Source organism: Eschscholzia californica, unplaced genomic scaffold (genome assembly GCF_041429995.1).
Source record: "Eschscholzia californica isolate CP2 unplaced genomic scaffold, dmEscCali1.0.p SCAF_1, whole genome shotgun sequence".
Taxonomy (NCBI): domain Eukaryota; kingdom Viridiplantae; phylum Streptophyta; class Magnoliopsida; order Ranunculales; family Papaveraceae; genus Eschscholzia; species Eschscholzia californica.
Window position 1 is genome coordinate 41,200,359 of NW_028238198.1, and position 70,777 is coordinate 41,271,135.

The 70,777-nt window shown below is 36.7% G+C and overlaps 6 protein-coding genes and 1 long non-coding RNA gene across 10 annotated transcripts in view; 3 read left to right on the forward strand and 4 right to left on the reverse strand.

The window, feature by feature from the left end:
• Window positions 1-3,682: 3,682 nt before the first annotated feature.
• LOC147566877 (pentatricopeptide repeat-containing protein At1g80270, mitochondrial-like) lies at window positions 3,683-7,894 on the reverse strand. 3 transcript variants are annotated; one of them, XM_086653434.1, is made up of 4 exons: window positions 7,090-7,894; window positions 6,081-6,693; window positions 4,356-5,642; window positions 3,683-4,049 (listed from the first exon to the last, which is right to left on the reverse strand). In XM_086653434.1, exons 1-3 carry the CDS (start codon window positions 7,122-7,124, stop codon window positions 4,392-4,394), a joined length of 1,899 nt encoding a protein of 632 aa, XP_086509560.1. In that variant the 5' UTR covers window positions 7,125-7,894; the 3' UTR covers window positions 3,683-4,049; window positions 4,356-4,391. The 3 variants fall into 3 exon arrangements, with proteins under 3 accessions (XP_086509560.1, XP_086509559.1, XP_086509561.1); XM_086653433.1 differs by lacking the exon at window positions 3,683-4,049 and having other exon boundaries at window positions 4,058-5,642; XM_086653435.1 differs by lacking the exon at window positions 3,683-4,049 and having other exon boundaries at window positions 4,058-5,642; window positions 6,838-7,231.
• A 1,938-nt stretch (window positions 7,895-9,832) lies between these two features.
• Window positions 9,833-14,129, reverse strand: LOC147566878 (ribonuclease H2 subunit C-like protein). Its single transcript, XM_086653436.1, has 6 exons — window positions 13,884-14,129; window positions 13,536-13,606; window positions 13,155-13,437; window positions 12,970-13,065; window positions 11,060-11,244; window positions 9,833-10,179 (listed from the first exon to the last, which is right to left on the reverse strand). Exons 3-6 carry the CDS (start codon window positions 13,342-13,344, stop codon window positions 10,108-10,110), a joined length of 543 nt encoding a protein of 180 aa, XP_086509562.1. The 5' UTR covers window positions 13,345-13,437; window positions 13,536-13,606; window positions 13,884-14,129; the 3' UTR covers window positions 9,833-10,107.
• A 727-nt stretch (window positions 14,130-14,856) lies between these two features.
• Window positions 14,857-15,406, forward strand: LOC147566879 (uncharacterized). Its single transcript, XR_015237502.1, has 2 exons — window positions 14,857-14,953; window positions 15,025-15,406. It is a non-coding gene; the product is annotated as an uncharacterized LOC147566879 (long non-coding RNA).
• Window positions 15,407-17,923: 2,517 nt separating this feature from the next.
• Window positions 17,924-19,568, reverse strand: LOC147566880 (heat stress transcription factor B-4-like). The gene is made up of 2 exons (XM_086668714.1): window positions 19,020-19,568; window positions 17,924-18,910 (listed from the first exon to the last, which is right to left on the reverse strand). The coding sequence occupies exons 1-2, from the start codon at window positions 19,293-19,295 to the stop codon at window positions 18,290-18,292; spliced, it is 897 nt and encodes a 298-aa protein (XP_086524840.1). The 5' UTR covers window positions 19,296-19,568; the 3' UTR covers window positions 17,924-18,289.
• Window positions 19,569-29,823: 10,255 nt separating this feature from the next.
• Window positions 29,824-36,949, forward strand: LOC147566881 (Translin family protein). The gene is made up of 7 exons (XM_086653439.1): window positions 29,824-29,876; window positions 29,960-30,066; window positions 32,670-32,749; window positions 34,969-35,110; window positions 35,208-35,357; window positions 35,679-35,880; window positions 36,771-36,949. Exons 1-7 carry the CDS (start codon window positions 29,846-29,848, stop codon window positions 36,872-36,874), a joined length of 816 nt encoding a protein of 271 aa, XP_086509565.1. The 5' UTR covers window positions 29,824-29,845; the 3' UTR covers window positions 36,875-36,949.
• A 1,576-nt stretch (window positions 36,950-38,525) lies between these two features.
• Window positions 38,526-58,016, reverse strand: NRPA2 (nuclear RNA polymerase A2). Its single transcript, XM_086653440.1, has 27 exons — window positions 57,446-58,016; window positions 57,256-57,338; window positions 57,038-57,157; window positions 56,146-56,222; window positions 55,988-56,051; window positions 55,753-55,823; window positions 55,533-55,610; window positions 55,402-55,447; window positions 55,097-55,271; window positions 54,976-55,028; window positions 54,772-54,845; window positions 54,500-54,617; window positions 49,966-50,050; window positions 49,487-49,602; window positions 48,532-48,659; window positions 48,360-48,439; window positions 47,353-47,594; window positions 47,118-47,282; window positions 46,764-46,928; window positions 46,577-46,651; window positions 44,705-44,808; window positions 44,555-44,630; window positions 43,454-43,579; window positions 43,231-43,374; window positions 42,783-42,995; window positions 39,680-39,928; window positions 38,526-39,307 (listed from the first exon to the last, which is right to left on the reverse strand). The coding sequence occupies exons 1-27, from the start codon at window positions 57,609-57,611 to the stop codon at window positions 38,891-38,893; spliced, it is 3,510 nt and encodes a 1,169-aa protein (XP_086509566.1). The 5' UTR covers window positions 57,612-58,016; the 3' UTR covers window positions 38,526-38,890.
• An 8,956-nt stretch (window positions 58,017-66,972) lies between these two features.
• LOC147566883 (uncharacterized) overlaps window positions 66,973-70,777 on the forward strand; it is a 13,689-nt gene continuing 9,884 nt past the window's right edge. Inside the window, exons 1-3 of one of the 2 annotated variants that reach the window (XM_086653438.1) lie at window positions 66,993-67,115; window positions 67,622-67,741; window positions 67,869-67,948. The gene's annotated coding sequence lies outside the window, so the exon portion shown is untranslated. Of the gene's footprint in view, window positions 67,116-67,621; window positions 67,742-67,868; window positions 67,949-70,777 lie in introns of both variants that reach the window. The other variant, XM_086653437.1, reaches the window with a different exon arrangement.

The window sequence follows — 70,777 nt, forward strand, 5'->3', positions numbered from 1 at the left end:
TGTGTAGTTATTTGAGACTTGACTTACTTGCATGCATGACTCTCATCTTATAGGAATAATCACGGACCAAGACGCGGCGATGAAAGTTGTCATTGTAAAAGTGTTTCCTAAAACTAGGCATAGATTGTGTTATAGCATATACTATAGAAGTTGCCTGAAAAATTAGGCAGTAACAAAAGTTACGAATATATCAACCAAACAATGTATAATTTGGTATATGATTCACAGTACGTAGCTGAGTTTGAACATGGTTTGTTTGAAATGCTTAATAATACGATTTGCATCAACACAAGTGGCTCACTGAAATGTATGAGGCAAGACATATTTGGGTACAAGTTTACCTTAAGACTGGTTTTTGGGCAGGTATGTGAAATACTCAACGTAGTGAGAGTGTAAATGTATTTTTCGGTGATTAGTTCGTGCTAAAACATCTTTACACCAATATGTTGAACAATATGGTCACGCGACAAGAGATAAAACAAAAAAAAAACTAGGCTGATTTTAGATCATATTCACAAATGATACCATGTGTGACCAACATATTTCGGGTGGAGAAACAAGCTCAAGTTGTCTATACAAATAAATTCAAACAAGTTCAAAAATAAATAACCTCATTGTTATATCTTTATCCTGTCTGTACTCGTCATATGCACATGTATGTAGATGATGACATACGAGATCAGGTTTTGATTGGGAAAAGAAACCGTAAGACAATGATATTCACAGTTTCCTTTAGTCAACCACATCAGGCAGTATTGTGTACATGTTGCATGTTAGAGTTGAAATGTATATTGTGTAGACATGCTTTGTTTGTGATGATAAACAACGGTTGTGATTTCCTTGGAGAAAAATATATTTTACGTCGATGGAGAAAGGATGTTAAGTGAGCACACATAAAGATGCAAGTTGGTGGTAGAGTAGGGATTAAGTGAGGCATTTGCAAAAGTGCCAGACTTGTCATGTGACGATGATGAAAGATGTCAAACATACATTGACTGGTGTGAAAATGAGTAAATGTGTACACATTTACAGATCAAGTGCTATTACATCTCCAACATCAAGTGTTAATGCAAAAAATCCTTCAAATGTTAACGATAATGAAGTTATATTGCGTGATCCACATTCTGTTAGGCATAAGGGGAGACCTAAGTCTACAAGGTTGAAATCTACGCGTTTCATCCATTCGTCAAAAAAGAAAAGAGTTAATTCCTATTTGGCCCCCTTAATTTGTGACCAGCTTCCTTTACGACCCCCTATTTTTTGTAAATTCAAATTGGGCCCCCTATTTTCATGTATGGGCGTCTAAGGAGATTTCCTATCTAATAGTTATTTTGTAGGCTCTTTCAATCTATGCTATGATAGGTTTGGTATTGTTAATCAAATAGTTTCTATAAAGAATACCTAAATGGTTTACATATTAAGTTTATCTAGAATTCCATAACGCATTCATAGAGGTCAATGTTATTAAATTTTCTATTAATTTGTGATGCTTTTGACTATGTTTCTTATATAATTGGTAAGGTTTGTTCTTCAACTTTCCTAAGCTTCAAATGGTGCATTAATCGGAGTTTTGAAGGAGGAGTTTGGTAATTTTTGACTAAGGTATCAAGACAGTCTCCAATGTATTTCGATTTAGTTTAAATTAAATCTGGTATTAATTTATGACGATTTTGGTTATGTTTCTAATATTGTTGGAAAGCTTCGTTCTTTTACTCTCCAATGCTTCAAACGGTGCATTTATCGGAGTTTTGAATACAGAGCTACGATAGTTTTGTGTAAGGTGTTAACACAGTCTTCAATGTACGAATTTATCTAAATAGTTCACTTGGTTTCTGTTCTTTAGGCAATGTATCTCTTTGGCAGATCATTTCCAGTGGTGAGCCTATATCTTTTATTTAGAATTGTTATCACTTTCCAGTTTCTCTATTTCCAACCATCAAAGATGTTCTTATTCATGATTATCTTGGTATAATATATTAAATTTATATTGGCTTGTTTGAGGTTCCGATTCATGTGAGGATCTAGTATGAGCATCATCTTATTTAGACTTATCATGTCTTGTTGGTTTAATTGTTAACTGAACATATTTGTATCTTTTTATAACAATCAATGTTGGTTGCGTATAGGCCTGATGCATCGTTTGAGTGTTTGATGATTTGTAAAAGATTTTGACATAAATTTATATTTACATGTCAAGTTTAAATGCTATAAAGGTTTACCTTAGTTAAAGATAAGAGATTTTATATCTATAGGAAAGGGCAGACATCGAGGTAGTATGAGGGTTAGTATTAAAGCATCTCCAATGCAAGACTCAATCTTAAGTGCCACCTAAGACTTTAGAGTTCTTTTATAGAAAAAAACCTCTGCAATGCAAAACTCAATTGAGTTCTTAAGATGATGTGGAAGCATTCAATTTTGAGATGTCTCAATTACAAACTCTATTTTTGAGATCTCTTTTGAGAGTCTTAAGTGTCCTAGTCATCAAATTTAATTTTCGGACCAATAGAAAACGTTTCTTTCTTAACCACTTTTTCCTATTAAACGTATGTGTGACATGTGTAACTACTAGAGTTTTTTTGAGTGTTGCATTGGAGAGGGACTTACGAGCATCTCCAATGGGACGATCAAGCTCTAAAATTTAAAGTGCCACTTAGGATTTATAGCGATTTTGTTAAACAAACCTTCCCCAATGGGACACTCAACTAGACACTCTATGATGATGTGGAACATTTATTAATAGAGATTAGAGACTCTCAAGAGAAACACTCTAAAATTAGAGTGTCTAGTGGAGACTCTAAGTGTTAGTTTAAAATTCTAACCAATAGAAACCCCTTGCTTTTTAACTATTTTTTATATATTCAATTAAAGAGTGACGTGCATTAAGTAAAACAATTCTAGAGATCTCTATTGGAGACAAGAAATAAATAAAATAAAATGTCTTTGCAATGGCACTTAGGAAGGAGAATCTTCAATGACAACTCGACTTCTAGAGTGTTTGTTAGACTGTCCCATTAGGGATGCTCTAAATTAGAGACACTCAATTTAACCATATAGGAAAGAATCTCAATCGAGACTTGACACATAAGTCAATTAGAGTTTTTTATTGGAGATGCTCTTAGATTGGAATACGAGAACCTTGAAAACCTAATTAAAGAACATAAATTATTAGTTGTTAAGTTGAATAGTTCTCGCTTTATATTGTTTGTCGTTGTTACTGTTGAAATTTCAAATAATGTTGAATAATGACAATGATCGCTTGATTGGAGACTGAGTTTGCCAACTCGATCCTTAAGGTTTGTGAAAATCTATTGCAGATGTGTTTTGATCAAGCTACTTTCGTTTTTCAAGTACAAATTGACATTCCTGTTAGGCGTTGCTCGTGGATCCAATTTGAAGATCTCAAATCTTCAATGTCAGTGCTGTTAGTTTGAGACTCGGAATTTGAGACATTACAATAACTCCGTGCCATAATGGCTCTCTGAAGGGTAGGCACCTCCTCTCAAAACCACCAGACATTTTGGGAGTAATTTGAATCCATTGCCCTTGGATTTTACTCTAAAGTCGCACGAACGAAACGATTCAAAATAGTACCCCGAGAGACCAAACGCATCATCTTGTGTTTGTTATCCTTCCCATGACACAAAAAATCTCACACTAACCTCTACTGCAATTACAACATACAGCCACAGGAAAAGATGAGACATTATCACATTAATATACTCGCTTTACAATTACACAATAAGAACTTCCCCTCAATCTTCCCATCTCCCACACATGTATAATCAATTCTATCACATTAATATACTCAGTCTTTTCATCTCCCACACATGTATAATCAATTCTATCACATTGATATACCACGGGTTTTACGGGGTTTTAGATCTGTCTCGCAGTCGAGATGATTTGGGACATTTGAGTCCCGCGACGGATAACCCACAGTCATTTGTCACCACACGTCCTAAGCTCGAAAAAGTAGGAAGATAAGTTTATGATTTTTTCTTCTTGAAAGGTGACATTGTGTTTGTGTCTCCAACCCAAGAGTCCAAGACCTAGCCAGTGGAAACCAACTTGGTAAATGAATATCGGAAAGCTTCTGACATGAAATTTTAATCTTTGACACACATTAATAACAATTAAAAGAAAAATAGAGAAAAAAACTGAAAATCCGCAGCTTATAGTTTTATAAACCTACCTAAATACCCTACAAACTTGTATATAAACTTAAAAAAGGAGAAAACAAGTGTATCCAAATAGCACAGATAGGAAGCATATTCTCCTAAAGGAGGGTTTTGATTATCACCTGAATGATTCTTCCAAGTAATAAAGATAGTATTGGAAAACAGAAACAGGCAAACCTCTTAGAAGGCAGAACTCGAACTGATTCGTTCTTCTTAATCAAGGAGATCTGACATTGCCGTCTTCTTAAAAGCATCGACCTGTGCCAACTGTGCTGCAACCATCTTGCTTGGGAATACATTATCGGCCTTCATCCTCTCTCTGAACCCGTAGGCTGGAGCTTTAGCATTAATATATGTCTGAAGAAGAGTTTGGTACTGACGCATTCTAGACACATAACCTGCTTGTCTCATTCGGTGAAACATTTTCTCGGCATTATGGATATCACCTCTTCTTGAGTATTGATACAGTATAGTCATGAAAGAATTAAACAATGGTCTGATCTTGCTATCTTGTTGAACTGCCTTCTGCAAAATCGAATCAGCTTTCTCAACTTCTCCAGCATCAACGTATAGTTTCACAAGAGCGTCCCAAGTGAATGCGTCTACACGGTATCCATCACTTGCCATACGTTTTGCTAGATCTTTGCCTTTTGTTAGTAACTTATGTTTTGCATAAACATGCAATAATACAGTGAAACACCTAGAGGAGAGTTTCTTCCATGTCTTGATCATCTTTTCAAAAATTTCTTCTGCCTTTTCTACTTTTCCCACTTTACCCCAAGCTTCTATGGCAGCTAAGCACTCTTCAATGCTAGGGTTCGACTCACAAACCTTCCAGATCCTTCCAACGTCATCTGCGTTTCCAAGGGACGCATATAGAGGGAGTAAAGATTTACATGCGAAACGATTTGCCTCCAGACTTTCCCCTTCTATCTCCTTCAACACCTCCTCCGCCTTTTCATTCAATCCTCCAAAGATGTAGTGTTTAGCCAATACAGTTTTGATATGCGTGTCTGGTTCAAACCCATCACTCTTCATGGTCTCCAGTAACTGTTCCATTCCTGCTATGTCATTCGACTGGCCTTTTGTGTCTATCAAGAGCCTATATGTGAAAAGCGTCGGTTTTATGTTTTCTTTCTCCATTAACAATAAGATATCAGCTATCTTCTTCTTGTCAAGTCTCTTATATAATAAGATTAATTGGTTGCAAGAAAAGGCTGTGACTGGAAAATCAAGGTCCCTCATTTTGTTGAACACTGCTTCTGCTTTTTTTATGGTATCACTAATGACACAATTAGCCAAGAGTGTCCTATAGACAACTTCCCCTTTGAATGACTTGGGAATCGAATCCAAATACTTCTCAGCAATTTGTAGACCTTTTAATTTAGCAATTAAGTCAATTCGAGAAGCATAATCTCGTTCCGTGAAGGTGAGCCGCTTAGTTGCCTCCAGCCACTGGGATAACTGCAAAGCAAAACTAGAAACTCAAACCAATATAAAAGTAAAGCAGTTCTCTGCATATGATAATTTCTTGACCAATAATCATATCTTTCACTTATACATCTCGAACCCCTTGAAAAATTAAATTATAACCCTATCATGGCATAGGGAAAAAAATGCAAAATCGGCTCATTTGAAGAAATAAACAGCAAGACCAACAGGGACCACTGGAAATCGGCTTACCGCGTGTCCATTATGCACTTGAATAGACCGGAGTTAAGTTTCAACCAAAGCTTCCAGGGTAAAAAGTAGTTCTCTTAAAATTAACAATACTAAATTAAATTAAGAAGCTAATTTGTCTTGCGTTTCTAGATGATAAATAAACTACAACTTCAACATGAAAAATAAGAATAAGAAGATGCTGAATGAACCAACTTAAATGAACCTATCGTGAAAACGTACCTGAAGTGCCTTTCCATACATACGACGCTTACGAAGATTGATCATGGCCAGTGAGATGTCCGAACGGTCCAATGAGTTCCCTTCCTCAACATACTTAGTGAGAGCACCACTAATATTCTGTGAAGGTGCAGCATATAGAACTTTGAATAAATTAGAAGGAGACCTTCTCTTTTGGGAATCATCTTGTTCTTCCCCAACCTTACCCGTCTCAACACCAGATAAATCTATCTCATTTTGGGCATCTTCATCTAAATCATCTTCAACTTCATCATCCGAAAGCTCTGGCTCAGAAACTAACTCATCATCATTCTCTTCTGCTACATTGGCCTCTTGAACAGTTTCAGAAGCAGGTGTTTCAAGTTCAGAAAACCCATCTTCCAAATCCTCATCATCCCCACTACTCTTTTCACCCGCTTGCGATGAAAGACCACGACTTGTAAAGCATTTTCCATTAAAAGATTGGATCTTGTGAATCCTCATCAATGGTGGAACGTATTCACCAGACGCAGGTCGGGTATCAAAGCAATAACTTCCTACATGTTGTGAATCTTTGCTTCGGATATCGGATGTAGTATACAAAGTTCGAGCAACTCCTACACGATATCCTTGGTTCCTGTGGTTTGGAACAAAGATTTATCAAAACTTCTACTAATAACATGAAAGAACTACCATTCATGACATTTTTATAGGATTGAAAGAGGTAATATTGTGAATAATCAGTTAGGGGAAACCCTTAAGTTCATGAGAATAACAGTACCATTTAGAACCAGTGAAATAGAAAAAGCAAGAAATGGATTAGGTTATGATTTACATCTCCTGAAGCAGCTCACACAAACACATAAAAATGAGTAGGAGAGAGAGAGAGAGAGAGAGAGAGAGAGAGAGAGAGAGATTGATAAGTTTCCAAAGTAGATGAAATTAGGGTTTGAACATGATTAGGTTAATCCTGCTAAAAAACACTGAAAAAAAAAAAACAGAGCACGAGAAATGAGTGACAAGAAGAGATTACCTGAGAGGATTCGCAGCTCTACGAAGTGCAAACATGATGATCAGAGATTCAGAGAAGTTTCGTGAAGGATTAGAAAGAGTTGTTCAAGAAGAGATGAGAACAGATCGTGTGAAAGAAGAAACCCTAATTTTTGTTCGGGCGCAAGAGAGACATCAGTTCAGGAGAAACCCATAAACCCTGATAACAACCAAAACCCTCCCTAGGTTCATTTCTTACAAGGGTGCCTCTATATAGGCGCACCCGAAAATTGCCCTTGGTGCACCTCAAAAGAGATTGACTCTAGTCAAAAGTATTTGACTGAAAACATATATAGGTGAACTTTTCTCTGGCTGGAGAGTGTGAAAAAGCAAGCATACTCTCGAATTCGAACCAATCCAAGAGCCAGGCCTCAGAATGTCCAGTCCGAATGTATGAACAGTCCATTCTGAGAGTGTCGGACTGTCTAGCTTGAGGGTCTCGGACTAGTTCAAGTCCGAGATGACTCGAATTTCAGATTTGAGGGAGTCAATTCCTACCACTAATCACTCGAAATCAATTTAAAATCGATGATGAACATTTTTTAAGAATTGAACCACTTCAAAAACTTTTCAAACACATGATTTAACGGTAAAATCATTAAAAAAAAAACGAATTTTTAGAACCAATTTCTGATAAGAAAAATAATCTTTTGAAGTTTATCTTTATTCTCTTTCTTCAATTAACAAACAATAGATGATGGCCATCGAAAAAACAAGAAGAAATTTAACAGCTTTAAATGATTTTGAAGAAAAAATAACAAAATAAATGGAAGAAGAAAAAGAAGTGTAGAGAATCCTCAGGGTGCCAATGGAAAAAAAGGAAAAGAAAGTACCGAGTGCCTAGAGAATAATGGGCCAAGAGCAAAAAGGCCGTGTGGGTGTATAGATGAATCCCCTGCTTAGCTCAAACCACAATTTTTCAGCAAAGGTTTTTACCAAACTATCCTCGTTCATGTCTCAAATTACTTCTGTATTGTGGGTTGATTCTTGTTTCCCCCTGCTTTGTGACCAGCTTTTCATTTGCCCCGCCCCCTCTTACTCTTAGTCCCTAGAGGCATACATGTTCCAATTTTCTTGGAGTATTTGTGTTCACCCTATTAAAGGTCGTGACTTGGGAAGATATCCGACTGATCTTACTCGAATTGATTTTGAGAAACTATCAGAAGGTGTAGAAAGTCCAACCACCAACTTGTCCTAGACCCCTTTCCACCCCCTCTTTTTTGTTGAAATGAAATCTGCATTGGATCACAAGGGACTGAAACTTTTGGCCAGTTATAGGTGAGAGAGGATGGTCGGAATTAAAGTCCAAATCTGCTCCCGATGCTTGCTCCTTGTACACTTGGCGATTATCTGTTAGTTTATTACATTTGCGACAAATATAGTGAAAAAGAGAATGAATGTTTGGTATCCTTGATGGTTGCTTTGGACTGCCATTGTATCTCCTCCTTTTACCTTATCAGGTGATGTATTGTGGTTGTCATATTTGATGATTAAGATGGCTGGTATTTTGTTGAATAGTCCACTTGATACAGATTAACATTATCCTTGCTTCACCTTCTTGCTTTTGAGCTTTCACCATTCATATTCTCGCTTAGATGAATTGGGAATTACTGTCGTGGATGACTAGGCATATGCTATGTATTCTCTCACAAATTTGAATGAAGCATCAAGACTCGGTTTATATTTTGGTGTTAGAGGTGGTGTGCAATGAGGGACCGGATTTGAGCTCTCATGCCTTCTTTCATTGTTTGATTTTTGATACATGTGATATTTGGGAATGAGAAGATTCGGTTAACCATGTAATAGTGGCAAATAGTGATTACCAATCCAATTTGGGGAAGCATTAAACTAGACTGGCTGTTTCGAATGAGGCTCTCCTTCGCCAAAACAGAGACAGGGAAAAAAGAAGGGGAGAAAAGGTAGAGAGATAGAGAGAGTGGGAGGGCAAGAAAGAGAGAAATAGTGGTGGAAAATGGGCCGAACCACCATGGTTAGGAAAGACAGAAACTAGAAATAAAGTACAGGAAATTCTAAAACTAAGAGTAACCACGCATAGTCATGTGGTAGCGCTTTTAACTTTGACGTCCAATATTAATGACACAAAGTTACCTCTTATAAGGCTGGCTCCAGTACATGCAAGAATCCGGTAAAGCAATTGCATACCCCTTCAGTACACGTTTTTGTTGCAATACGTTTTGGACTATTTTTTAGCACGTTTGGACTATTTTTTAGCACATGTATCCTTTATAATGCATATTCAATCGATACACCTACTCTTAGTATTCTATCTTCATAAATGAAAACCTTGTAGGTAAACTACTCGGAGCTTCTAAACTTCTACAATAAAAATTAAGATAGAGGATTCCAGTACGCTAAATTTGAAGTATTGGATCGCAAACCCACTCTATAAGGTAAGGGGAACAGGCAACCTTGTACGCAAGGGGGAGTAGATTATTCGGTAACATTGTTATGACATAAGGAGCCTATTGTGATTGTACGTTCGAAAGGCTAGCCTCATAATCGTCTTCTACTACTTGTAAATATGCTGGTAGACCTACAAGAAAACTGGTAAAAGATGAAGCAGAACCTACTAAAAATCAAGCTCCAAGTACAGATCAACGGATTCTCATTTATATGGGAGTTCTTTTTTGAAACTTTGAATTAATAGAGTTGTATTACTTTTTTCCCTTATGAATCATCTGAAACCTGACTGACATGAATCTTAATTGTTTAAATTCCTTACCTCTTGATTCTGAAACTAGAAAAACTTATACTACCGTTTTAAATTAGGCTAAGATGGTTTACAGAAATCAAAAGAAAAACAAGTACAGCCTCAATCCTCAAGCAGAAACATGAAAAGAAGTTAAGAATCAGGCAGAGTTTACTCTATTTGAAAAGGAAGAACAGTGAAAGTTACCGAACGATACTAGAGAATATATCTACATACGTGCTGGCCTCTGAATACATAACCGAACCCTCGTTTCCCATGTGAATAGTCCAATCAACCATCTCTGCCAGGCGAAGATAACGACTTGGTAGCAGCTAAATCCTCAGCCGAGACAGGCCTGTGTAGCTGCATACATGAAAAACCCTTGAATATTATATCGGTATTAACTAACTAATTACAAGTTGAATGTATATTATGGTATATCAGAATGCTGCTTTCTAAGCTAAATGCTTATAACTGTTGCCACCAAAAAGATAGAACGGGAAAAATAGGAAGAAATTGCAATGATCTACTTAGCCAACGAAATCCGTTTTTGTAGGTTCAACACCCCTGTGATTACAAATTAGGTAACATTACGGTTGAATAATAATCAAGCCATGATTTTCGACTTTTAACAAGATCAACCAAAACAATTAAAGATTTTAGGTCGAACACTTCTGATGAATTTCTAGCCAATTCGAAAAACCTAAGCTGGAGTAGGATGGCTTAAGTCATCAGACAGCTACTTTGTTCTTATCAGGATGTCATGATTATAAAATTGATCTGCAAATGTTTTGTGAACTTAAATACATCTATCGTATAAATCCGAGGTAATAATAAGCCATATGATTCTATTGATACAACAATTACAGAACAAAGTGGTGCTGGTTATTTGCCAAGAGTTGTAAATTTTCAAAAACAATAAACAAAAATGAATCAGAAAAATCGTGTCCACGAAAAGAATCTTGGTGTATGATTGTTGTAAACAGTTGTATGAATAGTTTTTTTGTTTTTTGCATTCATGGTTATACACAAATTGAACAAACACCTCAGAAAAATATTAGAGAGGCCAAACTTTATGCAAGAACAAACAAATCATATATCAAGCGCCATTTGGTTTATCGTTGGTGGTCATGACTCTTGAAGTTCGTTAACCTTAACTCATTATTGCAACCTTCTATATCAAATATTCAATAATATTTCTGCATGCATTTACGTAGCTTAGTGAATTGAGAAAACAAATTACCGCATTTGAGACTGGAAACCAGTGAAAAGAACGCATGAAAGTATCATCACGTGAAGGAAGAATATCATGATTCCAGTACGTTATGCTTTGAAATCCTGCAACTGCCTCCCAACAATTTGAATTCTCTTCAGAAATCCCAGAACTTTTCCTCTTATTTGTTGTCTTTTTCTTTCCTAAGACAAAACCTGAAAATTGGCATGAGTAAAATTAAAGTAGGAAGGAAAATCAGTATGATTAGTGTGTAACATAAGCAAGGGCAGTGTGATGCTTCAGGAGGTTCACGTGTCGAAACACCACAGAGATTAAACTTTGAAGAAATGTAACCTCTCCGAAAATTCATTGCTGAAGAAGTTTAAATGTATAAGGATCGTGAACCATATCGGTTTCTCTTTTACTCATCAAACTTTTGAAAGTGATTACTATAGCTTCGAATGTGGCATGGATCCTTTGAAACTACAACAATGATATTGAGAGAACCACCATGTGCAAGTTCAGATAGAAGGTTCACAATCAACAACCTAAAAGGTCAGAAAGCCCAACCAAATTAATACCTAGAGACCTTTGTGTGGGAACGAAAAGATCAGTAGGTACCGCGGAATGCGAGATATTTCTCCGACGGAGATAAGTTGGTCTAATTGCCCTACTTTGGCAGCTCTACCCAATTTCTACCTCTCACTTTTTCCTATGTCTGCGTATGTTGTAAATGCTATTGAGGCTAATATGAGGGATTTCTTGTGCCACGGGAAGGACACTGAAGATAAGATTCATTGGGTCTCGGCAGACACTACTTCTAAACTGGTTAGTTCGTGTGGCTTGGAAATGAAAATTTTAAAGGCAGCATATTGAAAACTTCTCCCAAAAATGACTTCGGTGATTTGGGAGGAGGTTTCATCCTTTCAGAGAACTATTATAGCAGAGAAAAATGATTCTCAATGGGGGGGGGACTGGGGTACCAAGAACATGTATGCCATATGGAGCTTTGGTGGGAATGTTTAAAGGGCATTTGGCTTTGGTAATGAGTAATGGTAGAATATTCAAATTTCGGAATGACGCTCATAAATTGATCTTTGAAGAAAATATTCTTCAAACTTATTTCTGTATTCGATAAACAAGATGTGGGTATAGATTGTTATGCTTCTTGCAGGAGGGGGTAATTGGGCTTTGGGAGGGAACATTAATGAATGGGAGCTAGTGGATTCAGGAGTGCTTTTGGGATATATATATATATATATATATATATATATATGCTTGGTCAGGTGGCTTTATCAAGATCTTTTTTGAAACTTTGAATGAATTGATAAGTAAAAAAATATTACAAGATAACTTGGATTGTTATGCTATATCATCATAGCTTTCCACTTGTGAACCAAGTCATAATACGATGTAGACTTGGCCCATATCGAGTTTCAACTCCAATGGAATATTAAACCTTTTACATATTCATCGATGCGAAAGATTACAAGCTGATAATGTCATCAACAAAATTTCCATGCTAATTGATCTCTTTGAGCTTTATAATTGTCACAAATTCACATGAATCATGATGGTAGTATTTGATATTCTTTTATTCAGATTTATGTATATCTATGATGAATCGATGCAGTTTTTATCTCTTCAACAAAACTAGATCTAAACTAAAGTCTTCTTTTTTCGCAAAAAAAGAAAGATATTTTACGGTTCATTGTGTTTGAAGCAGGTTGTTTTTAGCTAAATCAAATGGTACCCAAAATTCCTAACAAACTCACTAACCTCAGAATCCCTCATTTGAAACTCAACATTCAAAAGGTCCATTTAATTGGATGTTCACTTTATATGTAACTCAAAGTTTGAGAAATACCATGAAATTGGGAAATAGGAACATATCAAAATGCATTCCTTTAAGTGAAAAACTCTACATGGAGTGGACATACCAGAATACCCGGGTGGAAGAGGAATCGTCGCTCCCTGCAATTTCCTTCCTCTAAAGTAAGTTTCCTCCAGGCTTAGACCTCCCTCAACTTCAATACCTATTAAAAAAAAATTGCAGGATTCAAAAGAGTTGGAGATAGATACATATACATATACATATATATAGGGAGAGAGAGAGAGAGCTAACCGGAGTTATTGGATTTGAAGTACTGAGAAACAGCGGATGGACCGTTATGTTTGATTGAGCAAGGTAGCTGGTGAACTTTACCAGTTAAATCCACAACTGGTTCTCTTCCTGGGAAAAGATCAATGCTTCCTACTATTCCCTCGTTGAAACCATTTTGATTTAACTCTAAACCATTGTTGTCTCTCTCCATATTGAGCTTCAGACGAACAGCAAATTACGTAAACCCTAATTTAACTTCTCTGGCTTGGCGTCCGAATTTGGGTTTAAACAGTAGAAGTCCCAACTAGAGCATATCAAATTCTTCACATGAATAGATGGTAGTTGAGGGTTGAAAAAAAAAACCAGAGCATATCAAAAGCAAAAGTCTCTATAAGCTCTAACTTGTATTCTCTGTAGGTAAGGGGAAGGACAGGGAATTCCTCATGCCAAATTAACCATCTTTCTTTTGGTTCCTGTTGTTTGGAACAAAGATTTATCAGAACTTTTAATCAACAATCAAAACCCTATCATAACATTTATATAAGAATAAAAGGAGGTATATTGTGAATGATCAGTAAGGGGGGAAACTATTAAGCTCATTCAAATAGCAAGGCCAATTCTAAACAGTAAAATACAGAAATAAAAGAGATGCCCCCAAACTAGATGAATTAGGGTTTCAACATGCTTATCTTAATCCTACTAAAAAGCTGAAACAAAACAGAGCAGAAGAAATAGTTAGTATGTGAGTACCTGAGAGGATTCGCAGCTCTATGAAGTGCAAACATAATGATCAGAGAATTAGAGAGGTTTCTTGAAGGAATCAGAATGAGTTGTTGAAGTAAAAGATGACAACAGATCGTGTGATAGAATAAACCCTAATTTCTGTTCGTGCGCAAGAGAGACATCAGTTCAGGAGAAACCTATAAACCCTCGTAACAATCAAAACCCTCCCTAGATTCATTTGTGAAGGCGCAATAACTGAAACCCCCGCCTTTTCATAATACACTCAACCCCCACCTTTTATTTATAATTACTGAAACTCATACCTTTTCGTAAATTCCATCAGATTTAACAGAATTATGCCGTTAGGGAGAGTTTATTTACTGAAAAACCCATTTGTTAAACAACCCCACCTTTTCTAACACCAAATACCCTGGGGCGCCTTCGACCAAATACGTTGTGGCGTTTATAACCTGAGTTATATTCTCCATTTGACTAGCAGGTTGAAATCGAAGGAAACCAGGCAAAAACGTAACGCCCACCAGTACTCTCGCTCTCTCTCTCCATTCAATTTGTGTGTAACCCCATGAAAGCATCTCTCCATTCGGTTTGTGTGAAACCCTACTAGGTACTACTCTCTCTCTTTCTCGGTTTTGGGTTTGTTAGGATAAGCTAGGGTTTTAATATATAGGATAAGCTGCTGCGTTTTTTTTTTCTCTCTCTCCATTCGAACTCGAACTATGACTGTTTTAATGGAGTAATTTCTAACATAGGGTACTTCATAGACACAGGTATAGGAAATTGGAACTCCATTGAACAAGTTATTTTTATTTTCTTGATTTGCCTAAAATGTAATGATTTGTTTGAATTACCTCTGTTTAGAACTCCATTGAATCAGTAAATTGATGCTTGATGTTGGTGAAATTTGCTTGATTTTGGTGAAATTTGCTTGATTTGCCTAAAATATATTGTTTTTTTTAATCATCTCTGTTTAGAACTCAAGTGAATGAGTAAATTGATGCTTCATTTTGCTGAATTATAGCTCATATCAGTAAATCATAGCTCTTGAGGGACAAACCAATGAGTTCGATAAACAAAATGTAAGTTTTTTTTATTTGTGATGTAAGTTTATTCATGTGAGAAGATGTTTATTAACATACTTGACTAACAGGAACCCAATTGGGGGTAAAGGTACTCGTAAACGAATGGCTGAAACACCTCCCCCACCACCAAGTAATCGATTTTGTTCACCTTCTCCAATTTCATCACGAGCATCTGACAAGGATAACTGTAAGGCAAAAGCGTCCATGAATGGCCCCCAAGTGTTTGTTAAACAAATAACAGGAGATGGAGGGTCCAACAGCAACAACTTTACATTTAACTTTTAAATTTTGTGGTATTTATGGTAGTTTTTGGTTGAATGGGTGTTAGTTTTTTATCAGATGGATGTTTGTGAAATGGATGGATGTTAGATTTTAAAGAAATTGATGTTAGTTTAATGATTGGAATGGTATGTACTCTTTTTTATGAAATATCATCTTTTTTAATAAGAACACACATACAAATAAGAACTACAACTACTAAAAGACATAAAATGAAATTACAAGTACTAGAAAACATAACTACCATAATAGACATTAAAACCTAAATTTAAGTTTTTGTGCAACTCCTTCGCATATATCATCTAACGTGATGTCTAATTTTGACTTGCTTTTCTTCGATATAACATCGGACAACCAGATAAATTTGTCACATTCTAAACATTTCAAAAATGGAATGCCATCGTTGGGAACTTTCTGTGAAAACTTCATCTTACCTTTACATCCGTTTTTCTCACATGGATATAAATTCCAAGGACAATTCTTGAGAAAATAGTTTTGTTCCCCACAACCATGACAACCACTTTGAAATATCGATTTTTTTGACGGAGACGATGAAGTAACTTTTTTGAGTTCATTCTTGAACCACCAAAATCCACCGCATTCTGGAAATTGGCAAGTAAGAAATTTTTCACCAAATGAATTAGGTTTGCCGGATACTATCATTTTCCTAATTCCATTGCAATTGTCGTTTGTGCATCTTGAATACTTCTATGAACAATCTAGTACCGAATGTCCGTATTGATCGCAAAGTTGACAAATAACCTAAACATAGTAAATATTGTAAAATCAGTAATTATATAAATCAATCAAAAGAACTAGAGTAAAAAAACTACCTATTGTGGTGATCTTGCATTTTGATACACATTTGATGAACTTGAAGAAGTCATTAAATAACTAAAGTAAAACTTGTTGATTGAAGGGGTGATGTTTGTAGGGTGGTTTCAAACTTGGGTTTAAATAGAAAAAAATTACATAACAATGAGCCAAAAACGGTCAAAAGGTGGTCAAAAGGTGGGGGTTTTAGTAAATGTATTATGAAAAGGTGGGGGATTTAGTAAGAGCCCAAGTATGTTTAGAAAAGGTGGGGGTTTCAGTAAGTGTATTATGAAAAAGTGAGATTTTAGTAAGTGTATTATGAAAAGGTGGGGGTTTTAGTAAGAGGGCAACAAAGTAATATTGAAAAATTAAAAGTTAAATCTGATGGAATTTACAAAAAGGTGGGATTTCAGTAATTATAAATAAAAGGTGGGGGTTTCAGTAATGTGTATTATGAAAAGGTGGGAGTTTCAGTAAATTCCCCATTTCTTAACAGGGTGGCCTCAGACAAGTCAACATGACCCGCCTCTGTACTTGAATCGCTTGTGAGAGAAATAATGATTTCTGTACTTGAATCGCTTGTGAGAGAAAGAATGATTTCTCTCTCCACGTGAATGAACATGTGAGAAGAGAGAGAAATCATTGTTTCTATCACAGGATGTTCAATTGGGAGTCCCAAGAGGAGAGTTGAGTATACTTTTCGCTCTGCAAAAACACCAATTTTTTTTTTTGTGTTGCACCTCAAAAGGGATCGACGGAACTTAAATCATTTTGGCTGAAAAAATAGGTGAATTTTTGTCGAACTGGAGAGTGTGAAGAGTATGCGTAATCTCAGATTCGAACCAGTTTGAGAGCCAAAGTCAGGCCTCGGAATGTCGAGTCTAAGGGTGATACAATTTCTAGAAAAGCTCATGCTACAATTATTTTGAATGAGTGATTTGGGGAAACAAAAATATTTTATCCAGAAAAAAATAGTTACTCTTTTGTTTCTCCCAAACACCTGCCACCTCTTTTTCACTTCACTATGTCAAGATTGTCGTCAGACTTCCATCATTGGTGACTAAAAAAAATATTCTTCTTCTTCTATCCTTCCACTACGACTCCCGCTCGTCGACGCCATCTCTAATTCTCTCTTTCTTCTCCTTTTCCTCCTCTCGCTCTATCTCTATTTCTTCTCCTCCTCCCTCTCCGTGAGAGTGTTTGTTTTTTTTTTGTTTTTTTTTTGAGAATTCGACTACGGTCTACGTTAGTCGTTACAAGGCATTGATGCATCATGGAGATGTAATGAGCACGATAACCGCCAAAATTAAACTGAGACAGAAAGAGGCCTGAAGCCCGTCAACGAAGAGGTCTAAAGCCCGACAAATTATTACATTATTCATAGCCTAAATTACATAGGATAAATCTTGATGACAACTGCTTCCACCGAGATTCGATCCCACGACCTCATGGTCTTAAGAGGGGTGTCCAACCGTTACACCAAGAGAGTGCTTGTTTTTAATAGGGTCGTTTTTAACAATTTTCTAGAAATTGATGAACATTTTTAACCAAAAGGCGCCAATAACACAAATGCCTTGTGTTTAAAACTTTTTTTTGAGTTAGTTCTTTAGGATCAAACACTGATTTTCTACTCTTTAACAAAAAAAAACACTCGTTTTCTACATTCAACAAAAGAAAAAAATCTGATTTCTAGGACCATACAAGCTTGTTATAGAGCAAACACACACACACACACATATATGTATATATTATACTCGGATTGAGGTAAAACTATACCTCTAGGCTCTGGCTGTCATTTTTTGAAATATGCAAACTTACAAAAATTCTAACAATGTTTAAGATAACATCACAGTCAAGAAATATAAAATGAAATTATTGAAAATAGATCACCTTCCTTATTATCAAACTAAGTTCAATTAAACTGTAGCTAGCTTACTCAAAATAAAAGAAACAAAATTCCCAAGTCTATCTCTCCCATTATTGTGAAACTCATCAATGTACTTAACTTACCCAAACCCTAACCCTAACCCTAATTTTAATTATCTCCTGTGTATACATGAGAAATCAACTCACTCATTGAATCATTTGATATCAATTAATCAACTACTTAAACACAAAAAAGAAGAACAATACTAAGTACTACTTAATGATGTGAAACCCACTTTAAGTTGATTATTAGAATAGATGTCGTAGACCAAGATTTGAATCTTACTGTTCTAAAGAAAAAGTACTAATTAATCATCTACCCTTTTCCTGGTATAATCTTTTCTTGCTGCAAAGAGGCACCCCAAAGAGTTTGATAGTACTAATATTGTTGGATTCAGTTTCTTTATCTACTTTCATAGAACAACTACTAGGCGAAAGATCATTGAATGCCTTGAAGTTATTGAACCCATTTTGAAGATCAGAATGATGACCACTATTGTGATTCATTATCTCAATATTGATCTTTGGTAATCCAGATGATGATGAAGATGGTACTTGTTTGACATGATTTTGAAGAAAATAGATAATGTCATTGTATAGTTTCTTCATGTGTGTTAATTCTGATATTAACATGAAATTCCTTCGTTTGAGTTGCCGATTATCTTCGGTAAGAGCCGATAAGTAATCGGATTCAGATGATAATGATGACCCATTATTAGTATTTTCTTGATGTTGATAGAGATGATGTTCTTGTTGGTTGAGAAAATGTAGTGATGGTGATGATAATGGATGATCATGAATATTGTAGTTTAGATGGTAAGATGAAGTAGTAATAGTTTTTCTTCTATGGATCTCAGATAACAAATGCTTTTCTCCTTTTTTGAATAAATCATTTGCAAACTCCCATCTATCTGTTACTATCTTCTTAAACCCCTGCCATCAAATATCAAGAAATGAGCAAAAAGAAACAAGAAAGTTAGAGAAAGAGAGAGAGAGAGAGAGAGAGAGAGAGAGAGAGAGAGAGAGAGAGAGAGAGAGTTACATAAGTATTGAGCTGCCTAACAAAGCTTGAAAAGTTATTGTGTTTGAAGTAGTTAGGGAGTAAATCTCTAGCAAATTCAGGAGGTCTCCAAACAATAAAGGTAGTTGAATCTTCACCCCAAGAAACAATATGATCTGTTTTTTTGTCATCTACAAGTTGATATGTCTTAGTCAAGAATGGTGCTGGTACTACTGTTCTGTTTGGATCTAATATTCCCATCTGATCATCATCACTATATGATCTCTGATCCACCATGAACCCACTTGCAGCTGCCATACCCAAATACTATGCTAGTAGTATACCACAAGAACAAGAAGAAGAAGATAAATTAATTTCTACTACTCATCACACTCAACTACTCTCACTTACCAACCATTTATGTAGAAGAATTTGGTTCAAGGGTATATCTCACTTTCTCTCTCTAGCTAGATACCATTCTCTCTCTCTCTCTCTAGCCTAGCTCTACTACTTACTAGTACTACCACTACATCTCTCTCTTCTGTCTCTGAAAGGTTTCTAACTTTGAGTGGGAGAAACATTGACCATGTCAGAGTAAAATATTTGAAGCTTTCTAGGTTTACTAAAATTGAGATCCAATCAGCAATTAATTAGCTATTGATTGTTCTTTCTGATGGTTGTTGTTGTCCTAATGAGTACAGGCTTTGGTTTTTTAAATCTCTATCTTAATCTTTTTTTAGTTACAATTTTATTGCATTTTTCAAGTTAAGGGGATGTTTGTTATTCTTACACATCACATAATTCTTATTTAATGCTAAAGATTAGCCACAACCCTATTTGTAAGAATAGTCCTACATGAGAGAATGGGTATCCAGCAATCAAGAATATAATGTCTAGGTCCTCTCCACTCATTGTCAATTGATTTTGAGTTGGATGACCACAAACTTAACATGGTATTAGAGTTAGGCCCACACGTGATAGGCTTAAAAGCCACACACTCCACGTCACTCGTAAAGCAAAAACACACACGTGTTAGGCTCAAAGAACCCCCTCTCCCCTTCATTGCCAATTGGTTTTGAGTTGGATGATCACAAACTTAACACTATTATGTTCCACTTCATCAGATCTATATATAATGTGTACAACATGTCAACGACATATTTAGCTTGTAGATGTTCATTGATTTGGTAATTGAAGTAACTCAGTTACCGAACCACAATGCTCAAACCTAAAAATATATCATTTAACATCAAATAGAAAATTCATGACAGGGAAAAAAAATATTATGATATCTAGCCTCATTTTCAATACTAGAACATTGTGTAACAGTACTTTAGTTTCCGTATTAAAATTTAAACAAATTAAATTATTTTATATTGATTATTTGTTAAATTTTTTAAATATATGATATCTAGCCTCAGACGGAACGAACCAACCGTAATGGTTTGGTTAAAACCGTCTGGATTGGTTTGGTAAATTTAGATTGGACGATTCGGATAATATTTAAAAACCCTCAATATAGACAATACGATTACATATGATTAACCCTAAATGCGCTGATAATTATTTTTGACAACAAGCAGGTCATTACAACTATGCTTAAATTTTTATAACTTAGAAGGTATAGTTTAAGTAAGAATGATGCTTGATCATGCAAAAGTTTTGGTGTTAAATATGACAATCGACATCCGTATTCAACGACTGGCTTTCACAAACCTTTTCTTTCTTCATGAACCAAGTGAAATCCGACGGTTGGATCAGGTTTTCGGAAGATTTTCCACTTATTTTTACATGAGTAAACCGCAATCCTTATCGAACTTACTTCGGATCGGGTACACAACTACTAAACTAAAACTTCTTAGTACTATCTTTTGTTTCTAGTGATTTAGAGGGCACACAACCACTGGAATACAACTCATGTGACATTATGTGGCGACCTTTACACATTTTGATTCTTCTTTGACACACAAAACGGACATTACTACAAGATTTGACAATTTTGATTGACCCCTATTTTTGTGAAAATCATTGGATCATTGAGATTGCCACATTGCAGTGCCTAGCTTGCCGCAATATTACTCACTTGTTCCTGCTAAGATTTCTTTGTGTTTTGGATACTTCTGTAACTTAAGAGAAACGGTCTAACCCTGTGTAGCAACCAATCAGATATAATTCCCGTCTACGACATTGACAATTCAGTATCAATACAAAGACGCTAAAATTTTATCAAATTGTAACCACCAATGTTGCACGTATTTTTGTTGTTGGTCTATAACAAAATTATCGAATACAAGTCAAAAAAAATTATAGATGATTAGTTTATTTTTCTCGAAACTACTGAATTTATCTTCTATTTGTATTTAAAAATTACAAATTAATCGAGATTTGCACAAACTGGTCCATATTACAAGGAGGAGTGGAACATAAAACATGAATCTTCGAGTACAATTTAACACGACATCCATTGTGGTCCTACTAATTTAGTTTACTCTTTTCAAGAGTTGTATTTGGAACATTCTTCTACTTTATTGATTAAAAGGCATCTTTAAGTGTTTCTTTTTCATTTCAATGAAGAGATCAAGGCAGTCCCGTGACTTGTAAATGGGGAAAGGCATTTTAGTGGGGAAGGGATAATTTAATAATTCTCTGTTAAAATTACTTTTCTTATGAAACTTCCTTTTCTTTTTCGTCTTCTGTCGTTTATATGTGGGGTTAGTAATAGTTAGAGTTGGCCCCTTTCAAACTTTGGTTAAAAAAACATCTTTGAAGGGAAAAAAAGTTTAGGTTCTCCATCACGCCAACCTATTTGCTCGAGGGAACTCGTCTAGAGTCATTTACTCCAATCAATTTAATTTGACTGCGCTCTATAGGCACCATTTCTTCGGACGACGGTCCTACATACGAGATGTTGTTTCCTATTCATCTTTTGACCACACCCAAGTCCTGTTAGAGCGGGGTCTTTAGACCTTTTTCAGGCTCTGACAATAAATGTAACAAAAAAGAGAAAACTTAGAATATAAAGTACATGTCATCACAAAATTTGGCAAAAAATAGTTCTAAGTCATTTTAGAAGCTATCATCTTTACAAGACCATTTTAGTAAGTTGGCTATCTTTAGAGGGCCACATGGAATTAAACCCTTCACTAAATTATGAGGTTAATTCTCATCGACCCCATAGCATGACCGCCTCGTTTGTTAGGTTCTCATGGTTTGACCAATAAAAATTACTGTATTTTATTACAATTATTTCTTGAAATGCTTTCCTTTCATGTTTAGTGTTTGTTTGTACTTAACACCTAACATTTGTTACTAAAGCTACTAAAAGAAGTAAGAGAAGGGACACTGAGTCAGAGGTTTATCGAAAATCTTCAAAAAAATTCACGTAATCTTCGTAGAATTGGAACATCTAAAGCTGTAGATTTAACATATCAAATTGACTAGGCAACATAATACATGATCATATGAAAGTTAATTACTCACTGAAGCCATATTTGAACTTAGAGCAAGAATGATAACTATGACATAATTTTCATTTTTCTTTCTTACGTTGTGCTTTAATTTTTTTACTTACCAAAACCGCTTACTATATTGTACAATTTATCCTTTTTAGTTAGTTAAGGTATTAAATGTTTGATATCTTATAAATCGAATCACTAGGGGATTAAGACACATTCTTCCTTATAACGTACCGATTTGTTGTTGAGTTAGACCTGATAAGCTAGTATTTCATCGCTCCCGATTGTCATTATTGTTTGAATTCTTTGTAGTATACTAGTATTGGTGGAGTTTTTGAATGTTAGTATCGATTTTACTTTTTTAACAAAAAAAAAATAGTATCTATTTTACTTCTTTGAGACTCTAAACCCTGTATTTGACTTTAATGTTGAATGCACATAATTATTTAATATATTAAGCAGATATACATTTATTTTCTTTCAATGATTTTTATTTATTATGTGCTCTTTTTTCAGTGTGTAGCAATGTTGTTATATGAAGAGAATGTTGTTTGGATGTGAAGATTTTAAGCGGGAACAACGACTGTTGATTCAGTTTTTCGTATATAGCCATACAGGCTGCTAACTAATATGGTAGTTAGTTGACATATAAATATCACTTCGTGCTACTCAAACATGGCCTGAATCTTGGTTGAGTGGTAAGATCTAAAGGTGAATTCAGGAGGGTACTAGGGGTCACGGGTTCAATTGCCATAGCCCTTTTTGTTCGATTTTAGGATTTTCTAACTTTAGAAAGACTAGTTTATAGATATATACTAATTAATCTTCAAATCTCATGATTTCCTTTTTCAACAATTTTTTCTATAAATCTATAACTACTTATTAAGAAGTTCTAAAATTTCAGTTCCTTTTGTATAAATCATTATCTTTTTCTCTCAATACAAGAGTGTCTACCAAGACCATGAGACTTCAAAAACTGGTGTAACTTGTGGCAATTGCTACAGTTGAGAGATCATTTTCAGCAATGAACATTATTAAAAGTCAACTGCGCAATTGAGTGATAGTATGCTTGTATACATTGAGAATGATATATCTATGAAGATTGATAACGAGACAATTATGAAGAACTTCCAAACAATGGAAAATCGTAGAGGTCAATTATGAATGTATGGATTGTAAAAGTATGAAATTTGTCTAAAATATTAAGTTTTTGAGTCTCTTGGTAACAATTATTTGTGGTTATTAATTTTAGGAAAAAAATATTATTATTTGCTTAAATTTCTGTGATTGTAATATTTGCTAGGATTTTTTTTTGACTTCTCTCAAAAAAATCCTGGATACGCCACTGGGCCAGATGCACATGCTATACTTAGTATATCAAAAAAACATAACTTTCCAAAGCTAACAAGGGGAAAAAATTGTTTATCACTCAATGAAATAAATATATTCAATCTCTTCAACAAAAAATGTTCGTCTAAATACCAATCCCGTATGAATTTCTAAGGGCCAATTATTACTTCATTCCTAATGAGAAGACTTCACTGCCCCTTCTCCTCTTTAAAATTCCTCATACATGTATCGAAGGTGGCTTGTAACCAAGATACATTGTAGGTAAATGGGTGCAGAAAAATCTAGTGCGTAACATAGACTTTTGGACAATAAAACTCCTAAAAATGTTCATGGTGTTGGAGACGATTCTTGATAGGATGGAATGAAAACAAAAAGTTGAAGTGGTGTGTGGCACCGATTGGGGGTACAGTCAAGCTTAATTTATTGAAAATAGTCCTTACATACAAATTTTAGAGTTGATGTGATGGTTTCCGACTTTCTTATAGATGAATAATGGATCATAGCAGATCATCTATAATCTTTTATTCATGAACTATGTTTGGCTCACTTAAAAAGACTTCATCGGTGGGACTGGAAAAAGATGAAATAGCCTGGTGAGCCTCTATATCAGGTATATAGAATATGAAAGACACTTATACTTTTGTTCGAGGGAGCCATCAATCGGTTCCAAGGGCAAACTTAGTCTGGAGTTTGCCTTGGTGATGAGGTTCTTAAGATGATTAATGACGATTACAGTGATATAGTGGAAAGAGAATATACTTAATTCGATGGGGGTGGGGGTGAGGGGAAAAAAGGTTTTAGATATGGAGTCTAATTCTTGCTCTTCACTTCCCCGCTACAACAACTTTTAAACGAAGTGGGACAACGAAAGGTTAGATTCAAATAAACATGGATTTGGTTTCAATATTTCATAAAGAGGAGGCGAACTTGTAACAAGTGTGGCGGAAAAGGATTTGGGACACAACCGCTAAGTGTGCATTGCTACGAAATGTCGTTACTGTGCCCCCTTGTGAAGTGCTTTGCTTGTACAAGGAGACACCTCCTAGAGTATGGGGTGATTCTGAGTAATGCTTTATACACCATGCATATAGAGAAACAAACCAAGCCATTGATTACCCATCAAAGAGAACACCGATATAAGGAGTTTAAAAAATGGGGTATGACTATTTGCCAACGAAGTTGAAGACATATTAGGAGAGTATGGGACTAGGGTATGCGATTGAAGACTCCATAATACTTTCGCCATTCTTTATTTTATTTAGTTGCTATGTCTAGTTCATAATTTTTTCCCACAAATAATTATTTATAACGGTGAGACCCTTTAACCCGCTGATCTCCTTCATCCATTGTGGATGGTAATAAATCACACAATTAAAGATTGATGGGTGGGCAACAATAACTTGATCTGTAGACTTTCAAATAGACGAAGTTATGGTTGAATCTGTAGACAAATAAAAAAGAAATTAAACCGTGAAGTCTTGGGACTCCAGGATGGTGTTTAGTGATCAAAAAATGGTCATCAGTTGACTATGGTCAATGAGTCGAGAAGAGACCAAAAGCCCGCGGCTCAACCCGCGTCAAGTCAACAGGGGGTTGAATCTGAAGGAGGTCTGCCACTCAAGCCCATAACTGGGGGTCGACACGATTGTCCTATGCGCCTTAAGCCCTTCCATGACTCCAATACAACCAGGTTTGCCCTGGGATTTATGAGAAGGCTAGGAAAGTCCAAGCAGGGCCGATAGCTTAATCCCGAAACATGAAGAGATAGAAGCGTGCCCAACCCTTACCGACTTAATCCATAATCTAATCAAAGATCCCAGTCGGTAAGGATCTTAATTATTTAGCTAACTTGGGCTTCAAGAGTCTTTCAAGGAGGAAACATCTCCTAAAGAATCTATATAACTCGAAAACATATCTATCAAGGATTTTAACACAGAAGAACTCATAAATATCAAAGATACGGGATAACTCCAAAGGGAAACCTAATATCTTCTAACTACGAAATAGTAGTATCTATCCAACATAGTGGACCTCAACCGCCTCAATCACGTCGCCTAACAACAATTGGCCAAAGGAGTCTATAAAAGGTCGTCAACTCCCTTCGAAGAAGGTACGAACTTCAGAGTTCATTCAATATTCAATTCTTTTTACTACAAGGGCAATCTGACTATCTTGAGCGTTGGAGAATTTATGAGCTCCTTACAGGTTTTCCCCCCAGGTTTAAAGGAGTATGAGAGGGAACAAGATTGATCCCAACGAGATGCAATGTATCAGTCTCATCAATTATAGTGGGATCTAGCATCACAAATTCATTATTCTAACTAATATACCAGATTGATAATTTTGTACAACAACAACGCCGACGAAGTGGGTTGCGACAATCAGGTTAGCAACTAGAAAGATAGATGCTGAGGGTATCACCTTGTTGTATCGTCGAAGGGTGGCTCATTTCGTAAAGTGGTCAGAGCTTCGACTCTACGAGGTATTTTGTCATGTTAGTCTCCTAGAGCAGGTCGAGAGGTCGACTTAATGGGAGATTTAGCAGGTCGAGAGGTCGAATTGACTAGAGATACTAGAAGAATTTCAAGGGTGTTGGAGCTTGAATCGAGATGAAATCAGTAGATTTCTTGAGAGGATATTCGAGTTGTAAAGTTCAAGCCGACATAATTCGATGCCCATCATAGCTTAAGTCTCCTTCTACTTATAGGTATTTGATAGACTCGTGGAATTTATCATATCCAAAATATTTGGGTTGAGGATTACTTTGAACCCTATGGGAGAATCATTCGGCTAGCCAGTTTGTCGCCTAGAATAGCTTGACCATGCGTTGCGCCGCTTCGACTTCAGACTCTTCGTAGTCTCAAATGGCTTTGAAATGTTTGAGGCGACGTAGGGTCTTCAAGTGACTTAGTTAAGAGATATGTGGCGAGATCTTACGAGTCGAGGTTGACTCGATAACTCGTAGGCTCGATTGAGGGTGACTAGGGGGTGTTTGGAGTATTATCACTTTGGTGGATAAAAGTTCGTCTATTTGGTCGTCGACATGGGCTTCGGAGCCATTGGTCGGACTTGTAGTGGGTCGGATTCTTCGTTAGAGAGTGTCCAACCGGTAGGCGAGTGGGTTGTGCGGAAGTGACACTTCATGCAAAGTAGGTTGGGCCTAGCGGCGTAGGCCTAATACGAATTTTGGCCACTACACCCTTCCCATATTTAACCATTACCATTTCACATTCTCGAGGGTGGTTGTCAACCTCTATATTATATAGAGGTTTTTAACATGCTACGATCGTTATCGTTCACTCTTAGATCTGGCCAGTCTTTTAGATGCAATCTATATTTGTTCTTTACTTAAATGATTAAAGATATAATTTGAGATAACTGAATACCTTGAATGTAGACCTACTCCAGACCTAACTAAATAGGAATCAACTGTTCATCGAGAGTGAAAAAACCCATTAATTTTGTGAAGGTCTAGAGTAGGCTTTGTCTTGAAACCTCTTTTAGCATTACTCGTAAGATGATTTCATTTACTCTTTTTCAGAATAATTGCTAGATTAATATGATTTACTCTTCCGTTCATGTCGGCAGACTTCCATCACCATCGAACTTTGATTTCATTTTCAAATCTTCGTTCTCCTCTCCTCCCACCACCCACAACCACCACCGCCACCACCTCAGTTCACCACCATCATTTCTCTCTCCTCTATCGCTCTCCACCATCTCTCTCCCCTTCGCGAAACAACTAAATATTTTGTTTGGGAGAAATCCTCTCAAATCAGATATCAATCTAGTTTGAGGGAAATCTCCCAAACCAGATCGGTTGTTTTGGCGAAGAGGACATAGATAGTGAAAGAGAGATATGAGGAGGAGATAGTGTGGAGGAAAAAAGGAGAAAATATGAGAGAGAGATATAACATGTAATGGTGGTGGTTGGGTGTAGTGGTGTTGGTGGGAGGTGAAGAGGATGAAGAATATCTGAAAATACCCTTTGAAAGCTCACTGATGGTGGAAGTCTGTAAGCAATCCTTGTCCGCGTGGCGTGAAGGAAAGAAGTAGTGGACGAGATTACGCATAAAACAAAAACATTTTTCCACCTAAAAATTTTAGGTCGCGACTTTGGGGAGTAAAGAAAAATATCTGGGGCATAAAAAATTAGCCAATAAAGATTGATTTAGAGGGCATATTCTTCTTGTAATCCAAAAATTGACTTGATCAAACATTGCCTCCTAATCTCCCTCTCTCTTTCTCTTACTTATTGTCTCCCTCTCCCTTTCTCTCCTTCTCTTACTCATTATCTCCCTCTCTCTTTCTCTCATCATCCCTCTCTCTCTTTCTCCCACAGTCACACATTATTTCTCTTTCTCGTTCTCACTCTAGATCTCCCACCCTCTGTCATTATAGATTACTTTTAACTCTCTCACGGTAGACATATATCTTTGTATATTACTTTCTCTTTCTTTCTCTTTCGCAGTCTTTATCTCTGTTTGTCGCAATCTCTATCTCTCATTCTCTCTCTTGCGGTTTGTATAGATATATCTGTGGAGATCACAAAGTTCGTGCCCAAGAAACGTGTTATGGCCACGAAATGTTCAGATCCACGAAAAGTTTTGTGGCCACAGAATGTTTTGTGGCTAAGGAATGGCCAGAGACACGAAGCGTTTTGTGGCCGCAAAACATTCCGTGACCACAAAATTCTCATAAGGTTTCGCCAGAACCCCTTACTCGAGGTATGGTTCTGGCGAAGGGAACACTTCCGTTCGCGGGAACAGTTTCTGAGAGAGAAACAATGAGAGATCGATAGAGAAATAATGAAAGATTGAGAGCGAAACAATGAGAGATCGAGAGACATAGATAATGAGAGCAATAGAGAGAGGTAGTGAGAGACCAAGAGAGAGAAAGAGCGTAACAGTGAGTGGGAGAGGAGAGAAAATAAGTGGTAATGGTGGTCGGAATGGTGGTGGTGAATGTGATAGAGAAGACGAAGATTAGAGGATAATGTTTGATCATGTTAATTTTTGTTTTAAAAAATAATATACCTCCAAGAATGTACAAAAAAAAAATATGATTCTTTAGAGAATTTATTGAGTTGAGATTATTCTTAACGCCCAAAGCCATGGCCAAAATTTAAAGCTACTTGAGTTTTTTTTGTCTTTTATTAAGGTCGCGGCTTTGGGGAATAAAGAAAATTCTCCGGGGAAATAAAGACTTTTCTTGAAACTAGTCAAATAAGATTGATTTTTATGTTTCTGTTTTATTGCTAAGGGGCTTTTAATTTTAGAAGATGCTATAACTCATCACTTCTCTACCACCTCATCTTCTCGCCACCTCAGCATCTTCTCCGGCGAAGGTTGCCGACCGACTAGTTTTCCGGCCGGTGACCTCTAAACATAAAAAAAAGGAAATTATATTTTTTTTCTCTCTCTCTAACACTCCGACGAAGGGAGACCTTCGCCGGAGGTCCGGTCTGTCCATGGACAGACCAGATTCGGTCTGTTCATGGACAGACCAGATCCGGTCTGTTCATGGACATACCAGATCCGATCTGTCTATGGACAGACCTTGAAGAAGGTCTGTCCATGGACAGACAAGATCTGGTCTGTTCATGGACAGACCAGATCTCCGGTGAAGGTCTCCCTTCGCGCGGAGTGTTAGAGAGAGAGAGAGGAAGAGAGAAAAAAAATTGTTTTTTTGAAGGTCGCCGGCCGGAAAATTTTCCTGCCGGCAATTTTCGCCGGAGAAGATGATGAGGTGGCGAGAAATTTTCCGGCCGACAATTTTCGCCGGAGAAGATGATGAGGTGGCGAGAAGATGAAGTGGCAGAGAGAACAGATGAGATGGAGGAGAACTTTCAAAAAAATGTAATTTGCATTCCCCATAAAAATTTATTCTCCGGAGAATATAAAAAAAATCTGGAGAATTTATTCCCGGAGAATTTTCTTTATTCCCCAAAGCCGCGGCCTTTATTAATCATAAGTGTAGTAGTCCAGTTTACCTACATTTGGCTTTTGGAAACACATGCTCCTATAGATGTTCGCGTCCTCCGCCTTGCAGAGGCTATTTCTCATGGCATCCAAACCCCAACGTCTTCATCCAAGTAATTTCCCTCTCTCTCACTTACAATCTGATAGTCTCGCCCTTCCGTATTCTCTAACTCTTTCTCTCTCATTTTTCAACCAGTTGCTGAAACTTCAGTTCTAACTTCCGCTAAGAAACCGAGGAAAATGACGACGGATTCCGCTATGAAGGACGGGTTCTCCAAATATACAGAATACCTAAATGAACTTGTAAGCTTCTCTTACTTGTTATTAACTTTTTAGCTTTTTGTTATTGTTGTTGTAAATTAGGGTATTTTAGTTTAGGGGAAACTATTTGATGGTTTAGGGAGATGAGCCCTAATTTGTTCCTGATAAGAGGTAGTAATAGGTTCTTTGTATAAATTGATTTTATTTTTGCATGTTTGATGATCATTTGCATAGTCAATTTGGTGATTTGAACATCTGATGTTAGTGGTTTTAAGGGATAAGAATACTGATGGTTTCTACTGTTGAAACCACATTTACCCCTGGAAGATCGATTTGTTAGAGGCCTAGAGGGAGGTTTTGATGATTGAACCCACGATGGTCAGAGTCTTCCGTCTTTGATGTCGTGCAAAGAACTATCTGCCCTAGAAACTTGGACTTGGTTGAGTGGTATCATGTGTTTCTTTCCGCATTAGAGAGCTGGGTTCAAGACTTGGCACTGAGCTTCATGATCCTCTTTACAAACATGCTGGCATTTGCAAAATGAAAACCCACCTAAGCTAGAATTCTCAAAGCTCAAAAGATTAAAGGGAGGCTTAAAAATTCATGAAAGTGAAAGCGCAAGATCGTAGACCCAGACACTAGGTCATGCTTGGACTTATGGGCAATGTCTGGTTATTTTTTATTCCCTCTAGCATTTATTGTCAACTTGCATTTTCCCCTAGGCAAACTGCGTTGATTAGCAGGAAAAGCTTAACCGCGAGAAATTTCAGCTAGCTGAAGCGACCCCATCCAAAATCATTGCCCTGGCCTATTACTCAATGACTAGTCGCACCTTTGACAACATAGCTTTCGAGATACTTTATTTTTTTATTTTGAGGCTTTGAATTAATATGTATAAAGAACAAATGTACAAAGGAAACTGAACTCGCTATGTTACATCATCAATTCATCATAGCCTCCTAATCGTGTACAAAATCCATGTACAATGTTAGTTTTGCCCAATTCATATTTCTACTCCAATGTAATAGCAAATCTTTAACATCCTCTGCATCTATCCTATGAGGGTTTGATTCCTTGAAGATCTTGTTGTTTCTATCCTTCCGAAAACTCCAAATGATCACCATGAGGATCAACTTTCGCAGACCCTTCCCTGTTTTAGGAATTTTTACTCGCTGCCATTGTCGTAATGCTTGATCGATAGACTTTGAAGGCACCAGCTGTTGTTGAAAGCATCGATGAAGTAAAACCATTGGCCTACAGCCACTTTACAATGCAAAAGAAGGTGATCTGTAGATTCTCCTCGCCTTACACATACTGCATCTGTTCACCAGCTGAAATCCCCTATACTTCAGTTGATTCACTGTTGGTAGCTTACGGAGGCAGGCAGCCCAAATAGTGAAGCTAACTCTGGGAGACGTCGGTTTCCCCCAAATCAAATTTTGAAAGTATAGAATTGTATCTGGGTTTGGCTAATTCATCCTTCGGGGTAGCATCGTGTTACCGAAAGGTCTTCTCCCTCTCCTTCCATACTTCGAATCCGCTTTTTCGCTCAAATGACTTGTATGGTGTCTAATAAGGCAATAAGTTTAGCAAAATTGGGTTTCGCATTCATTGAGGATCCTTCTGGTACGCATGTCCTAACCTCTTTGGGTAGTGTCGTATACCGGACTCACATTAGCCTCCTTCATAATGGATATGTGGTAAATGGTCGGGAATATTTCTTTGAGACAGATGGTAGAGTACCATTCATTACCAAAATTGTATGATTTTTTTCCTTTTGAATAATTTGAATTAATATTAAAATCAAAGATGTGTCTGACAACACAGGTTACATTATATGGAGGTTGTGTATGTTATGTCATAACATTTTCCCAATTGAAAACAAGATCATGGAATAATGTAGTTTTTAACCATTTTAATTTTTAAGGTCCTGCTCCAACGGTATAACATCCCTTTCACATATTCCTCTTGCAACGAGCTCTCAAGATCACTCTCTTCAAATATCTTGTTATTTTTGTCCTTCCACAGACACCATGTTATGGCGACTGGTATCATTGTATGATCTTTCCGTCTCCAAGTTCCCACTTTGTGATACTGTTAAAATGCACCATTCTTATTTTGAATTCTTCCCACACCCCACAACCGTTAGGTATGTTAAAATTTCAAGTTGGACCAGCTTCCCTTGTTTACCCCGTATTTTTCCCTGATGATGTTGCGCCACGGAGCAGTCTTTTCTTGGCCGAATCGCCAAATCCAGTTAGCCAGCAAGGCAGTGCTCAGATTTCTCATATTCTTAAATCTCAACGGCAATCCTCCTTCCTTGAGATATTTACAAATTATGGTCCGAGCAACTTAATGCATTCATCTCGTATCTTCCTTGTCGTCCCAGAGGAAATCAGACATTTTCCTGTCTATAATTTTGAGGTCTGTGGAGATAGCATATAAAGATAGGTAGTAGATCGGAAGGGCTGAAATAACTGCCTTCATAAGAGTTATTCCCCCCCTCTGGACAAAGTTCTAGCCTACCATACAGAGATAAAGATACTATAGTTAGTCTCTCATATGGAGAAACTTATTTTCAGTCATTTTTAGTTTATATCTGTATTGACTATTGAGATTATTGTTCTGCTATCTTTGTTGTGTAGAATGACAAGAGGGAAAGAGTGGTAAAAGCAAGTCGTGATATTACCATTAACAGTAAAAAGGTCATCTTTCAAGTGCATAGGTAACAATTCATTGTCACCATTTACTGCTCTTTTGCCACTACAATTTCTTTTCTTTGATTTTCCTGTTGTTAATGATTGTTTGTGTTATCTCTTAGAGTTTCAAATCAATTATTTGCATCAACATATTCTTGCAAGTTGCAAGCATACATATTAGGATGATAAAGTACCTCTCTAAGTTAACGTCTTTTGTTTACAGTGTAACAACTAACAATGATTGATCGAAAAGCAATAATTGTAACTGAAAAATAATGGACCTAATAAACAAGACAAAATAATGTACACATGTTCCGTCTCATACCTTCTATTGGTATCAGAATCAGATACAGCAGATATTTATAGTACAAGCAGCAAAAGTGGATCCTTATGCTTTTAATATCATACAAAGCAGAAACACGATGATATAAAATAAACAATGGAGCTTTTGAATATGATTTATTTGTCTGAGCAAAACAAATTGAAGAACTCCTTAGATATTCTAAGAAGAAAACTGCTTCTTCTTAGATTCAATCAACTTGTCTGCAAAATCTTTTCACCAAAGGATTAATATCAACCTTCTCTGATCTCTTCTTTCTCTTCTTATGGTGGATTACTAGATTAAGCATCCTTCACCTCTGTTGTTTGAGGCGGGAGGCGAGGTGTGCACCTCACACAAAGGCAGCTGTTATTGCCTTTGTTTGACTCTATCAACCACATTCGACAAAATTCATTACCTGTTAAAAGTTACAACCTACAATCAAATAACCATATGTATCCAACATCATTAAACAAGCCTCCAAAGGAGTGAAGAAGAAGAAGAATAACACGAAAACGAGTGGAGAAGAATAAGAAGACTACCCCGAAGCTTAAAACGAGTGAAGAAGAAGAAGAAAAAGAAAGTAAAGAAGAAGACTAAACTGAAGAAGAAGACTAAACTGAAGAAGAACAAATAAACGAGTTAGCTTTGAGTTGAAGAGGAAGACTGTTGGTTGAAAAGTGAAGGAGAGTTCATCGGTCAACAATGGAAAAGAAGTCGATCAGGGCTAGAGAGAGAAACAGAAACTGATTCCAAATGAAGTCGAGTTGGGCCAAACCAATTTAAAAATTGTTGTTGACAGTTGACACCCTCATCGCCTTTGCGCCATACTTCGCTTCTCCTAGTCGCCTAAAGGCGCTCGCCTAAACATCTAAAGGCGTCACCCGGAAAAACAAGGAGAATTCGCCTCCAAATCGCCTTGTGAGCTTAGTCAAACAAGACATTGTTGTCATGACTTATGCGACACTTTGTAACTGCATGGGGATATCTCTTCTGTGGGGTATCTTATTGAGTGAGTCCAATTCTACTTGGTAGTTGGAGGAACCCTCATTGCCCAGGTTTGGATACACCGATCGACTTAGTCAAAGCCCTTGTAAAACTCGTGAGTTTGTACTACTCTTAGAATCTCGAGGTTGTAGACACGTGCGACCCTACTATCATCCACTGAATATTAACGAAGTCGTGACGGATTGGCTCAATGTGTTAGAAAACATCAGACACAGGGACTGGGGGTCTAACCTCTGACTAAATACTCATTTCATCATCAAATGATTGTCCTCGTGAGTCATGATCTCAGAATTACGACAATCGAGCTCACAAGCTACAAGTAGAGTTACCTGATGTCTCTTATGCATCTCATACTAAAATACACGTGGCTCTTCTTTGGCCGCACAAGTTATTTCGATCGGCGACTAATATAAAGAATATGAACAGTGCATACATAGAACATAAATTACAACATGCCGATGGCTCACATGGATTTTATTTCCGAAATGAATTACAGCATGTTTAGGATTATTAAGTACTATTCTAGTATTCTCAACTCCTGTACTTCCAATAGTGCATTTCACTTGTGAGTTACAACCCCGAGACCATGAAATTTACCAACATATAAAGTAAGAAATCAGTACATGCGTGACACACTTAAATGCCTATTTACTGGTGAAATAAAATCTACTTTAGGTATAAAATAGCATAACAAGTAAATCTCTATTGAGGTTCTGTAACGTGTGACATCTGTATATATCAAGAAATTTAAAAGAACGAAGATACAAACTACTCTACTTAACAAATTCTCTAGACCAATCATAACGGATTAACGGGCCAGTAGAATTAACTATTTGCGAGATTTAGTGTCCGCGCCTTTTCTTTTGGTGGAGTCCTGTTGTTCTAGGAATTAAAGTTTGTACTTTTTCTTCATTACAGGATTAGTAAGTTTAACAGAGAAGAAGTACTGGAGAAGGCTGAAAAAGATTTAGCAGCAGTCACCAATCAGTACATCTCTCGACTAGTGAAAGAATTGCAAGGGACTGATTTCTGGAAACTGAGACGAGCATATTCTCCCGGGGTTGAAACTAGATTCCTTTCACCTATAAAATGATCAAGTCTGAAATGCCTTTGACAGGTTGACATTTGTAACCACTTTCATGTTTGGGCACTTGCAGATACAGGAATACGTTGAAGCTGCAACTCTCTGTAAATTCTGTAAATCTGGGACACTCTTGGACCTTGCAGAGATGAATGCTACTTTACGACCACTGAGTGATCCATCACTGGAGCCTTTGCAAATTAATGTGCTGGATTATCTATTGGGGGTAACTGCTAGATCCTTTTCTTGTCTGTATTCTGTAATAGGAGAACATCAAAGTTATGTCACCGGTATACTGAATAAAAACCAACTAAACATTCGGTCCTCCAATTTGTTAATTGCTCATGTTTCGTGCCTCTAAATTAATGAATCCGCTGATTGAACATTCCCAGAATTTCTTACTCGAAAATTTTCTATTTCCTAACAAATGGTAGATTTCTGATTTTCATCTGCTGCACGATCCACATTTTTCACTTTATTATTTGTCCACTTGTCGTCTTAGTAACAATCTATAATTCTCCGTTAAGCTTAAGCAATTTATTTCCAGCTTGCCGATTTGACTGGAGAGTTAATGAGACTGGCCATTGGAAGAATATCAGATGGAGAACTGGGATATGCTGAGACTATATGCAGGTTTGTTCGTGAAATCTACAGGGAACTAACCCTTGTTGTCCCACATATGGATGATAACTCTGAGATGAGGAAGAAGATGGAGGTCATGCTCCAAAGTGTTGTGAAGATAGAAAACGGTATAGTTCTCTTACTTGTCGCACTTCTAAAGTTACAAGCCTTTTCATAAATGGTAGGTCTAAGCATGGGCTGGAAAATTTCAAGTTAAGTAAAATTGAAGTAGAATTCACTTTGATGCTGTCAATTAAAGATAACAGATGTATTGCAGGGATGGTGTTTCGTGTTTAAAATTTTGGTATATGCATGTGGAAATCTCATTTTCTCTTAGTAAGATTAGTCTTTTGAAGTTTTTGAAGTTTCAACAAGACAACAAATCACCACTGAAAATGAACCCTGTTCTCGATTGGCACGGAAGTAACTCAAATTTCTTTGAGGACCCCAATTTGTAGGAAAATAAGGCTACTTTCTAATCATGTAGAGGGAAAATATTTCTTGCCTAGTGAAGGAAAACAGATAAACATTAGATTCATGTTGCAGAATACGAATTATATCTAAGAAAGATATAGACAATAATGATGGTACAGTCTTATCAGGAAATTAATCCTTCTATTTTCCTTCTCCATTCTATATTTGTCTTCCCCAATTACCCTTTAAAAAAAAGACATTTTTCCCACTTACATATTTTCATGCAAATGTGTTTCTTTATTGCGGAAATTTCAAAAGATGGTCAAGAAGCATTAAAAAGGTAAGCAAGGACAAGGTTAAAATGTCACAGACAGTTGGTTTAAGCTATTTTTATGAGCAATAAATATTTGGTATTCATGTATATATAGGAGTTAGAAGTAATTTGACATTCAATTTCTGATTAGCATGCCAAATTATGATAGTCAGTCCAAATGAGATGGTGTATCTGTGCCTGTTGACGAAGAGAACTAGAACTTGCAGATTTTGTAAATAAATGAATCGTATACGTATCCATGTATTCATTTTTATTCTGGTTTTTGTACAGCTTGCTTTGGTGTTCATGTGAGAGGATCAGAATACATTCCATCTCTGGGAATGGGGGACCAAAATTATGCATTTTTAGGTGCAGGAGCAGACATTGAACTGTAAAAGTAATTAGTCTCTCCTTTTGTCTTTCTTATGTAAGATATTTTATCATGAAAGGAACTGGATATCATTAAGCAACTTGTTCAATATTTTGCAATCATTTTTCTTTTTGAAACTTTGAATGAATTTTATTCAAAAGAAAGAATGAAACACAATAGATCCCGAAGAGCCTATGCAATTACAATACTATTCGCGACATCCAAGCTTCCAATTATGTCTAATGTCGTAATTCGACGTATTATAATGTTGTAATTTCTAGTCCAATGAAATGTATCTTTTTAACATCCTCTGCCACGACTATGTTATTTATGTTTTCCTCTTTGAAGATCTTGTTGTTTGTATCTTTTCATATGTTCCATATGATTGCTTCGGGCACCATATTCTGGACTTCTCTGTGTTTGTCCAATCGTCCTTGCTCTAGATTCTGTCCAATTGTCCGTGCTACAGATTTTGCCCAATCGTCCTTGCTCTACACCAACAGACCTTGAGTAGTCCTATGAAGTAATTCCACGTCTTCTGCCCATGGTCATGGACAGTGTAGGAAAATGCGATCAATTGATACTGAGTCCTGACACACTACCATTTTTTTTTGTTAAGATGACACACTACCCATTTGTTTATCAATCTATATCCTCTATTGTTGAGTTGATCTATAGTTGCACACCATCCACTTGTTTATCAATCTACATCCTCTCTTATTGAGGATGATCCATAGTGGGTACCTTTTGAAGGCAAGCTGAACATATGGTAAAATCCAACACTCAGTGAGATTGATTTTTAGTATGTTCTTTTTTTTTTTTTTTTTTTTTTATAGGAAACGTTGCAAGGTGTTGCAAAACGCTGTAAGGTAATGCAAAGTTTTCGCAATATGTTGCAAAGCTGCCGCAAGGTGTTGCAAAACTGCCGAATTTTTTTACAAAGTTGTCGGAAAGTGTTGCAAAGATGTCACAAGGTGTTACAAAACCATGATAAGTGTTGCAAATTAAATAAAGTACCTAAGGAACCCAAGACTAAAAAAATATTGACTGATCCTTCTCTACCAAAACAAAATTTACAGGAAGCTCTGACCAAATAACCTGTTCCGTTAATTTTGTGGAATCATCTTCTTTCTCTGGTCTCTGTTTTCTTTTCATGTTCATTTTTCTACTAGAGCGACTCTCCAGAATTTATTGCATCTCATTAATGGGTGCCAATTTGTGAAGGTAATCTCAGATTGCTCGTCTGGAGCCTTGGCTACATATGTTCAACCTTAGTAACTAGTGGTGGCTCTTGGAGCCTTGGCTGTAGGTGTATGTTCAATCTTAGTAACTAGCGAAACCTTAATCGAAGATAAAATTTCATACCAGTGGTCTTGGACCTATAGCGTCAAAAGTAGTTGCAATATCATTAACAGCTAAAGATGGTGTTCTTATAGCGCCACATCGTTCGCAAGATTGTTCGAAACCTGAACTATGTGTGGACAACTGAGCTTAGTAACTGTCGACTTTTTAGGTACAACTGTGGAGCCTTCGGCAAGAAAAAAAGACCCCGAATATGAAAATTTAAACTAAGTGTCTAAAACATAAAATAATATCAATAACTGCTAAGGCGTTAGAAGTCATCAGGTGTGTCATATTAGCACCAGACAAAGGTTACTGCATTAACCACATAAATATGACTCCGTATCTCCTCCTTGTATTAATAACCCACAACTGTTTGACAACAATTTCGCATTTTTACCTAATGTATCAGCCACAAGAATCCATTCCCCGTCACAACCAACTCTATAACAAATTAATATGAAGAACGAGAATCTGAAACCGATAAATATGACACAACATACATACTCGGAATAGATAATATACCAAATCGAGAGTTAAATATAAGTTTCTTGATAAGTAAGAACACGACAGAATTGTGTCAATTTGTCAAACCCTAGCTTAGCAGCAGCTGCAATTCTTCGCGATAGTACTTTGTTGGGGAAACCGGAAGGAACAAAATTTTAGGTTCCCTACCGAAGTCTTAGATGTTGCTGGTGCTTCACGATGATTCTGTTCTATTACTTAGCTTGAGAGTCATTCTTATGTTCATTGCAGCTAATTCGGCAGCCAAATACCTAAAAACATAGGGCATCGCCACAGTTTCCATTCCTTTGCTAGTTTCACAAGAATGGCAGGTAACCTTCTTCGGGGTCCTTACTGGGGGCAACTTTCCAATTTTCTGAACCGCTTTTTTCGGCGTTTGGATAGAAGTTGTTGTAAGAAGGCTCCCGCAGAGTGAACAGACATCTGCAATGTGATGATCCGAACACGTATGAAGCCTGTCATGTAATAAATATGCAGCCCCATGTGCAAGCATCGAGTCCCTCTCCATTTCCCCAAATCGAATACCTCCACCACGCTTTCTTCCTTTGATCGGCTGTCTTGTTACTTGATCTACGACTCCAGTGGACCTAACCTGAATAACGTGCCCCACATAAAACAATTAGGTGTGTTGTTGGAGAAATCAGAAAGCTGTTAAAACCCTAGTCTATTATTTGAGATTCTGAGGTTAAGATTCCGTAAGCATTAATATATCAAATTAGTTCAACAAACTCTTTTATACTAAAAGTGGACAACCTCAAATAATAATGTGGATTAAACAGATCCTACTATCAAGGTTCCAAGTGAAAATAGCTGGAGCAGAACTAAATCGAAAGATTTAAAAATGAATTCCCTCTCATGCAACTCCGAAAATGTGTTGAGTAAAATGTAATTCATCAATAAAATTTGAAGGTAGTTGTTTTATGTTTATTCATTTTAATAGACATAGGATTGAAATTAAACTTACCTGGAACTTGTCAGATACCATATGCCGGAGACGCTGATAATAGACAGGCCCGATAAAAATCGCACAAGTAAGCTCTGTCCCAAGAAAACCACTATACAGTACCTCTAAACCATGATAATTGAACCCGTGAGATGCTAACACCGGACCAAGTTCATTGACAAGTGATCTTGCCTCTTCCGCCTCATTCTTTTTCATAGTTGAACTAGCAAATGGGGTCGCGTCAACAAATTTTCCTGCCAGGCTGCCCCCCTGTAGAAAATATGCATTTTTAAATTCTAAAGGAAGTTGCGGAGTTGTCATTAACCTATGCCATGCGCAGTGAAGATGGACAAAAGCAAAACCTCGGATGAATAGCCAAATATAACGTGAACTATGGAAGAACTTCTAAGTAGACATCTAAAATCATAAAAATATCACATGAAGGTAGTAATCTCAAAGTTATACATCTTTAGGTGGAATCAATAATGGTGGTGGCCTGCGGAACACTATTGCACATTGAACCGTGCCTGATCAGTTATGTCTTTCGCATCGAGACATATATTCGAAACACATTCAAAGGTGGAGACTACACTATCAGAAAAGGCAACTCCACAAAAGATAAAGCTGATTCTTTATTTTAAAGGCTTCTTTTTTTCTACTACTTAGATTGAAGTCATCAAATTAAAGAGAAACAGAATCAATGATATACAGATGGCCCTAGTATCGGGAGGACACAATGACCAAGGGATAAAAACAATTAGCCTCTCAAAAAAAAAAAAAAAAAAAAAAAAACAATTAGCCTCAGGAAACCGAAATATCTACAAAAGTAAAATTCCTAGCCCATTGCAACTGCCTGCTCTAATGATAAAGATTGGTTTGAGAATGCAAAATGGTGGTATGCAACTTCACTTCAGTTGTTCATAAAAATCATCTTGTTACGGTATTTCCAGATAGCCCACAAAATAGCGTCTGGGATAAGGTACATAAATGTCTTCCTGTCTTAGGCAGTTGAGACCTTTCCATTGACGGATGCACATAACCGTACATCTGAGAGACATTTATTGAACCCAAAAAGAATTTAAGAAGTCCCAAACACCTCTGGCAGCTGGACAATGAAGGAAAAGTTACAATGCAACTTGAAGCCACAACGGTACGAATAATACCTTCCATCTCTTACTAGTATTAGTAGCTAAGGGATCCCAATTTCATTTTAATTGTCTGAATTTGACTCGCCTGAGTCCGACTTTTTGGAACCTAGCTCGCCTGAGTCAGACTTGTCTGAATTTGAGTCATCTCAGTCTGACTTGTTGTGTCTAGAGGGACTCAAAAACAGCACAAGTCAAGAATTTGAGCGAGTTCTAAAGTCTGAATCGAGTCAATTCTGATCTCGAATTAGATTTCAAATCTGACTTTGGGAAAAATTTGATAGAGATGAAGGGCAGCAACTGTTTAAGGCATACAAGAGACGTCAAAAGAAGGATTGCAAGGCCCAAATTCTAATTTGCCGTGTCTTACATGAATGGCCCACTTAGAACCTTGAATAGTGTGGGCCTGATCCACATGTCTTTGTAGAAATTCTACTAGTTTCTAAGTATTAAATAGGATGGTTAAGTGTCTTTAATGTCTTTTAGTGTCTCATTAATGTCTTTAATGTCTTATAGTGTCTCTTTAATGTGTTTAATGTCTTATAATGTCTAATGTCTCATTAACGTCTTAAATGTCCTTTATAATGTCTTTTAGTCCATGTAGTTGGTCTCGGCCGAGAATCGGGTCTCGTCTCGGCCCTCTCCCGATACGAGATTCGGTCGATATTCCGAGTTAGGGTTTGGCCGAGTTTCTCGGCTATCTCGGCCGAGAAAGACCGAGACCCAATCAACGACTTCTAATTTTTTTGGAAACTTTAAATCCTAATATTATACTACTTATTTTATCGAACAACTAGTCATTATGGAAATTGAAGATGATGACTATAGTACTACTAGTAACTTATTAGTTATTGAATACTTATAAAGTATGAACTTCGTTATTTACTTATTTTATTGAACTACTGAAGTGAACTATAACAGGATTTTGTTTATGATGAAGATTGGAGTAATTTTATGTTTATAGTCCGGAAAATCATGAAGTAATGAAGAGCCAGGGAGTTAAACTTATTACTTAGTAAATATTACTTATGATTAACTATACATGTTGTCTCGACCGAGAATCTCTATCTGTCTCGGCCTTCGGTCGGACCGAGACCGAGCCCGAGATCAACTACATAGCTTTTAGTGTCCTAGGAGTTTAGAAGTTCAAAGCCTAGAAGTAAAGATGTCAAGGGTGGGTTTTATGCCTATATAAGGCCTGTATTTTCCTGCTGTTTGAGGACAGACAAAGATTTTCCAGCAGCTATTCAAGCTATATGTATTTGTGTGATGCAAATATTCCAAAGGTGTGATGCCTATGGGCTCTAGGAGTGATTCCTAGCTTGTATTAGTGTGATGCTAGTGCCTATCTATAATATAATCAAGTTATTTTCTTCTTCAATTCCATTTTCCCATTTCTGTCCTACATCAAAATTGCTCCATCCAAGTATTATAGTCAAAACCAACCTCCAAAACTTCATACTTACAAAATGATTTCTCTTCGGTACATTAACAAGGACGAAACCTAGTTGAATTTAAGGAGTGCATATTGGAATAGGATATCCAAAATTGCACGTTTGATAATGCACCCATAAAGATGTAACACTCAACCATACATCACAGGTCTAAAGTGCGAACCATTTGAAGTACTAATACTCTACCACATTTCACCTTTAAGATACTAGGCAGAACATTTTAGTATGCAAGAAGTGGCAAGTGCTAAGCATAAAGAAAGTGCAGATTGTGACACGTATATATATATATATATATATATATATATATATATATATATATATATATATATATATACATATGTGTGTGTGTTTGTGTGTGTGTGATTAAAGTATTGGATTTTTTTTCGACGCACTGAATAATCTCTCTTCCATTTGTTCAAACAATACCAACAGCTACTGTCACCTCGGAAATGATGTTAAGAAACCAGTAAAAAAGCGCTACAATAATAATAATCTAGCGGTGTCTGTATTAGTGTATTATAATACCTTAGCTGCTACAGATTCCATAAGCATCCCAATTGTCATCCTGGAAGGGAAGGCGTGAGGATTGATGATTAGATCGGGACGCATTCCTGTTACTCCCGAGAATGGCATATCGATGTCAGGCCATAATTGAGAGCAAACACCTTTCTGCCCATGTCTACTGCTAAACTTGTCACCAATTATAGGATTTCTAGGACGTCGAAGACGAATATTCACCTGTTCATGAACACAATTAGAGGAGCGCAAGTCCAACAATGTATGTATGAATACTTAAAATTCCTGAGTCAATTGGTTAGGATAAAGTCTCTCATGCCCTACCCAGAGATGTAAACCTCATACACCAGAAAACACGTATATATATACATATTACTTAAGGTTAACGCATTAAGGAATTTGATTTTGCAAATGGAAAACATTAACTGCAAACTATTCAGACATTTACTCGTTTTACCTTCTGTGGTGGTTTCTTTAAGTTCCCCCCATCAACTGCAACATAATCGACAAAAACATGTTCTGAACCCTTTAACTTAGTTAGTTTTGTTGTGTCGGTTGTTTTATCGTAAACGCTGCAATATGGATCATTTGGTTGTAATATCTGAAATAAACAGTCAAGAGATTAAGACTTTAGAATGACTCTTAATAGTTCAAAAGATGAACGGAAAACGAAATCTAACCTGTCCCACATATGGTAAGCCATCAGAATCAATCCGAGAGTGCGCGGACTTGTCTACATTACTTCTAGAGAATACTTTTTTATCTTGATCTGTTTTTCCATCCTCTTCCAAGTCGATGCATTCTACCTGCATAAAAGAAATCGAAGTGGTCCTTATTTATAAAAACCCAAAAAAGATATACAGCAATAGCTAAGTATTCTTTTTTCCTTTTCAAATTCAAACTTGCAAAATATTGGATAATGGATAAGCCTAATTAACAAGTAAGCACATTTTAAATACTTTCAAGTCATTTACAGCACTCAACTTCTCATATTTTATCTCAGTAGACATTAGCTTATCTTCAACATTCTCACACTCTTGCAAAGGTATGATAAATTGATTATAAAGTGACATCCAAAATCACATCACTTCCGAATCCTTTATGTACCTCAATATACTGCATCTGTTACTAAACCTTCTATATATGATGCATAAATCTAATTCAGCTATATTCAATAGCAACAAAATGGTCTAAAAATGCTCATGTGCGGCTGATTCTTTTGTATTGAGGTATTTGAGATATTCTATTATACAGAATATTAATTTGCGTGTTTGTATGCATCTGCAGTCTGTAGTTCTGTACTAGGGTTGACATGCAACACAACTTCGGCAAAGTTGTCATGGCGGGAGAGAGGTTGCTGTGGCATGTAACAATTTCCATTTCCCTCACTCACCTGTATATGATGTATTTAAAGGACATTTATAACGCAAATGTTAATCAAGTATCTACATATCTAGGATTTAGCATAATTTGTGGGTCAACGAGATCGAGAGTGAAATACCTATACAGCAAAACGTAGAGACTAGAGACAAAACCTTAAAAGGAGAAACTAATAAAGCAAGTGTGGGGTTGATCGTTCTAGTTGGACTTACGCTTAAGTCTCATGGTGCAGCAGACATACTAGTAATACATAGGATTCTCCCTCAAATGTAATTCAATATGGGATTTAGATTGTGAATCATAAGATATTAGAAGCACTGCTTAAGAGGAAACTTTCTACTTGGGTCTGTTTAGTTAATAATTTACGTAATCAAATTATAGATTGAGTTTTTGGCCGAAACCTGATATATCTGCCCATGACACAGCCCACGCTCTACGGAGGACTTGTTCAAGATCATAGCGTCTTCCATGTCATATCTGGAAAAGGAGAGATATAGGGTCTCACAACAGGTACAACATTAGAAGCTAGTTAATATGCTTGCAAAGCTTACCCAGAATAGGCCAACACTGCAACTATTGCATTTGTCCCTGTGGGGAATTCATCGACGCAATATTTCGCATATGAGGCTGTACGAACAATGGGGGTTTGAGGAGTCTGCAAAGATCATTCAGATAGTCTTTCATCAACAAGGGAAAATATGTAGGTACACTGAAAACACATCCTAGAACCAATCAACAGACAACTTCGCTGAGTCAAGTCCACTTAATATTTAAGACTAGTGACTAAATAGTATAAAAAAAACAAAGTTCAGTTGTGACATTTACTACCGAAAGCAAGCTCCGGGCGCATCTCTATAGTTATAACTTATAAATATAATCACATCAAATGTTACATCTGACTCCCAATTTTCAGAACATATGTGATACTAGGCTACCTAACATTAAAGAAAAAAATTAAATTTAAATTGCTAATCAGAAGGCTTTTTTTTCAATGTTCAGTAAGTGCATATGAGATTATGATCTGCATATTCAATATGTTTAGCTCCTCCATTTTTAAAAATTTAGGTATATTTGTGTATGCAAAATTCCGATGAACAATGCGTAGAATCTGCAGGTACGTGGAAAAATGATATTTCTACTTCTCGGATTACTTGAAGCTCAAACAGTTCCTCAAGTCAAAGATGATTAGTTTAAGACTGATGAACCACTACTTGATTCGACTGCATCTTACGAAAATCTCAACTACTTTGTTTTCCCCACATTCATTCTTACATAAGAAACAATACCTGATTGGGCTTTTGAGAAGATCAAAACCTGAAATCTCTATTAAACAGGATTGAGATATTGTGGTTGCTGCCTGGAGTTTGCCCATCCGTATGATATAACATACCCGAGGAACCTGGGTTTAACCCGAGACCAAATGAAGCACACAAGTTCTCCTTGATTCGACTCTTAAAACTGAAGTGCGTGCCTTCGAGGCTCAAGTTTATGCTCTCTAAAGGGTAACAGGCAGTGGAAAATTATTGAAGGAAACTACAGTGACAAAGTGGAAAGCTCAGTGTGGAGGCTCCGAGCTGGTGTTTCTATAGGACCGGGAGATGGTATTACGTATTAAATTTTGCACAGTTTGGTGTTCTATGACAATTTATGTTACTGCTATATTTGCCTTGCCACCTAAGGAAGCAAGTGAGTTCGAATGCTATTGGATGATGGAGGAGTATGACATGGGACCTTGATTTAAGAAGAAACCTAAATTATGGGGAAATATATGATATGGCTACACTTCTGAATATTATTGAGCATACTACCATGACTGAAAATAGGAGGATTTGGAATGCTAATAAGGAGAATGGATTCTCTACAAAATCAATGAAACTCCAGTCCGTAATGGGAATATGAACACATCATTACTATTTACTAGTATAATTCGCAAGGCATGTTAAAAAAGAGTACCTAAAATTGATAACATAAGGAAAAGGAAAAAATTTGTACCAAATAGATGTATAATTTGCAAGGCAGGTAAGGAGACCACCAATAATTTCTAAATATAGCCATTTATTGGAGAATGTAGAACATGCTTATAAAGGCTAGTGGTGCATCGTGGGTTAACCAAAGGAGGTGAAAGGTCCCATGGAGGTACGGCGAAAAGCTACAATCGCGAAGGAGTAAGGGCAATAAACGACTTGGGAATATATTTCAGCCGGGGGGGAATTATTTTCATGGCATCGCAGGATAGGGAGTTCATGACTGATTAGGAGTCAATGCTTATCAAATTGTATCTTGTAGCTAGTTGGGTATAGAGCCCCAAAGCTGTAAATATACCACAAAAAAACTATAATCAGAAGAGTTGCTTACTTGCTTCTGATTATATTTTTTGGCTTGCGCAGATAACCATATTTATTTTGTTAAATCATCAAACACACCTGAAGATGGTACAGCTTCTGATCTGCTCGGTGTTTTATTGCTTGCCCGGAGAAACCCATAGTTTGTTTTGCCATCTACAATTGATAACAGAGTTAAGCTGGCATATAATACAGATACAGTTCTGAGAGAACAGAAAGAAGTAAAGCATGAAGAAGTTTTGAGATAGTTGATGAGAAGATAAAGAACCTGGCACTGATACATATTTCTTGGACTTTGATTATGATCAGACCATGGCGTCAAGTTGGCAACCACACTAAGTATTCCAGTAGGGTGGATCTCTTCATGAGTTGCAGGAAAATTGATTTTCCTTCCCCCTTCTCCACCATCAGCACATCGAATTTCCATATAGACCTGGTCGTTAACATATTTGGAAAAGATACAGTAATTGGTGTGGTGAAAATAGTTTACTGTTTACCACTTCATAGAAGATAGTTGTGATACTTCCAAATTTCTTCAAGAATCACTGACGGTGGTCTACCAAGAACCGCCATAGACAATCTCTATCCTAAGAAGAGAACATAATTCAATCAATCACTTTACCTGCTCAAAAGGGCCAATAAGCTCAATATCCCGATTTTCCTCTGTAGGGACAGAAATATTCCTCACTGGTCGAACAAATCTTGACGGAGATGTGAAAAGATACAACCCTGGATAAGCCCCACCAGTGGAGGACGGCACATATCCGACTTCCAAATCCTCGGGAATCTGGAACATGTTCTATTAGTGAAACTTGAAGTAAACTAAAAAGTAGTTATGTTACTTGAAAGATGTATACCCCAGAACTTGGAGATAGCTTTAACCTCCTAATATGCTCCACCGCTTTTGTAACTATAGTAGAAGGTATAGAACCAACCACACGTCCATCTAGAAGAACGAACAGAACTTCAGGAGGACCAGCTCGGACGAGCCTTGGCAATGACGGGGTCATTCCAACACCGGTCAAAACCCTGACTATATTTAAGCGGATAGTTAAAAAATCTTTGAGTTTTCCTTGCGCATCAAAGTATGTAGTCACTCCTGAGATTTTTTCCACGAAAAAGAAAGAAACTGACATTAGTAACGAAGTACAGTAGGCGTGGTAAGAACATCAGAAATTCGAATGAATCATAACCATGTATAAATTATGAAACTTGTGATGGTATTAGGTCTCACATGTGAGTGGAAACAAGACCAAAATCAGGAGTGAACCTAGAGCAGTGTTTTTACTTTTAGATCAACTATTGTTACACCTCACATAAAAAGCGGGAACCTAGAGCAGTGTTTCTTTAATGTTTTTTGTTCAACAAAGAGCGGTATGTTATATACTTATATTACTTGCACGACTGTGTGTGTACAAATCATCTGCGCATACAAGACATCACATCATACCCAGTTAAGACTTAATTGCTAAGTGCCTGAGAAGAGTATCCTAGCGTCAACACAAGTATCCGACGCAGCCAAAAATCACTGAAAGGGAGCATCTGATTTACATACTACGAAACATGAAACAGATAACACTTTTTCTGATTCTGGTGTACCACATCATAATTCAAATGGGTTAAACACATGTCCTCTATGAATTATGTGGAAAATTGAGACACTGTAAATTCATTCTAAATTCTTCTTCTCTAGTTTTTTTCCACTGAATTTTCAGTGATGTACTTCTCTTAGTTGTACATTCTCCTTCCGTTCAATATTAATTCAAATTTTTGGAAAAAAAATTCACCACATCAAGCTTGAACAGATGAGTTAGTATAATATTTGAAAAAAGAAGTTACATTCGAAGGGGAACAACAAACTTACGACAAGTAGAGGTCATGTGGTTCAATAAACCACATGGTTCTCCATCAGGTGTGTGAACTGGGCAAAGAAACCCCCACGATCTGAAGACAAAAAACAAACAAATTTAACAAAAAAAAAGGGTACGAAGTTTCCTCACACATTCAAAGAAGTTAATATGATAAGAAAGGCATACTCAGGTAGCAACTTCCGAACACTTGTGCTACGCAATCCCGCAAAAGAAGCTCCTCGATGAACAGCTCGAAAATGCGAAATGAAGCGGAGAAAATTGAGTCTCTCTGCTATGATAGTAAAACCACCTCTCTGTAGACAAGAGAATGCTCTATACATTATTCTTTTTGAAATTTTGAGTGAATATATTGAAAAAAGTATATACAAGCGCGTGAAAACAAAAGAAAGAGACTGGTTACATCATCCAAGTCTCCCAGGTAACTACCGTATCTATATAAGATACGTCTTTAACCTCCTTGAGATTCCTAGACTAGAGATACACAACTTCTTAGGTTAATCCAGCTTCTTAGGTTTGCCCAGCTAGGAGCTTCTTCAATGCTAATATGGAAACCCCAATTTCAAGGGTAAAAACAGTAGGGGGCGCACCCATTGACACCAAAAACTTTCTCCAGCACAAATATGGTACCACGCATTTTCCCTTATGTGGATGAGAATTATAGCCTCTAGCCCGTGCTCTCATTTTAGAAGTTCACGTTAGAAGATGTAAAGACACCCTAGTCATAAAATCAAACTATATACCCCTCTATTTTCAGGCAAAGTAATTTATTAGAACTCTAAAATCTGGCAAATAATTAATTGCCACCTATTCAGGGAGTAAATCCAAATTTGCACTACAAATGTTTTTCTTCCCAGTTTGAAGTCTAATCTTACGCCACGTAGAAACCATTTTCTCTCTTTATATATAGACAATAAGCATTCATAGCCAAGGAGTTGAAAATTAATAGTCTTCTCAACAGAACAGAAAGTTCATTCGCTTTAAGTCCAAGAAGAAAAGTAGGTATAGACAATAAGCATTCGTAGCCAAGGAGTTGAAAATTAATAGTCTTCCCAACAGAACAGAAAGTTGATTCGTTTTAAGTCCAAGAAGAAAAATAGGTATAGGCCCAGTGTCTGAATACCTGCTGTAGATCCAAACTTGACTGCGCAACCAGTCTCCCAGTTTTCAACATATTCTCAATAGCCATGCCAACACTTTTGGAAGGATTTTTAGCCAGAATTTTCTTAACATTGGGCACTGCAAACATTTTGAAAAAAGGAATTAACAATGTCAATACTCGATGGAAAGAAATACTGTCCTCGTGCAAAGTTCCATTTTGGTAATAGACAACTATCTAAATTAAGGAGTTTTTATGGTGAAAAGTAGTGCCTAGGTTTGAGTATTAGATGGACACCCCAATACCACCTTGATTTGACCTTGAGGCTAATTATCAACGCAAAGCCCCGCAAGGCTCATACTTATTATCAAAATTGGTAATACAAGATCCAGCAGGAAACTATGTGTATACAATTAGTAAATGAACTACTTCAATAACACCAGGGTCAAGCATATGATCAAGAACAGAAGCAATAATACATTTCAAAGCATTGTAGAAATTACCTGTCATTTCGAACTTGGAGCCTTTTTTCTTTATTTCATCTTGAAGTAATTGCCTTCCTTTGTACAACCACTGTTGCAGTTTTTCCTAACAAACACAATAACAGAAAATGCAAACAGAGATGTAAGGGAATTGCTAAAAAGGCTAAATCTTATTGACATGAAAACAGAAACTTATTCTGAAGAATTTTTATATAAAGCACTACTGCAAAATTGTAATATTGCATCAAAACCAGTCAAATACAGTGTTTAAATTCTTGCAATTTTTTAATTCAGACTCATTGTCCTCTCGGTAACTCTAATCACTCTAAGACATCAAATAAAAGGTTTTTGAATATAACAAACATCAAATATTTCCCGGGCCAATGAGTGCACAAATGTCAGCTACTTGTAGATGCACCACTAGAGACGTGGCATGACAAAACAAGATTTAGGATGATATATCTATTATATAAAGCACAATGGTATTTTTTGAAGTGAACCGTCGATCTATCTCTGAGATATTCGCGTCCGTCTAATTATAATCTGTAGTTTCTTGATCTAATGGTTCAAATTGCTTGAAAATAAGTTATTTTAACTTCCCATCCATGTGTCACATAATTAGATAAGGAGTTACAAACTACCTCTCAACGCCCCCCATTTTCTCTCCATTTATTCTCTACCAAAACCGATTATCTCCCCCACCTTTTTAGATAAGTAGTTAAAAAACTATGCATTAAACTCTCCCCCTCTTCACGTATTTCTCTTTGCTCCAACTAATCTTTTATCATATTTATCGAAAAAATTAAATAATTTGCTATAACCACTTCTGAAAATAACTACTCCTACTCTCTCACTATATATTTTAAAACAATGTCAAAGTACATTGAATGGAATTTGTTTATTTTTTGTGGAGCTTCAACTTTTCCCAAACCACCATCTCCATGGAGCTTGAATATTCTTTCTCAAATCCAACACCAAGACTAAAACCATGAATCAAATATTCTTATGCCTAAGAAGTCTGGCTCGGCTAACTCGGCCAAGTCATCTCGACTTCCAGATTCCATCTAAAATCAGGTGGAAAATCTGTCCACTTCCAAGAATCCGAATCCAATCAATGCATATCTTATTTAATATTTACATGCTATTTTTTGAAATACCAAGAGTCATTTAACAATTTAGCAAGTTTCCATTTAGTAAATACACACTAAAAACTTTTACAAAATTCTAGTATTAGTCTTTGGAGATATCAAAAGGTATTCAGAATTACCAAAAAACTTCTTAGAAAGTTAAAAAATACAAGGTTCCAAGGTTGTAAATATCAAGAGTCATCTGACAAATCAAAGAATTTCAAATTAATAAATACACAAAACAAAATTTGAAAAAGTTCTAGTATTAGTTTTGAGAGATACCGTTTGAGAAATACCGAGAGAGTTTTTAGTTTATTGTATTTATAGCTTCTGGCCTCTCAAGGATTGCAAAGTATAGAAATCAGGAGAAGCAGAAGAAATTACAGTAAGGAATCTATACCAGAGGCTTACTAGCAGTGAGGAGGAAATTCAGCAGCAAACATACAAGATGTATTGGAGTAAGAACATCCCCATCAGAGTAAGTATCACCGTTTGGGCAGCATGTTCACAGAAACTCCGAACGATTGAACTAAAAAGGAGGGGATTCCAGTTCGCAAACCGTTGTATCATGTGTAAAGCAGAGTCTACAAACCATTTGTTCTTACATTGCACAGTAGCTTCAAATATTTGGAATTATTTCCTGAAGGCTGCAAACATCTCATGGTGCCAACCAAGGAACATCCAAGATGCCATGGGACAATGGGATCACATCAGGAAGAAGAAGAGAAAGAAACATGTGTGGAACATGATTCCAGCGGCCATAGTATGGTGTATGTGAAAAGAGAGGAACAATAAAATATTAAAATGTAAGCAATGACTCAAGAGTTTCTGAAACCATAAGGAAGAGTAATGGGGATAGGGGATCCCCTTGCCTTATCCCTCTATGGGACCCGGTGGTGGAGAAGGTTAACAGAAAATTATCTTCTTGGAAGGCAAAAACTCTATCAAGAGGGGGTAAATTAACAATCATAAGGTCGGTTCTTTCAGCTCTTCCACTATATTTCCGGTCCTTGTTCAACATGCCAAGCTCAGTACTAAAAGAAATCGATAGGAAAATGTGCGAGTTCCTTTGGAACGATAAAGATGACACTAAGAGAATACACCGGGTCGCTTGGGAATTCATATGTAGAGAACTTGAGGAAGGTGGTTTGGGCATTAAGAACCTCAAGGCCATGAACAATGCCATGCTGTCTAAATGGCTTTGGAGACTAGCTATGGAGAAAACTTCCTTGTGGAGAAATATAATAGTAGAAAAGTACGGTGAACTTCAAGGTGGTTGGTGCTAGAAGCCTACTAAAGTAGCTTATGGATGTGGAGTATGGAAATGTATAGCTGCGAAAGCAAAAGATTTTGAGAGAATTACAAAATGGAAACTTGGAAACGGCCATTACATTAGCTTTTGGAATGACATTTGGTGTCATCAATTACCTCTAAAAGATAAATTTCCAGCAATCTTCTACATTGCAACTTCCAAAGAGGCATTAGAAAACAGTTCATATAACTGGCAATTCCAAGCATGAGAGATCAGAGTTGGGAGGAATTTAAAAGATTGGGAGATACCAATTTACTCTAATCTTTTGGAACTGCTAGAGCAGTTCAAACCAACTCAAGGTATTGAAGACTCAAGAATCTGGATCTCAGATGATAAGGATAGATTGTCAGTGAAACACTGTTACTCGAGGCTGAGAAACCAGGGGGAACAAGGAAACTGTAATTTTGAGTTCAAGTGCTTATGGTCGAATAAAATTCCCCCAAGAGTAAGCTTTGTTATTTGGGTGGCAGTTCTGTGTAAGCTTCCAACAATAGACAACCTCCAGAGGCGTGGGATGCAAATGCCAAACCGATGTGCTCGATGTAACCAAAGTGGTGAGTCGATAGATCACCTTCTCATTCACTGTAAGGAGGCTCGAAAATTGTGGAACTACTTCATCCTTACCGCTCGCAATCAATGGAGCAAGGAATGAAATTTCGAAAAATTTCGGTCGACATGACCGAAATATTTCGGTTTTTCAACCAACCGAAGTAAAAACACACATACATGATTTTCGTGTAAAATTTCGTCCAAAAAATCGAGATTTCGACCGAAAGCTATGGAAATTTCGAAATAGTTCAGAGATTTTGAAAGATTAAAGAAAAACCTGGTTAATTCATCGTTTTTTTCTTGTTTTCTTCATCGTATGCTCTTGATTTCTTCTTCTTATCTTCTTGATTTCTAGGATTTCATATTTTAAGGTGATTTTAGAGGTGAAGAAGAAGAAAATTGGATTAGGGTTTCAGATGGGGAAGAAAGGGTTACGGCTGGCTGCTGAAGAAGAAAAGGATTAGGGTTTAAAAATTATTATAAGTCTAAAAGCCCCTCTAGAAACTGTTCTTGGCACCCACTTTCTCACTGTCCCTAAGCCATCGAGGGTGCCTGTAACACTTTGTACGGGTGCTTTAGAAATTTAATACTAATTATTATTTAACCCCTGAAAAAATTCTGACGTGAATATAACCCCTCCAATTGACAGAATGGTTAAACTTTAAGAACATTTACCCCCTAAACTAACTATTTCTGGGTTATTAGGGGTGAATAAGTGATATTAGCCCTCTAACTTCTATTTTATTGCATATTAGGCCTCCAAGATACCAACCTTTCATGCTAAACAAACTTTAATAAGGATAACAAAATTTCGACAGATTTGCAAGATTTCCACACAGACCGAAACGTTTCCACGAAACGTTTCCACTTTTGGACCGACCGAAATTTCCACCGAAACCGAAGTTTCATTCCTTGCAATGGAGTATTTCAAAATCGGTTTCTCAAGTCATAGAGCAATGGAGGAAAATTCCAATCAAGAGATCTAAGAAGGATCTTTGGAACTTAATCCCGTGTGCTATTTGTTGGTCCATTTGGAAAGCAAGGAATGATGGAATTTTCAAGGACTCATTTATCAGCTTTAACTTAGAGGTGGAAGACATCCTAGGCTTGTTGTTTCATTGGAGTAGAAATATAGGGTGGGCTAAGGACTTGTCTTATTTTGATTTCATTTCGAATTGGGATGATATAATGAAATAACATGTAGCCATTGTAAATCATCCCTATTCTTCTCTTCTTGTTCTCTCTTTTCTCTCAATATTAGTTCAAACTATTAAAAAGAATATATCAAAATTTAAAATGTTCAAAGATAATCAGTTAGTCTGCACCATCAAGGAGGCTGAGGATAAAGGCATGTTTTACCACTGGAGAAGGAGAATGAAATCTGTAATGACAATCTCATTCTATGATTTTGTTTTCAATTGGGAGAACAGCATTATGTAATTCAAGCTAATTCCTCTTGTATCCCCCTAGGGACTCATTTTATTCAATATTAATTCAAATGATTCAAAAGAAAAAGTACTGAATAATAAAATTTAGCAAAAAAGTATATCATTTGTAAAAGAAGTACCTTAAGGTAAAGTGTTATTAAGTGTCCAGGCAGTAAGACTTCGTGATTTTGCAAAGCATCAGTGTTATCAAGCGAAGCAGTCTGGTCTACAAATGCGAATAGCTTCTGCAGCATAAAGCTAAAACACAGTACTTGTAAGCTTTTAGCAGCCAACATGAACATGATGGCAGATTTCGACGATTGAAACTAACGTTTCGAAGTACTACGTTTAATAAAAATCACAATCAATAAAATTCACATCTAGAGTAATCAAGGTGAAGGCAGTAACTAACATGAGCAGATTGAATTTGTCATGGTTGTTCTCAAGATGCACGAGTACGTAATCTTTTAGAATAATTTCTCCCACCTGCAAAGAAATAGTGCAAACCAGAGATGCACAGCATCAGCAAGAAAATAGACCCCTGACACTATAACAGTTCAGTAAAAAATGAAAAGTAAGAGAATTAAATACATATGCATATGCTTCTAGGACTTACAGCAAAATGGCTTTCAGCGTCCAGTCCACCAATTACTGGTTGGAAGTGCTGACCTGAAGAAAATTAAAATGAGTAATGTGTTCAAACCAACAACACTAACACGAGCAAACTTCATCAGTACCTAGATGCTGTAGGCATTGCGATCGAGTAGACATCTCCTTTACTTCATCAAGAATAATCTTAACTCTTTCGCCCACAAGCTGGGTACCAACAACTCCCTCTCGCTGCTTGTGCATCTCATTATAGCAACTTGTCAAGCTTTCATAGATTTCGAGGTCAGTCGTGTCAATGAGGGCCTATGAACAAAGGGTGACTTTATTATTGTGAAGCGTAAACCAATCAATCGTAGTCAAATATATAAGGAAGGAGGCAATACAAGTTAGAAATACAATAAACAGACATGTCTAAAAAAGATCTACAACGCACCTTTAAGACAAGACCCACTGGAAGGAAGAACTCCCTCCCTTCTATCCTGTGAAAGTTTAAGAGTTCAAAGGAGTACTTCAATAGATTCATAATGAGACACTCTAATAAACTAGTGAGACAACAATCCTCACCAGAACCCAAGCCGTGCACTTCCATTTTGAAGGTAATACAATCTAACCGTTAGAGCAGATAGATCATCTCTCACGCATCTGAAAATAAAGCCAAGGGGGAAATTGCCGCAAAGAGCATTTTAATAACAAAGAACACAGATAACTGATCTTCTATTAATTATCAACAATAAAACTTAACGATTTCCAAAACTGATGGATTGAAAGTAGGCACGAAAACCACCTTATGACAACCGCTTTGTCTGAATATCCTTCTCGCTTCTCGCGAAACGAACTTCTCTCGACGTTCATTGGCTGGAAACGAAGTATTCTTTTAGCAACAGGATATTAACAAAGGATAACCAAACTAAGAAGGGCAGGGTTAGTAAGGATGACACTAGGATCTTCACATTTGCTGTATCGAACAACTGAAGGTTATAAAACAAAACATCTGGTTAAGTTTGGGAGGGGTAACTCACGTAGTTCCTTTTCGGCATAATTACAAGTCGAACAAGCCGCTCCAGTCCATTTAATATGAAGTAACTAAGAGAGAGAATAGCCGATTACTCAAAGATCGATTGGAGCCGATGGAATATTAAGTGCTTTATTAAAAATAGTGGACCAATGTATTACTTACCCGCCCATTTCCGTAGCCTCCTCTTTAAAAGAAACTAATGTTCTAGGATCAGCATCTCTCAAGTGACAGAGCTTTGACTACATTATAATAAAGACCATTCATATGATGTATACAATAGACAATAAAGCTGTATATTATGCTGAGATAACGTTATTATAAGAACCAACAGTATCAACCATTTAATTTTCATTTCTACAGAAATCCAATTCCCAGAATCCAATAAAGCTAGTACGAGAAACATAGCAAACATCTCCGTATAAATTTCATTATTTATTTATTTTGAGTCACTAACACTCGAGAATAGCAGCGCTTACCACTACGAGACCTACAAACTACGGTATGAAACTTAACCTGGTAAGCTTGTTTCGCGTAAAATTTACAGAACTGGCATAAAAAGTTTGAGATTTTTAGCTAATATAGCAATTAATAGCAGATAATATTAATGTCAAAATTCGTTAAGTACGAGGCTTAGTGCTTTTACGACCCTAGGCAATCGATGGTTGACTGAGAAATCAAACTATCTTACCACTACAAAGCCAAACATCTTGTCAAGACTGTCATCTGCCTATTCCATATAGACTCTTACTTGAACTAAATTTAGAATGCAATGAAGTCCGGTTCTGAATAATGTTACAAATTGCTAGAGTTCCATCTGCAAACGTCTCAACAAACACCCGTGGAAGATATGATAGTGGGGGGGAGTTAAATGATCTATAAATGGCTACGGGTGAGATTTACCTAGTCTAGTTTACAATTTAGGTATTAAAGTCTCCAAAAATCACAAGGTTATACTCTTATAAATTGGTTTCAACTAAAGAAAACTATAATTTGATTAACCTAAATTGAACTATCTCAAACCTAACAAGTTCAGTTAAAGAAAGGAAACACCAACCTTCAACATTATAGGAAGCTGCCCAAAGTTGAATTTTTCTCTAACAGGTTTCCTATTGCCAATTTGGATATTTACATCAATCAAAAACTTCCCTGAATACGAAAGTCCACCTTGTCGACACTGAGTAGAAAGCATATAAAGAAATCAGAATAGTGTTTAAAACTAGAGAGAGAGAGAGAAAGAAGATGAATCACAAAAAAAAAGGGATGAATATAAACCTCAAAAGGATAAAGTTCATCACTAAGAGCACTATTATGGCGTTGCTTTTGTGGCCGGTATAATTCATGCTTATCAAACCAGAGTGAGTTATAGTTAAGGAAAACAAAAACAATCATGATAAATGAGAAATTATATGTTAGGAGCAAAAACAAGAGAAAATACACTAAAAGAGAAAGAAAGAAAGGATATTTCGAACTTTTTCATCTTCGGAATCACGAACTTCAATTGGTTTAATATGTAAAAGCATCGCTTCTAATCCGAAATCGAGAAAATAATCAAAAGATTCAATATGAGGTTTGAAAAGTTCTCGTAAGTTGTCATAATCAGAACTCTTTATCTTCTCCATTGCCGTCATACCTATTCTTGATTTCTTTCTCTCTCTCTACCACTTCGCCTTTGATTTCAAGTTTTATCAACTGAAAACAAAACCTTGTTCAGGCGTTCAGTTCTCTTCTACTTCAGAACTTCAGGGTTTTATGAGGAAAAATTCGCAGGGTTTTTGTATGTGACATAAACCCTAGTTTCTTTTGAATCGGTCACGACCTATTGCGAGTTGCCTCAGATTTTTACATTCACTTTTGTGGGGCCAAAACACCGTTGTCGCCAACATTATAAAGGCAGCACGACGCATAAATGACTATGAGTTTGTATATCCCAAATACAAATGTCTAACTACTTTTAACAAAAAAAAAAATACAAATGTCTAACTTGTGGTCTTTGGTGCAAGAAGCAACACGGCCTCGCAGAAAGATGTACCCATAACCAATCGGAATTAACATCCCTAGGGATGTCAACGGGGCGGATTTGGGACTGTTCATCCCCTTTTCAACTCCGTCCCGTTAGCAAACGGAGTTTACCATTACCGTCCCAATAATTAATCGGGGTGGATATTCAATTACCATACTCGCGCCCAATTAAAAACTGCTAAACCATTACCGCTCCGTCCCGCCCCGTTTAATATAACATGAGTCGGGTCGGGTTCAAACAAAATATTTGTGTTTTCTTTCACAAGAGTTATTTTAGTTTGAAGTAACATAACAATTGTTAACAAAATTTTATAAGACTTTGAGTGTATCAATCATAAACACTGCAACTACTTAAATAATATAAAAAATAACATAGTTAAATTGATAATATGAGATTAAAGTTTTAGAAACATAACCTTAAATAAAACATATATTTAGTACATATCGTACTAATCGGTTCAGGACGGAATTTACTATCTAATACCAAACCCGCCCCGAACCCGATTATTTTTTAAAATTTCATACCAAACCCAAACTGTTTAATAAACGGGTCGGTAAAAGCCGTTCCATTAGGGGCGGGTTCGGGAACAAAAAATCGTCGGTTGGGACCAAATTGCCACCCCTAAATCCCCAGTTCAATTTTGAAGATTGTGAACAGTGGGGATATCCATTTTAAGAAATAAAAGGCAATCATCTGCAAAGAGAAGGTGGGAAATGATGGATGAAGAATTTGCAAGTTTGAAACCTTGAATCTCTCCTTTAACTTGGGCTTCATGAAGCATTCTAGTGAAAGCTTCCATGCAGATTATAAAGAGGTAAGGGGAAAGAGGGTCTCCCTGCCTAAGACCTCTAGTTGGTTTGAAAGAAGGTCCTGGGATTCCATTGAGTAAAATGGAAGTGGTGGAAGTTGATATGCATTGAGAGATAATATTACAAAAAGAATTGGAGAAGCCCAATTTTGAGAGAATTTTCAGCAGAAAATTCCATTCCACTCTATCAAAAGCCTTACTCATATCCAATTTCAAACCAAGATACTTCTGTTTCCCTTTTAGAGTTTTCATAGAGTGTGCTATCTCTGTAGCTAGAAGGATGTTGTCTGAACCATGTCTGCCAGGGACAAAAGCACTTTGGAAAGGGCTGATAAAGGTATCTAAGAGAGGTTTGAGTCTGTTTGCAATAAGTTTTGAAATGATTTTGTAAGTTGTGTTGCATAAACTTATTGGCCTAAAGTCAGAAGGAGAGGCAGGACTAGTAGTTTTAGGTATGAGAGCTATGTGTGTTTCATTGATCTCAGGTGCAATGATTCCATGTTGAAAGAAGCTATTAACCATTTGAACTATGTCTGAGGAAACTACATCCCAATTCTGATGGAAGAAGGAGGGGGAGTATCCATCTGGCCCTGGAGATTTGTCAGCTTTCAGTTGATGGACAGTTTGTTCAATCTCTTCTATTGTTGGTGTAGAGGTGAGGATAGTGTTATTACTGTCTGTTATGATGGGCTGAAATAAATCCTCTATAAGTGTTGAAGGGGTTGTATTTTGAGTGGATAGGATATTGGCAAAATGTGACTGTAAAATATGTTCCATCTCATTGTTATCAACAACCCAATTTCCTGTCTCATTTCTCAGACCCTTAATTCTATTATTTCTTGCTCTAGAGGAGGCCAAGGCATGAAAAAATTTTGTATTCCTATCCCCCAAAGTGATGATCTTATCTCTAGACTTTAATTTCCAGAACTTTTCCTGCTTATCTAGAAGTGAGTTTAGATGCTGAAGAAGGCTTGAATACTGAGAGCTATCATTACACTTTTCTAGTAAAGCTGAGTTTATTTTGATTTCAGATAGAAGAACATTATAGTGATTTCTGTCCCATTGTTGAAGAAGAGGTTGAAGTTCTATCAACTTATTGTGAGTTTTAACAGTGGGAGGAGAACTATTACTTCTACTCCAGTGATTGGTGATAATGGAAGAACATTCTTTGTCATCATACCACATAGGATTGTACCTAAATGGCTTTTTGGTAGGTATGTGAGATATGTTTGTGGTGAGCAGAATTGGGTGATGATCAGACCCCAATCTTTGTAGATGATTGACCACTGATGATGGATATAAATTTAACCATAGTTGATTAACCAGAGCTCTATCTAATAATTGTTGAACCAAAGTATGATTAGAGTGATTGTTGGTCCAAGTGAATGGTGATCCAACATAAGGAGTCTCTAGAAACCCCAAGTCCAGGATATGGGAGGTACAATTGTATATCTGCTTATAAGATAATCTGTTGCCTCCAACCTTCTCTGTTGGATGGAAAATGATATTTAAATCTCCTATTAATAGTTGAGGTTGATCTGTGTGGGTTAAATTATCCATATATACTCCAAAATTTGTCCAGAATTCCACTTTATTTGCACTATTAGGTTGCCCATACATGAACACAAGAGACATGGAATTGCTATTATGTGGAGTAGTGGCAGAGACATGAATCCAGTTCTCATTTTGATGGAGAATGTTCACTCTAAAAGAACTATTAAAAGCAAGAACTAATCCCCCACTAAGGCCATTTGGGGATTGAATTATGAAATTGTCATAACAGAGAGAAGAGATTATATTAGTGACAAAAAGATCACTCTGTTTAGTTTCCGAGAGAAAAAGGAAATCTGGTCTATGGGTCCTAACTAAATTATTTAAGTGAAATTTGGTGACTCTTCCTCCTAGACCTTGACAATTCTAACTCAAAATCGATAGGGGATAAATTAAAGACATGAAGTGAAAGATTAAACAGCAAAGATTGGAAAAGTAGCAAAAAAATTTTTGGTAGATAACATACCCTAAAATAATCAATAGAAGATTTGAGTATACCTGTTCTGTTGTTGTAGATTGGGTGCTTGTATGACCATTTGTGATTGCCTGACTTTGATTCACAGTAACTTCTCCACTTTGAGGAGCTATGTTGATTATGCCCTGATTGTTCTGAATCGAATTTTGAACTTCTGACAGGGAGGAGCTGGTTGGGTTGCTTAATCTGATAGACATTTTTGGTTTTGGGCTCCTATATCTTTTTGGCTTAGAATTAGATTTTTGATGATCCAGTCCCTTAGCAGGAATCCCATATAATTGATCGAAATTGATATCAGCAAATGTAGTAGGGATATGAGGGATATCTTTAGTAGAAAAAGGAGCACATGAAAAAGGCTTGTCTATTCCAATGGAGGTGAATGGTCCCGAGCTAAAATCAGAGGTCCAAGGGGACTCCAGATGATTTACAGAGGAATTGTCTTTATGTTTTTTCCAGAGTTGCTCAAGACCTTCCAAGAAAGAGTCTGTGTCCTCAAAAGTAGTTGCTTTCACTAAGCTCTCGTCACTTAATACTTTCCTTTTCTCCCTATTGTCAAGATGTGAAAAGTCTAAAACTTTCATCTGTTCCTTACCTTTAACAGTGGGGTGTGGAAGGTTCTGATGAGAAGGCAACTGGGTGGGTCCTGGTTCGTTGATACGAATACCTGGACCACGTTTCTCTGTATGTAAGGACTCAGATTGCTTTTTGAGAAAAGGCTTGGTCCAACTGGGTGAGCCATGTTGAGAAGTGGGATGCGGAGATCTGATGGTGTGAATAATAGGTGGAGTTGTGATCTCAAGTGTGCAAGGGTTGGATTCAGAGGTGTTAGTGCATGAAGTGGAGGCTAGGCTTGAGATGAGGGATGGATTTGAGTAGATAAGTGATTCCAATGTTGTTGGTAAAGGGGATGGTCTAGATATAGAAGTAGGTTGCTCATCCGGGTCTTGACATGGGTAAGGTGAATGATCGATTATGCGACAGTAAAGGCAAGTAGATTTAGGGAATGGAAAGAAACGATACTCTATTCGAATTTTATCACCATCAAGCTGAACAGAAGTTCCCGTGGGGCAAGGTTGAGAGACATCCCAAACTATGTCAGCCTTGATTTTGTTTCCTGGGAGTGATCCCCATTGCGAAGGAAAGAACCTGAGGACATGACCAAGAGGGCTAGAAATTATCCTGAGGTCTGATTCAAATTGAAGACAGGGAGGGATAGGAGACAACTGAACTGTGAAAATATCATGCTTAAGAGGAATGGTTTGTGGGTTAGTGTCTACGTCCATTGCATGCAGGATTAACAGATAATCCAGGATAACATAGGGTTTGTTGATGAGTACTCTGTCTCTATCTTTGGCAACCTGAAAAGTGAAGATGAAGTAGTTTTGCCTATCAGGGATTGGATCAATGGTGTAAGGAAAAGAGACTTCCCATTTTCTTTTTAATTGGTTCTGGATTTTGTATATAGGGATGAAGTGGTGACTGCAGAGTCTCCCAATAAGCTTTTTGTGAAGGTTAATCGAGTCAGTCACTTGGGTGAGCTTCTTTGGAAGGTAAACAGTAGTTTCATTGTTTCTAGGGATATTTAGTTGCTTTTCCATGCTAGTAGCTAGATGAGTGACTTCAGAAGAAGGATTTTCAGAGTTTTGGTCCGCCATGGAAGGTGGTTTAGAGTTAAGAGAGGAAGACGAAAGGTTAGCAGTCATAAGTGGGTTAGCGTGTGATTTAATTTGGTGTGGTTGAAGAGTTAAATCCAAATTGCATGCAATCCACAAAGATACTGCTACGTGTTGCCTATCGAAATCTGAACCAGAACAAGGAAGGAATGTGTGGGTTTGATTTGTGGTTTTGAGGAATCCCTCCTTGAAAACCCCTGGTTTTTGAAAACCATAAAGGTATATATTGGAAGCCTGATTTTGTGGGATCAGATTGTGGTGAATCCCCATCCCCCAGACACATGATGCTAATGACGTAAGCAAATTTGGAATAGATGAAGCATCCACTTGTCGCTTCCAGTTTGAGTTACTGTGAGTCATCGTCTTCAACCACAGCCGGAGCAAGCACCCAACCTGAAATGGAAACTTTAACTAAAAGAGAGGTTATAAATCAGAGAGGAGAAGTGAAACAGGAAATGATGGTGAAAAAATAATAACAGATACCAGTTATAGATCAGAAAAGGAGGAGAGGAACAAGAAATGATGACGGGAAGTTTAACCAGAAAATAAACCAAAAGAACCTTGAAAAAACTCTAAGACTCGTCTAGAACTGATTTTAAATCTTAAGCTTCTAATAACTGAAAGTCTATTAATGTTCCCTGCAATTGGGTCAGGGGTCCCTTACCTTCGATTACCTGAACCGAAGAGCTGATAACCAAGGCCTCCGATCACTGTTTGTTTTCATGAACACAAGAGGAGTTCCCCATCGAGTTTTGTTATTTTGTTAGGTTACTCATTACTGTTACTGTTATTGTTATTCCATGTTTTATGTTTTTTGCAGATGAAAGGAAGAAGATTTGGAAGAAGTTGTCCAAAACATCATAAACCTAAGAAGCTTTTAACATTCATTAGTGTGTTATGCCCATGATGCGTTTTATGTTTGAAATAATTTAGGTTAATCTGATTACTGATTTGTAGTTTTTGTTAAAGAAAGATTTTTTGATTGATTTTGTGTTTTAGTTCAACTTGGGTAGGAAGAGTTTTGGGAAGAGGGGCACTGAGTTGTGTTTTTAGAGGTAGAGTTGTATTTCGAAGAACTTCAGTCGCCATTAAAAGGTTAGACAACGAAGATAAAGAATCTACTAAAGCATTTTGTAGAGAATTGATGATTGCAAGTTATTTAAAAAATAGGTATGTTGTACCTCTTCTAGGGTTTTGTATTGATCCGGATGAGGGTCTTTTTTTGGTTTACAAATATGTTGCTGGCGGAAGCCTTGAACACCATCTTCATGGTAAGCTTCTCTGGTTCTTTTAATGGTGGATTTCAAATTTGATATTATTTTAATGATTTCTCAAGAACCCATTGTTAAAAAAGATAAGAGGAATAAAGGGTTGTTCATCTTTTTTCCTTTTTAATGCTTCAAATAGCTTGGTGAATGAATCCTCTCACGAATTTTAATTACATTTAGTTGAATGATTCAAATAGCTTTTATGGTGGTGATGATGAATTATGTAACTTGATGAAGAAAAGATGTAACTTTTTGTTATTAGTTGTTTATTTTGTATATTAGAATTTAGAAATAATGTTAATTATTGTAATGATCTAAGATTTAATGATGATGATGATGTGTATACTGTTTTTTTTTATATTAGAAATTTTGATGGTGTTAATGTTTCTTTAATAAGATAACCCGAGCCCGTCCGGCCCGAGCCCGTTGGAACCCGCTCGGGCAGCGGGGCTCGGACGGGCTACGGGCACTTATAGTGAGTGTTTGGTCCGACCCGATCCGCCCGGCTCCCTATCGCGGGCTCGGCTTATCCGAACCCGATCCGCTCGAGTCCGGCTCATAGTTGCCCGAGCCCGTCTGAATCCGCCCGATTCCCACCCCTATTGCCAACATAAAGCGTGTCACCGATATTGAACTTATCAGGGTAACTTTTGTCTATTTATGTTCTTCGACTATTGAGGTAGTAGTCAGCACAAGGAAGGAGGTGTGTGATTTCTTTGTTTGTGGAGTTGAGAACGATTCGCGGATTCCTATCTCAATCAACGAAGTTGGCATTGTTTAATTTGGCATTCTAAAACTACAAAAACTAAGAATAAGGATGTCGCTTGGTATATAATATATGTTAGCAATACAAACAATTTTGCCACATTGTTCAATGAAAACTATCTCTGGTTAAATGGTTAAATGAGTTGATTCCATTTTAAAACTACAAAAACTAAGAACAAGGACTAAGACCTTGCCCTTAAACCTGACCTCCTAAGTGAGTAAACTTCTTTATTGATGATGCCCTTTAGTGGTGGCCAACAGGTTGTGCAACCCAAAAACGAACCGGCACGACAGGCTTTAGAGAAGACACACCACGACCATTGTGGGTTCTGTCGTGTGTGGCAGGCCTGAGATTCAAAGGTTCCAAACCCATCATCCCTAGGGGTGGCAATTTGACACGAAGTACCGACGAGTTTTCGCCCAAACCCGCCCCTAATGGAACGATTCGGGTATGTGATGAAGTTGAAAAAATAATCGGGGCCGGTGCAAGCTTGGTATTATGTACTAAACCCCGCCCTAACCCAATTAGTATGTCATATGTAATATTTATAACCGTCTGGTTAATATACTCTTAAAGAAGGGAAGTGGTAATAAGGAATGGTTTACAGTAACCTATCTTTTATGGGAATGGTGGAAGACGAGGAACGAGTTTCACTTCCAAAATAAAAAACCAGATCTGGTTCGTTGCTGGTGGCTCACGACTGAAGAACTCAAGTATGTATCAGATCTTACCTTTACCCCTTCTTCTAACAGTTCAGTGCAGGTAAATCACTGGTGTCCTCCACCTCAAGGTACTATCAAGATAAACTTTGATGGTTCATTTCGAGATAAATATGCATCATGTGCAGCCACAACCAATAACTCAGAAGGAGCAACAATTGGTTACAAAACAAAATTAATCGAACCCAACTCTCCTCTCCAAAGTGAACTTTCGGCGTTGGAGCTTGGGATAACCCTAGCAGAAGAACTGGATCAACCTCCTTATATACTAGAAGGAGATTCTAGGGTTTTAATCGACCTGATCACAGTCGTCGATCCTATGACCCATGGAGAATTTCTCATCAGATCAATGGTCTTAGATCGAGGGTCTCAATTAACCGAATGGAGGTGACGTATTCGTATTCACAACGAGGTCGCCCAAAACCTTGCGGCTTCAGTAATACCCCTCCATAATTAGATTATGCTTTTAGTCCCTCTACAGTTAAATTTGTTTCCATTTAGTCCCTTCTTTGCTTCTTTGTAAGTTGTTTGGGCTACTTTGTAAACTCTATCCATTTAATGCAAGTTTTAGGGTCCGTTTGATTCGTTTGAATGTCTGAGTAAGAAAATCAGTTTTTTTCTGATGACAAAGAAAACAACTTTCTTTCACATTAGAAATTCAAATTAAGGTGTTTGTTGGAGTCCTAAGAAATTGTGTGGTGCCTTTAAAAAGAAATGGACTATTGGACCTAATTAAGGTACTTATTGGACTTCTAAGTGGTTCTTGTAAAATAAACCATGTTCTTCCCCAAATTGAGTAATTGACCTAGAGAGAGAGGGAGAGATTTATCCAACAACAAGATCCTAAAGAAAACAAAGAGAAGAAGATGATAATGGGAATTGGTGGGTGCATAGATCAGGCAAAATTTCTGGTTAAACCATTAGTAGCAGCTTTAGCATATCATCAACATCTACTAAACAAGGAGATGAACAAAAGCAAGAGCAGGAGCATCATCAAAAAGTTTGCATGATTAAACCTTCTACTAAAGAAGAAGATGAAAAAAGCAAGATCAGAAGCATCATAAAAAAGTATGCATGATTAAACCATTAGTAGCAGCTTTAGATAAGGAGCATCATCAAATCAATTTTATGAAACAATGGGTCTTGGTGGGTTCATAAATCAGACGAAATTTCTGGTGGGTATTATCACGGTAGTTAAGGAAGATGCGAAGTTGATAAAGAAAATTTATGGGTCCGATTACTGCTCCAGCTTTCTTCAACTTCGAGTACCCTACCGTGTGATTTTGAATAACCCAGATGAGATGTAGATTATTATTGATGTTTGATGAAATTGTGAGTTCTCTTCTTCTCATCATCACCAACCTTGAATAACTTGCAGGTTTCAGTGAGACAGATGGAGAACTCGAAGGCAGTTTAGAGAGAAAGACGAAGAGAGATAAAGAGAAAGATGGAAGAGAGAGAGAGCGCGTACTTACCGTGTGAAAACGGTTTTCACATCTATTTTGTTGGAAAAAAAATGGAGACATTTTCCCACTTTATTTTAACATGAGAAAGTTGTTTTCTTACTCACAATGACCAACCAAACGCCAGAAAATCGATTTTCGTAAGAAAATCGATTTTCTCAGCCTATTTTCCCACGTATCAAACAGACCCTTACTTCAAAAAAGGAAAAAGATGATAAAAGGGTAATACGTGACTATTAGGATATTGTAAGGGTATTAATGTAAATAATAAAAGTAAGTAACTTACCTGCTTGGTTTCAAGGAAAGCCGGAAACTATGAGCTTTTTAGTCCTGATTTGATCAATCTTGATTTCACTCCAACTCCTCTCTCTCTCTCTCTCTAAACGATTGTAAGGGTTTCCTCCCCTCAATTTTTTTCTTTCCATTTTATAACTTGAAACAAATCCATCTTTGTATCTGTAATCTAGTGTGCAATTGTTGATCTCCATGAGAAATCTTACTTGTATAATTGGTTACAGTTGCGAAGTGCAGATTCATTTTGTTTATATAATACTTGTTTGATTCATGCCTAAAATCATGAAATTTGAACTTGAGTAGTGTTTTGTTGTTTAGGGTTTTGTTTGATTTAAGAGAAAATGATCCAATTTGTTCTTTTTTGCCTTCTATAAAAACTAAGCCTCTGGTGCAATTTTGCTGTAGGAAATGGCATACATTTATGACCTCATTTGAAGATTAGATCATTAATGGGTTATGATTGTTAATAATTGGAAGCAATTCAAAAGTTACATTTTTGTCATCTGATATCTGAGATCATGAGAATTACACTCTTTTTTTTAAAAAAAAAACTTATGCTTTTTCCCCTTTCTTGATATATAACCATGGTAATCTGGGCCAGCTCGCGCATCTTACGGGCCTGAAGTTTGAACGGGAGTGCAAACTTCAGTGGCCCTGAGAGGATGCTAATCTGTGACAAATGGGGAGTAATCCCTGGCAAGACTAGCTGAGCTATCTCTGGGTAATATATAATATATTCATATAAGATATAGTTTTGTTTATTTTCCTGTTCTTTAGTTCGCTAAGGTATGCAATGATTATTACTCAATTTTATTCTGACAACAGCTTTTACATTTTGAAATTTTCAGTGAGGGGCTCTAAACGTCTATGCAAATGATTGAAGAACCCAAACGTACTAGAGTTAGAGATACGGGTTTCGCACCAACATGTGAGTTTTATCTACTTCTGTGATGTATTTTTGAAGCTCTTAAACTCATCTGCATTACTAGATTTTTTGATATTTAAGATTTGAAATTCGCTTTGATCGTAATCTTGTGCAAAGAGCATAGTGATTTTTCTAGGAGAAACACTAAATTGGTCTCGATACAACTTTCTGTTTCATGGTTTTGATGTTTTATTCTCATGTCAGAGTTGAAGTAGTACCTTCCCCTACTTATTTGCATGATGGTTTCTTAGCTCCATTTCTTCTTGTTGTATGCTACTGCAGTAAGTGTTTTTAATCAACACTTCTTCAAAGATTCAAGTTGTCTTGTTGCATATTACCCAAAGAGGAAAACTATAGTGTCAGACAGATTAGTTTTACTTCAAAGAATAGTCACACCTGAACTTCAGCACCTTATTGTATTGTGAATGGTGTTTTATTCGACGTGGAAAGGGTATTATGCATAATGGTATATATATGTATTTGACAGGCTTTGAAAGCTAATGGTTGCGAGAGTTGGTTTAAAAGTTTATTTTCCACTTTTTAAGGGAAATGCTATTCTTCCCAGTCCCACTATAGGTTGTCAATTCGTTGCCCAACTGGTGTGTTAGTTCTAGACTAATAATTTACACATTTTTTTAAACATAGTTGGTTTTACATGGTTATATCTATAGTTGACTTGCTAGTTATGATTTTCCAAATTGTGGGTACAATGACACTGCTAATTTTTTTTGGAACTTAATGACACTGCTCATTTTATTAGTTTTTAGTTATAATTGTTAAATTTCTACTTTTTATTAAAAAACTTTTAAAGTCTAGTTTTTTTTCCTAAAGAATTTCTTTGATGTTGGGGAGATTATATGGATTAAGGTACAAATTGGTCCAAAAGATAGATACAAAATCCAAAATTCCTATGACCTCCTACATGCATGTAATTTCAAGTTTCACGGTCGAGGTGGTTTCTAGTAAAATCTTTGTAAACAAATACTTCCGAGACCATGGAAATTAATTATCTTAGAAGTGTTTTTATTTATCTGCAAATGAATCATTTACGACAGATGAATACTATGTATAAAACTTATAGTTTTTCAATATTTGACTAGTCTTCAAAGAGCGTTATGTTTTCGGAGGTTCTACATCTTATCGAAAATTGTTGAACCCATATCTACGTGTAATTGGGGGTTTGAGGAATGCTCAACTTTTTTCTCATCTCATTATAAAACATCGATTCAGCAATACTTGGATTTTTGGAGGACAAAAATTAATTTTCAATATTATTTTATATATTGGAGAGGATTTTGGACTTGCAAATCGTAGGAGAAGTAACATATTGAAAGCTCAATGTTGTTAATGTTGCTTGAAAGGTTGATACTTAGGGAACAAAGTAACTTTTTAAAAATGTGAGATTGCCGGATGAAGACAAGGATTCTCAATAACAGGCTGATCAAGATTAAGGCATTCTTAACCACAGGTTGATGAAGATGAAGGCATTCATTCATTAGATCAAGCCTTTTATAATTTACTCTTACAAAACTGGATATTTGTTAGGGACACCCAAAATTATCAGTTATCATACTAAAAATAATGCAGTTATGAAATACCTACAGATGAAGAGCTTTATTTTGCCGCTGCCCGCACTAGGAAGCTCACTCTAGTATTCGAGCTCCATAAAAACTTGTGAAGAAACTTATGAAGAAAACTTATGACAATTAATATCTTATTCATCAAGTGAATTTGTTGTAATTTGAATACAAAGGTCCAAGTCACTAGAGGGTTTTTTAATAGTTATTGAAGGTTTCCAAGCTAGCTAATACCTTATCTAACACTCTAGTTGGTGCCCTTAATTAGATAGGGTGTCGTTGAAAACCTGCTACAAGTCTTCGTGCTGAACTTGAGATTCATGTATGCAAGTGTGGTGGGATTATTTCTTCCACAAGGTTTTCTCAGGTTAGCTGATTTTATCCGATTTTTAGACATGTTCTTCGCCCATTCCTGATATCTCTTCATGGCACCTTGATGTTCCTTACCGTCTTATTCTACAAAGAAGACAAATTCTCCCTGTGCTCAACACATACTCTGATACCTCCTTTATCCTGTAATTGACCGTAACATACAAGTTTATTGTCTTGTTTATATTTCAAAGGCACCACCTTTGACACCTCTCCTCTTAAAAAGGCTCTATTTTATATCGTCCCCACTTTTCTGATTTAGTGCTTTTTTGACTGACTATTTAACCATTATTTTTAGGTAATATCATATATGAACATACTGATTTATTGTTATATACTAATATATCATTTTTCTATTGATTTAATTGACTCATTTACTATGTATAATGACTTCCAAATCGTAATTTTGAATTTTCTATAGTTTAAGATGTAAAATAACTATATGTTTATAGTATGATTTGGTCTCTTTCTGTCCCAACCTGCCATGCCAAACCTCCCTAATTACAGAGTCTGACTCTTCCGTCTAGACACACCTTTCACTCTTGTTTAAGACGTGTTTCTAGCAGTGTAAACTGTTTTACTAGATGCACTCAAACCCGTATTTCCATTTAAGATTCTGGAAACCCGCTATAAGTTATAGTGTTCTTGATGTGAAAGTCCTACTCTAGCACCGTCTCCATATAAATGGAGTAGAAGGTCACTACCACTGTTGATTTTATCCTTGGTATATGCAAGTGTTCTATCAGGTTAGTTGACTCCTTGGTTTTTTTTGTTGAAATTGGTTAGTTGACTCCTACCAAGGCATTTCTTTTCCTTTCCACTTGAGCTCAAAAGTATGTTCATCCTCTTTGCAGACGTTAGCATTCTAGTTTACAGCATCACAATC

Excerpts from the sequence above, each read along its gene's own strand:
- LOC147566877 (XM_086653434.1), bottom strand. The coding sequence starts at position 7,124 with ATGTTTGCACTTCGTAGAGCTGCGAATCCTCTCAG. Across the intron at positions 6,694-7,089 it reads AGAGCTGCGAATCCTCTCAG|GAACCAAGGATATCGTGTAG; the intron begins GTAATCTCTTCT and ends TCCAAACCACAG. Across the intron at positions 5,643-6,080 it reads TGTATGGAAAGGCACTTCAG|TTATCCCAGTGGCTGGAGGC; the intron begins GTACGTTTTCAC and ends TTTGCTTTGCAG.
- LOC147566878 (XM_086653436.1), bottom strand. The coding sequence starts at position 13,344 with ATGGAGAGAGACAACAATGGTTTAGAGTTAAATCAAAATGGTTTCAAC. Across the intron at positions 11,245-12,969 it reads TCTTCCACCCGGGTATTCTG|GTTTTGTCTTAGGAAAGAAA; the intron begins GTATGTCCACTC and ends GCCAATTTTCAG. Across the intron at positions 10,180-11,059 it reads GGTTTCCAGTCTCAAATGCG|CTACACAGGCCTGTCTCGGC; the intron begins GTAATTTGTTTT and ends TCATGTATGCAG.
- LOC147566880 (XM_086668714.1), bottom strand. The coding sequence starts at position 19,295 with ATGGCAGCTGCAAGTGGGTTCATGGTGGATCAGAGATCATATAGTGAT. Across the intron at positions 18,911-19,019 it reads TTAGGCAGCTCAATACTTAT|GGGTTTAAGAAGATAGTAAC; the intron begins GTAACTCTCTCT and ends ATTTGATGGCAG.
- LOC147566881 (XM_086653439.1), top strand. The coding sequence starts at position 29,846 with ATGGCATCCAAACCCCAACGTCTTCATCCAA. Across the intron at positions 35,358-35,678 it reads TGCTGGATTATCTATTGGGG|CTTGCCGATTTGACTGGAGA; the intron begins GTAACTGCTAGA and ends ATTTATTTCCAG. Across the intron at positions 35,881-36,770 it reads TGTTGTGAAGATAGAAAACG|CTTGCTTTGGTGTTCATGTG; the intron begins GTATAGTTCTCT and ends GTTTTTGTACAG.
- NRPA2 (XM_086653440.1), bottom strand. The coding sequence starts at position 57,611 with ATGACGGCAATGGAGAAGATAAAGAGTTCTGATTATGACAACTTACGA. Across the intron at positions 57,339-57,445 it reads CGAAGATGAAAAAGTTCGAA|TCTGGTTTGATAAGCATGAA; the intron begins ATATCCTTTCTT and ends ACTATAACTCAC. Across the intron at positions 44,631-44,704 it reads GCAGTGTTGGCCTATTCTGG|ATATGACATGGAAGACGCTA; the intron begins GTAAGCTTTGCA and ends CTCCTTTTCCAG.